This window comes from Dama dama, chromosome 5 (assembly GCF_033118175.1).
Source record: "Dama dama isolate Ldn47 chromosome 5, ASM3311817v1, whole genome shotgun sequence".
In the NCBI taxonomy this organism is placed as follows: Eukaryota; Metazoa; Chordata; class Mammalia; order Artiodactyla; family Cervidae; genus Dama; species Dama dama.
In genome coordinates, this window is record NC_083685.1 from 61,792,337 (window position 1) to 61,864,425 (window position 72,089).

The 72,089-nt window shown below is 39.9% G+C and overlaps 1 protein-coding gene across 1 annotated transcript; it reads right to left on the bottom strand.

The window, feature by feature from the left end:
• Positions 1-5,625: 5,625 nt before the first annotated feature.
• On the bottom strand, positions 5,626-57,181 carry LOC133055544 (IQ domain-containing protein M-like). Its single transcript, XM_061140715.1, has 5 exons — positions 57,148-57,181; positions 45,093-45,175; positions 42,448-42,712; positions 17,265-17,323; positions 5,626-5,718 (listed from the first exon to the last, which is right to left on the bottom strand). Exons 1-5 carry the CDS (start codon positions 57,179-57,181, stop codon positions 5,626-5,628), a joined length of 534 nt encoding a protein of 177 aa, XP_060996698.1.
• Between the last annotated feature and the right edge of the window lie 14,908 nt (positions 57,182-72,089).

The window sequence follows — 72,089 nt, forward strand, 5'->3', positions numbered from 1 at the left end:
TTCATTGGAAGGGCTTGTGGTAAAGCTTAAGCTCCAATACTTTGCCCAACTGATGCGAAGAGATGACTCATTGAAAAAAACCCTGATGATGGGAAAGACTGAAGGCAAGAGGAGAAGCGGGCAACAGAGGATGAGATGGTTGGATGGCATCACTGACTCAATGGACAAGAGTTTGAGCAAACTCAGAGACATAGTGAAGGACAGGGAAGCCTGGTGTGCTACAGTTCATGGGGTCACAAAAAGTCAGACACAACTTAGCGACTGGACAACCACAAAAATGTGTATAATGATCATAGATTGCTGTGAAGCTTGGGTGAATGATACATGCAAAGTACTTAGCACAGCTGGTACATAGTGCTCAGTAAAATTAGTTAAGGTAATGTTTACAGTGGTGAGAATTATAAGAACATGGCATTGATTACAGTCTATATAGGAGATGGAGCAGACACGTAACATGTTATAAGTACCATAAGATAAAGCACTACCAAATATTATACCAAGAATATAAACTTGCAGTAATAGCACAACATATGGAAAATAAAATGCAAAGTCACATTATACTGAATAATTACTCCTATGCCTAAGACATCTCCATCAAGCATTCATTTCTCTCTCTCTGGTAAAAAATGCAACAGTACTCATCAAGTCTTTGGCAAGTAGCATACACTATTCCCCTGCACAGAAAATAATACCAGTTATACCTTAGTGAAACAGCTGAATCTCTACTAAGTAAATATCATGGCCAAAGGCTTAACAAAACTGCCCAGAAGAAATGAGTTTCTATTGATCATCTTGGTCCACCCTATCCAACAAACAAACCAAAAAACTAAAAAACAAACAACAAAAATACAAAGATACGGTTATAATACAATGACTCTCATAAAACAGCTTGATGGAAAGACACTGGTATATAGCCCTAGTCAGTTTATCCCCTGATCTTTCCCTTACACAAAGTTAATACAAGTGTCAAGAAACAATCCTCCATTAATATTTTCACATTTTTACACTTTCAGGGCTTTCTGAGCAACCCATTCTGGCACCTGAGTTAAAGGAGGTTCTAAGAGCAAACAAGCCATGGAAGTCAATGACCAAGGAGAGATTCAGAGTCACCTCTGCTGAGATGACTTGTAAGTGAATGTAAGCCATTTACTTATGTTCCAAAGAGTAACAACAGACTTAGGGACCTTCACTTCTCCTCTTTCCAGAATGGATGTGCTTACATTTATAAAGCACTTCTAGAGAAGGGAATGGCAACCCACTCCAGTATTCTTGCCTGGAGAATTCCAAGGAAAGAGGAGTCCATGGGGTTACAAACAGTCAGACTGAGTGGCTGAGCTCACACACACACACATAAAACACTGCTCCCTCCTTTTCCCTTCTCCTTCTTTCTCTCTACAGAGGAGGAGAGGGAAAAGTGCCAAATACTGTGTGTGTGTGTGTGTGTGTACGTGTGCATGTGTGCACACTGTCGTGTCCAACTCTTTACGACCCCATGGACTGTAGCCCACCAGGCTCCTCTGTCCATGGAGTTTTCCAGGAAAGAATACTTGAGTGGTTGCCATTTCCTTCTCCAGAGGATCTTCCCAACTCGGGGATCAATCCCACAGTCTCTTGCATCTCCTGCTTTGCCAAGTGGGTTCTACAGCAGCTGATGCACCAGGGAAGTCTGCCAAATATCCTACATAAGTGCTAATTCCTAATCTCAGGATTCCTCGGAGAAGGAAATGGCAACCCACTCCAGTACTCTTGCCTGGAGAATCCCAAAGACGGGGGAGCCTGGTGGGCTGCCGTCTATGGGGTCACACAGAGTCAGACACAACTGAAGCAACTTAGCAGCAGCAGCAGCAGCGGCAGCAGCAAAATTCCTCTTCTGTGGCACTTCTTCCCGTCTACATGAGTCAATGAGGAAACAGCGGTAAGATGCTCTCTGAATATTAAAGGTCTCTCTCCAATCCAGAAACCTTATAGGGATTACAGATGTGAAGGGATAAATATATGGGAAATAGACAGACAGATAGATAAAACTTAACATAAACAGGACAGACACACTCATAGAAACTTCTCTTTCCTTCCCATTGGGTCTGATCTAGGAAATCTAGGAGATGTGATAACAACCCCAAAAACCTTTGAACACGCCTCCCCAAGGTGAGACATACAAATAAACCACAAGAAGCAAGTCAAGCATCAGATCAGTTCAGTCTCTCAGTCGTGTCCGACTCTTTGCAACCCCATGAAGAGCAGCACGCCAGGCCTCCCTGTCCATCACCAACTTCCGGACTTTACTCAAACCCATGTCCATTGAGTCGGTGATGCCATCCAACCATCTCATCCTCTCTCATCCCCTTCTCCTCCTGCCCCCAATCCCTCCCAGCATCAGGGTCTTCTCAAATGAGTCAGCTCTTCACATCAGGTGGCCAAAATATTGGATTTTCAGCTTCAGCATCCATCTTTCCAATGAACACCCAGGACTGATCTCCTTTAGGATGGACTGTTTGGATCTCCTTGCAGTCCAAGGGACTCTCAAGAGTATTCTCCAACACCACAGTTCAAAAACATCAATTCTTCAGCATTCAGCTTTCTTTATAGTCCAGGTCTCACATCCATACATGACCACTGGAAAACTATAGCCTTGACTAGACGGACCTTTATTGACAAAGTAATGACTCTGCTTCTTAATATGCAGTCTAGGTTGGTCATAACTTTCCTTCCAAGGAGTAAGCGTCTTTTAATTTCATGCCTGCAATCACCATCTGCAGTGATTTTGGAGCCCAGAAAAATAAAGTCTGCCACTGTTTCCTCTGTTTCCCCATCTATTTGTCATGAAGTGATGGGACCAGATGCCATGATCTTAGTTTTCTGAATGCTGAGCTTCAAGCCAACTTTTTCACTCTCCTCTTTCATAAGAACACACTAACAAAGGACCTGAATCAGATTTTGAGAACTCAGTGAACTCCTTCGACCCTGGCTAAAATACTGTCTGAAGAAACTTGGGAAAAGGATAACCATTAGAAGGGGTGACAGGTGTAAAGACAAGCCAACATAAAACTAATGATATTCATGTGTCAGATGGAAAAAATACAAGCACCCCCAGAGAAGCTTAAAGCTTTTATCATAACTACTTAGTAACCTTCCAATCCCAAAGAAAGACAATGCCAAAGAATGTTCAAACTACCTTACAATTGCACTCATCTCACACACTAGCAAAGTAATACTCAAAATTCTCCAAGCGAGGCTTCAAAAGTGCTTGAACCAAGAACTTAACAAATATTCAAGTTGGATTTAGAAAAGGCACAGTAATCAGAGATCAAATTCCCAACACCTGTTGGATTATAGAAAAAGAAGAGAATTCCAGAAAAACATCTACTTCTGCTTCACAGACTACACTAAAGCCTTTGACTGTGTGGATCACTACACACTGTGGAATATTCTTTTTTTTTTCCATTTATTTTTATTAGTTGGAGGCTAATTACTTTACAATATTGTAGTGGTTTTTCCCATACATTGACATGAATCAGCCATGGATTTACCTGTGTTCCCCATCCCGATCCCCCCTCCTGCCTCCCTCTCCATCCCATCCCTCTGGGTCTTCCCAGTGCACCAGCCCTGAGCACTTGTCTCACGCATCCAACCTGGGCTGGTGATCTGTTTCACACTTGATAGTATACTTGTTTCAATGCTGTTCTCTCTGAACATCCCACCCTCGCCTTCTCCCATAGAGTCTAAAAGTCTGTTCTGTACATCTGTGTCTCTTTTTTTGTTTTTCATATAGGGTTATTGTTACCATCTTTTTAAATTCCGTATATATATATATATATATATGCTTAAAGAGATGGGAATACCAGACCATTTTACCTGCCTCTTGTGAAACCTGTGTGCAGGTCAAGGAGCAACAGTTAGAACTAGACATGGAACAATGGACCGGTTCCAAATTGGGAAAGGAGTACGTGAAGGCTGTACACTGTCACCCTGCTTTTTTTTTTTTTTTTCATTTATTTTTATTAGTTGGAGGCTAATTACTTTACAATATTGTAGTGGGTTTTGTCATACATTGATATGAATCAGCCATGGAGTTACATGTATTCCCCATCCCAATCCCCCCCCCCACCTCCCTCTCCACCCGATTCCTCTGGGTCTTCCCAGTGCACCAGGCCCGAGCACTTGTCTCATGCATCCAACCTGGGCTGGTGATCTGTTTCACCATAGATAATATACATATTTTGATGCTGATCTCTGGAAACATCCCACCCTCACCTTCTCCCACAGAGTCCAAAAGTCTGTTCTGTACATCTGTGTCTCTTTTTCTGTTTTGCATATGAAATATTACTCAGCCATTAAAAAGAATTCATTTGAATCAGTTCTAATGAGATGGATGAAACTGGAGCCCATTATACAGAGTGAAGTAAGCCAGAAAGATAAAGAACATTACAGCATACTAACACATATATATGGAATTTAGAAAGATTGTAATGATAACCCTATATGCAAAACACCCTGCTTATTTAACTTGTATACAGAGTACATCATGCAAAATGCTGGGCTGGATGAAGCACAAACTGGAATCAAGATTGCCAGGAGAAATATCAATAACCTCAGATATGCAAATGACACCATCCTTATGGCAGAAAGTAAAGAGGAACTAAAGAGCCTCTTGATGAAGGTGAAAGAAGAGAGTGAAAAAGCTGCCTAAAGACTCAACATTCAAAAAACTAAGATCATGGCATCTGGTCCTATCACTTCTTGGAAAATAGATGGGGAAACAATGGAAACAGAGAGAGACTTTATTTTGGGAGGCTCCAAAATCACTGCAGATGGTGACTGTAGCCATGAAATTAAAAGATGCTTGCTTCTTGGAAGAAAAACTATGACCACATAGGCAGCATAATAAAAAGCAGAGACATTACTTTGCTGACAGAGATCCATCTAGTCAAAGCTATGGTTTAACAAGTAGTCATGCATGGATGTCAGAGATGAGCCATGAAGAAAGCTGAGCACTGGAAAATTGATGCCTTTGAACTGTCGTGTTGGAGGAAGGCTGTTGGGAGTCCCTTGGACTGCAACAAGATCAAACCAGTCAATCCTAAAAGAAATCAATCCTGAATATTCATCGGAAGGACTGATGCTGAAGCTGAAACTTCAATACTTTGGCTACCTGATACGAAGAGCTGACTCATTAGATAAGACCCTAGTGCTGGGAAACACTGAAGGCAAGAGGAGAAGGGGATGATAGAGGATAAGATGGTTGGATGGCATCACCAATTCAATGGACACGAGTTTGAGCAAGCTCCGGGAGTTGGTGACAGACAGGGAAACCTGGTGTGCTGCAGTCCATGGGGTCGCAAAGAGTCAGATACGACTTGAGTGACTGAACTGAACTGAACTGAATCTTGACATAATGAGGAGGATATTCATTTGTGATTTTATTCCTCACAGCAGATTCTTGTGGTATGAGTTGGAGTAATTACTAGGGCAGGGCTGCTCAACACAGAAGGTGGCAACTGGAACACATTAGGGACTATCTGCAAATGGAGATTTTTTACTTTATTGATTTTTGGTGGTGTTAATCACACTGCATCCTGCAGCAGTGCTGTCTCCTCTAGCGCGCACATACTGAATTACTGAGCAGCGCTACGCAATGTGTCTCACACGCTTTGGCACTTCCATTTCATACTTCACAGTTTTAGTGTCACTTTGAGGTTTGAAACGCTTCACAGTTATTTGCTATATGTGGGTGCCAGAAAAAATGTCAGCCTATATCGCTGAAATCTCTGAAAAAGATACTGCAAGAATAGAAAATGGTTAGAGTCAGACAGGAATTTTTGTGCCACTAACATTAGAACTTTATCATGAATCAATTTACTTTTTATCAAAATCTAATTTATGTTTTACAGATGTATGACTGCATACAATTTTTTTGCTCACCACATACAGTTCTTATGAAGTTAAATATAAACTTTTATTGATGTAGATAAGATTCTATAATTAAAAGGAAACTGAAAACACCATACATCTTTTCTAGCCTACAACTTGCCCATATGCTCTAACATAACAAGTCCAAAAGCCCCCATTCAGTCACCTGATCTAATCCAGTATAAATATTGAGTGAATTTCTATATATATATATCTTGAGGCATGTTTCAGTTTAATGTGTTAAAGTGAATCTATTTAAACAAAGATAGAATAAGTTATATCTGCCACAAATAAAAATGCATTAAGACTGATCATACACTGAACAATATATTGATGAATATATCCAAATATTGACAAATTTTTACCATCAATCTCTGTAAATACACACTTGATGATCTACTTCTGCCTGTATATTCTTACTAGGCATGACTTACTTCACACACACCCATGGAAGTTTGGCATTTGATCACCCAAATAATGCACGAATTTTTTTATTAAAATAATCTGTCCAGAACTCAACCAAAAAACTAAATAAATACAAAATAAATAATGATAAACATGTTAAGATGCACAAAAGAGGAAGCTTCCCCCACAAGAGAAGCATCTAGAATGAGCATTTGTCACAAATCAATCACTAAGTCAAGGTTTATCCTCTTCCTCCCCTTGTCTTTCCAACTGCACAAGATGCTTCCTCAAATTTAAATATCTGGTTTGTTTCATTACAAACAAAAACTGAAAGCCATCGGTAAGCATGAAAAGAAAGCAGAAAAAGAAATAATCAAATCCAGATGGAAATTCAAGCAGTGATATGTTCAGGCATGCTCTGAACAAGTTTTTAATATCTGAAATGATTTCCCTCTGACACTTTAAAAGAAGTTTTTCCTTGTGGGAAGAGAGAATTTATGCTTATAATGTGGCAATCTGAAAGATTACAGTTAATTGCTAGAAAGTAAGAGACTAACTTTTCTATCAAGGGCATAACAAACAAAAATGACCAATAATGCTGACGTGTTGCCAGAACTACTTAAAGTTCAAAGGAGCTGTTCTTCGAATATTCCATCAGGAATTTACAGAAATCCTAAAAGGGGGTATGTGGAGAGAGGGCCAACCTCCACAGAATGGGCAGTGGCTGCAGGAAAAGCTGATCAAGACAGAATATGAGCATGGTCTGGACTGTGTTCTCTACTTAACGTGTGCTCTCTATTCTAACTTGACAAGGCCACAGTAAAAATGCAAAACCATCCCAACTAATTATATCTCACAGTTGCAACTATCTCTTCAAATGCACACACAATTAAATGTGCAGCAACAACAACAAAAGATTTAAAACATACAACTTTTTAATGGGAAGGATAAAAGTAGGCAACTTAGAAAGCAATAATGTTACACTATTTAAAAGTTTTTTATTTAATTTGGCTACCTATAGTAGGCACTTGTACAATCTGACCCTAGCTTTCTTGCAGCCCTAAAGTCCTAAAATTATGCCAAACATGAAATTAACAAAAAGTTGTCAAAATAAATTAATTGCAATTCATGTTAAGGTTAAAAGTAACACTTCCCAGAAGCAGGTTTAAAACCAGGTGGGGGAGGAAGTAGAAGAAATGGACCACAAAATACATGCAAAACTTTATAACTATCAACTTCTCCCCAAAAGGTAGGCAAGTATTGGTGTAAACATAGGCCAGCACCTCTAACATGGTCTCCAAAGACATATATAGTGCTTGAGGTCAATTATATTTGCATATCCTTTATTTAAAATTAGGAACATGTTGCCCTTTGTGGATCAAAGTTTTTGTCAGATGCCAAGATGTGGCAAAAGCTAGACAAATTATGGTCTGAGACATCAATAAGACTAGAGAATAATACCTTATGCAGAATAAGAAGTCACTGTAATCCTGTTAAGAAAATAAAAATTCAGAATATGCTTGAGATAGCCAGAGTAAATGACTACTGTTAAAAGGAAAATTAGACTAACAGTCAACCATAAGTGCACTGAGGCTGTTTCAATAACCATGTGAGACAACTTATAAAGTGAATCAGACAATCTAGAATCCTCTCCCTATTTCACAACCCCACACTCACCACTTCCAACACTAAGAATGCCTTTCTCATATATAAGCGTGAGAGGTGTATTTCCAAACGCCAAATTGCCAACATCCTCTGGATCATTGAAAAAGCAAGGGAGTTCCAGAAAAACATCTATGTCTGCTTTATTGACTATGTCAAAGCCTTTGCCTGTGTGGATCACAATAAACTGTGGAAAATTCTGAAAGAGATGGGAATACCAGACCACCTGACCTGCCTCCTGAGAAATCTGTATGCAAGTCAGGAAGCAACAGTTAGAACTGGACATGAAACAACAGACTGGTTCCAAATAGGAAAAGGAGTACGTCAAGGCTGTATATTGTCACCCTGCTTATTTAACTTATATGCAGAGTACATCATGAGAAACGCTGGGCTGGAAGAAGCACAAGCTGGAATCAAGATTACCGGGAGAAATATCAGTAACCTCAGATATGCAGATGACACCACCCTTATGACAGAAAGTGAAGAGGAACTAAAAAGCCTCTTGATGAAAGTGAAAGAGGAGAGCGACAAAGTTGGCTTAAAGCTCAACATCCAGAAAACTAAGATCATGGCATCTGGTCCCATCACTTCATGGGAAATAGATGGGGAAACAGTGGAAACAGCGACAGACTTTATTTTCTTGGGCTCCAAAATCACTGCAGATGGTGACCGCAGCCATGGAATTAAAAGATGCTTACTCCTTGGAACGAAAGTTATGACCAACTTAGACAGCATATTAAAAAGCAGAGACATTACTTTGCCAACAAAGGTCCGTCTGGTCAAGGCTATGGTTTTTCCAGTGGTCATGTATGGATGTGAGAGTTGGACCATAAAGAAAGCTGAGCACTGAAAAATTGATGCTTTTGAACTGTGGTATTGGAGAATACTCTTGAGAGTCCCTTGGACTGCAAGGAGATCCAACCAGTCCATCCTAAAGGAGATCAGTCCTGGGTGTTCATTGAAGGACTGATGCTGAAGCTGAAACTCCAATACTTTGGCCACCTCATGTGAAGAGTTGACTCATTGGAAAAGACCCTGATGCTGGGAGGGATTGGGGGCAGGAGGAGAAGGGGATGACAGAGGATGAGATGACTGGATGGCATCACCGACTCGATGGACATGGGTTTGAGTAAACTCCGGGAGTTGGTGATGGACAGGGAGGCCTGGCGTGCTGCGATTCATGGGGTTGCAAACAGTTGGATACGACTGAGTGACTGAACTGAACTGAACTGAATCTTTGTAAAGAATGAGAATAGCTGGCATAAAAGTCTCTAATTTTCCAACCATTAATGTCAGTACAAAATTTCTGAGCAGATGTTCCAATATGTACCATTCTTTATCTATAGATTATACTGTACTTTACTAACATATGTACATTATAAAACAAACTAAAATAGAATTAGACTCTGAAGATAGAAATGTAAACAAGAGCTTTGAGCTATACAACTTGACAACCCTTGAAGTAAGCACAACTTATTAAGATTAGAGCAGGAGTTGGCAAACCATGCCGTTGTTTAGTCAGTAAGACATGCCCGACTCTTTTTGACTCCATGAACTGTAGCCTGCCAGCGTCTTCTGTCCATGAGATTTTCCAGGCAAGACTCCTGGAGTGGGCTGCCATTTCCTCCTCCAGGAGATCCAACCAAGGGACCAAACCCATGTCTCCTGCACGGCAGGCAGATTCTTCACTGCTGAGCCACTAGGGAAGCCCTGGCAAGCCACGGCCAGGGCCAAATTCAGCCTCTCACCTGCTTCTGCAAATAAAATTTTATTGGACACAATCAAGCCCATATGTTTACCTATTATCTATGACTTCTTTCATGTTACAAAAGCAGAGATGAGTACTTGTGACCATATGAGCCACTAAGTCCAGAGTATTTACTATCTGACCCTTTGCAAGAAAAGCTTGTCAACTCTCATATTAGGATTGATTTCAAAGTACCTGAGAAGGGACAGTTCTGAGGCCAAGCATCTGAGATGGAAAGAAGGAAAAAGGTGGAAGTGACCAAACTGCTAGGGCAACCAAGTTACACAAAGGCATAGGAGAGGAATCCCCTCCCAGGATAAAGCTATCAGGGAGGGACTGACCACAGCATCACAGAGTATGAAAACAGAACTTAAACACTGGTGAAAACAAAAGATCAGTCAAAAGGTGTAGAGGGACACAGTTGTCTTTCTAACTGGCATTTTTTATAACACCTCAATCAGAGGGTAGCTATCTCTCTCCATCCCAGCACAACTTTAATTGGCACACCTTTTATTATCTATGTCAGCACTTGCCATTAACTTCAAAATAGGAGTCAAGGAGACATTTAAGACATCAGTGGCTATGATTTAATGTGAAGAATGAGTAGCACAGATTACAATTCAGTCTCTCTTTCTCTCTCTCTCACACACACATACACAGAGACAATTCTAGTACTGGACTTCTCTAGCAAATACATTATATTCTTTTGGCTATGACAGAGGATTTTCTTAAATATGCTACTAAAGATAATCTTTGGAACATGGAGAATTAAGACCTTCAAGTCACCAATATCTGTTCTTTCCCAACTTTTCATATACTTAAAAGTCAACACCAAAGATTCTGGCCTTTATTATTCTCCAATGTTAGTTTTGACTTTCCCAACTAGAGAGGACCTAAATGAACAAAGATGTCTCATTTACTTTTGTATGCCTTGTGTCACTTAGCATGGGCATGTGGTAAAACACTCAATAAATAATAACTGATCAGTTTCAGAGAGATTATCCACAAGAAATGTTACTAAATATCAAAACAGATTTGCCCATTACTTTTTCTTTCAAAATTATTCTTTTTTAAAACACTGTTTCAAGATGAAGTAGAAAGAACACAGGACTGGGAGTTTGGAAATTTGATTCGAGCCACGGGTGGTATAACAGACTAGGTTTACTGAGTTGAGCAAGTCACTGCATCTTCTTTGCATCTCTTTCAGCATAATGATGGGCGAGAGCATCTGACAACTAATACCCTATTGACATCTGAAAGCCTATACAACAAAATCACATTTAAGGATATAGTAAATCTTTTTAAATCATGTTATTAAAATCAGGTTTTATAAATGGCAGCTGGATGGCCAAGTCCAGAGGCAGAAATAGACTAGGGGACACAGGATGCTTACACAATGTTGAATCAGAGAGTCTGACGAGTGTGCCTTCTCTAGGTTGTTGTCACCATACCCCCATTGATCACACTGGCTATTTCTCTATTACCTGCTGATCTGAGAAGGGCATTTAAGTTTACAGTCCATGATTTAAAGACTTAATAATTCTGTTGTTGTTTCAATACCTAGATTGATTATTCTATATTATTCTATATTCTATATTATTCTATATTTGAAAAACAGGAATATACACTATTGGTACTAAACAAAATTTTAGAACACATAATAAAGCTTCCACCAATATCCTTGAATTCTTTTTTTTTTTAGAATGCAATTGCCAACTGCAGATGGCACTTGCCATCTACCTCTACCAGGGCTTCCCATGTGGCGCTAATGGTGAAGAACGCCCCTCCCAGTGCAGGAGATGTAAAAGAGGAGGGTTCAATCTCTGGGTTGGGAAGATCCCCTGAAGGAGGACATGGCAACCCACTCCAGTATTCTTGCCTGGGAAATCCCATAGACGGAGGAGCCTGGTGGGCTACAGTCCATAGAGTCAGACACAGCCGAAGTGCCTTAGCACTTACGCACACGTCTACCTCTGTAAGGATGAAACCCTGAGCCCCTGCGGCAGCTGAAAGTTCAAGGTGGAGATCAGGAACGAAGTTCTCTGTGCTCCAGGGAAAACTGGCATAGCAGATCCTCAGGGTTTTTATCAGACCAATTTCTGCATCGCCTCGTATCCATAACAGAAAAGCACTAAAATCATTGATGGTAACATCTGCTCCTTATGACTAGCAGCGAGCCTCTGCCAAAATGTGTGCTTTACTACACATAACCCTCCTTCACTAAAATCATAACCCTGACCTTCCCCTGCATCTTTGGGCTGGTTTCTCAAAACTGAGATGCTATCTCCTGGGCTACAGTCCTCATTTTGCCCCCAAACAGAGCTTAACTCACAACTCTCACATTGCGCTTTTTCCCCCACTGGACAAAACATAGTGCAGTGACAAAAACACTGAATTTTATACACAAAAAACTTTGAGTTTAGTCTTCTCTTTAGACCTTTGACCTTGGGTAGCAATTCGCTGAGACTCTCTGGACCTCTGCTTCCTTATTCATAGAATGGAGGTAGGGTAGTTAGACTAAATTGTGTCTGATAAACATTTTCTCTCTACAACTCTGCAGTTGTATGATAACAGGCAAGTTGATGGTTTTGACCCTATTTCCTTAAACTGTGAAAGCTATGAGTTTTTAGAAATAAACTATCTAAGTTAAAGGTGGGGGGTGGGGAGTGGGTGAGGAAGATGTAGAAACACACTGGACCAACAGAATCAAAATGCAGCAACAGATCAGCAAAGGAGAGTTAATTTCCTGACATGTACATGGTAGTAAATAAAATAATGGAAAAGCCCCCACGGCCACACTGTGCCAGCACAACCCGACAATCCTCTAGCAGGAATGCAAAGCAGGCTAATGCTGACAACGTTAGACCATGAATTAAAAATGCTGCGCTGTAGTGCTGCTGTACCGTTTATCTGTGATTCTCGCTTCTTAGTTAAGCACAGCCTCAAATTCCTGTTTGCTCAAAAGAGGGAATAACAATGCTTTGAAACTACAAATTCATGTGCATGGAGTTTATGCATGTTACAACAGACACATATGGTTTGGAAGATGATTTGTCTTGAGTTCCTTCGTGTTGGAAGAGGTAGCCTACCATCAGTCCTGAGCACCCCTGACAATCATACTGGGTGCCAAGACTGATGTTCTGACTGCTCTTCGCTCTTTACCCAGCCTGTTCCCCAGGGTGGTATTCACAGCAAGCAACCCTGAGGACTGAAGTACGGAAAAGAGCACGTTCACTTTGAAAGCCATCGATTCCCCAAGCTCACATTTTCAGACATAACACAAATCCACATGCACAGTGTCCACCTGAACCCCACCCCACCCCGCCATGTGGCCCCAGAAAACTTGGGGCAGAGGAAAACTGACTAGAACCTGAAGCTCAGCCTGCATGCTATGGCATATATAGTGGAGTCCTTGATTCTGACAGGTCCTGATTCTGTGTCTGCCATCAGAGAGCATCCATGAATGAAGCTCTGGCAGGCTAAATGTTTAGCCTGTCAATAGGAGGAAACCCCACACCCTTCACAGTCCCTGTGAAGATGCTGAGTAAATGCATGCTCACTGGATGAACATACCAGCTTCAAAACATGTGCAACATTAGGGTACATGAGATAGCCTAATTTCACATTTGCCAACTTGAAGTGACAGCCCGTGAGAGTTGTGAGTTAAGCTTTCCTTGGGGCAGAATGAGAACTAGGGCCCAGGAGAGAGCAGTCTCTCTGAGCTGTCTGAGACGCTGTCTCCAGGGTCACAGTCCTCTTGCGTGTGTGTTCAGTCACTCAGTCGTGTCCCACTCTTTACGACCCCATGGACTGTAGTCACCAGTCTCCTGTGTCCATGGGATTTCCCAGGCAAGCATACTGGAGTGAGTTGCCATTTCCTACTCCAGCTATAGTCCTCATTTTGCCCCAAATAAAACTTAACTCACAACTCTCATGTGCTTTCACTTTAAGATGGCAAATATAAAATTTGAGTACCCGTATATACTTCAGGGTTTCCCAGGAGGCGCTAGTGGTAAAGAACCCACTTGCCAGATGCAAGTTGGATCCCTGGGTGGGGAAGACCCCCTGGAGGAGGGCATGGCAACCCACTCCAGCATTCTTGCCTGGAGAATACCATAAGCAGAGGAGCCTGGTGGACTACAGTCCATGGAGTTGTAAAGAGTGGGACACGACTGTAGCGAGTTAGCACACACACATGCATGAATATATATTTCACTACCTTTTCTTAGTAGAGCTCTAAGGTAAGTTCATTACCTAGTCTGAGTAGAATAAAGAGTTCTATGTTTTCATCTAGAACCATGAAGAGAATGTTTGTGGTGTTTGCAATCTTCCTGGTTTTCACAACCTGTCATCCGTCAGTGAATTCACTGCACTACCACCGGTGACCCATCCTACCCATTGCTCAGTACTACTGAAGACAAATGCCAGCACCTCAGCCCCTTTCTTCCTTCCTCACAAAAAAAAATCAGAACTTTCTCCCCCATATGCAAAGCTAAGCGCTTACAGCCTCACTTCTGAGGTTCTGATTCTGAGCTAATTCTAGAGCTGCCAAACTAATTATAAAGCTTATAATTGTGATGTTATCTAGCACCAAAACCCAAAATACATTGTCTTTGTGAAAACTTTATAAATGATACTTCTATGCCTTAATTGCACTTGAAATTGTTACAGAAAATAGGCAGAGCTGAAAAGACAGTAAAATTGCTTAGGATTAGAGATAGAAACTGGGAGATTTAAGTGCCACCTCTACTATATTTTGTCAGAATGTAAATATAACTGCAGGTGCTTAAGAAAAAAAAAAGACAAGTATACCAATAAAAATCTTACATGCTGAATGCCAGGAAAGCAGTAACACTTCTATTATAAGCCATTTTATGTGATAATTGCCTTTTGAGAAATAGGGGTAGGGATATTATCACCAACAGAAAAGCTTTAATGAAATGCAAATTCCTGATTAGGATCACTTTCAAGTGAGGTAAACAGCTATTTGTAAATGATTATTTCTTTCTTTGTTTTCTCACCAGCTCTTATTTTTCCTCACATTTCATACCATTATTTGTTTTAGGTAAAATATCTCAAACGCCTTGACATATTTTTTTGCTTTGCATCAGGAGTTGTATTTTTCTCCTGCCTAAAACTAAGTCAACATGAGAAGACAGAGGATGGTTGAGGAACCGTGATCTGCTGTTCATCCCCCAGTGGATTTGGCACTCGACCCTTGTAGCTCAGCAGGTAAAGCAATGCAGGAGACCTGGGTTCAATCCCTGGGACAAGAAGATCCTCTGGAAAAGGGAATGGCAACCCACTCCAGCATTCTTGCCTGCAGAGTCCATGGGCAGAGGAGCCTGGTGGGCTGCCGTCCATAAGGTCACAAAGAGCCAGCCACGACTGAAGGACTAACACTTCCACTTACTGTTATCTACAGAGACTTGCCAATGGTATTAACCACCTCCCAGAACAGGAATCTGACTCATGTGCAGCCAGTCATGAAGCTCTAGGCTGTAAAGCTGACCAGCAGAAACCAAGGCAAACTAGAGAACGGAACCTGGCCTCACTCCTAATTAAGATGCTTTCTACTGAAAACTCTATTTTCCAGTGTATTTGATGCCAACAACACTTGTCACAGTTGTTCCCCACCAGTTTACTAAGTAGTTAAGGTTTTATTAATGTTTGAAAGTCACATGATACACAAAACTCTAAAACCAGATGACACCCTTGGGTCACTAATGTAGCTTGGACACATTCACATAAAACTATAGCATTAGTTTTCAGGTAACCATGAGCAAACATATCATACTAAGCTTTAGACTCCCTCCCTGTGTCACAGTGGAATATGACCTTTTGACTGAAGGGAAGGAAAAGAGCGGAGGGAACACTGTCAACCCACTCATATTCCCAAATAAATTTTCTTTTGCAAATGCACTTTGTAAACTTCTTTAACTCAATGGACCAACCATCAGCTTTTCTGTATCAACATATATGTTTTCATGAGTCTTTCAAGTCATTAATAATGTGCTTGCTATTTTCTGAATTATCTTATATTTTCACACAGGAATCTCATTTGGACCTTGTAGCAATATAGTCAGCAGTTAATTTTTATTATCACCACTTAACTGAGGGTCCAATGTGTTCAATAATTTGATCAGATCATGAAGCAAGAAAACCAGACTTTGATTTTTTATTTTAGCTGCTATACTTGGATTCCTTCCCAAGCAGATACAAATAGTTTACTAAGTATGACACGCTTATTAGACTCCTATTATCTTTCAAGTACAGATCATCATTCTGGACTATGGTCATCATATGAACACACAGATTCGAGGTCTCATCACCCACCCTCTCCAGCCACAGAAGCTGCCCCTTTAAGCAATACAAGTATTCCCTCATGAATGGGGTGTTTATTTCAGGGCTGAAGACATGGGAATAAACCTAGGAAGATGTGAAACTCACTCCAGGTTCAAGAAAATAAAACTAAAAAAAAAAAGAAAGAAAAGAAAACTAGAGGCCAAAGAATACTTGAAAAACATTCCTTTTGCAAAGATGAGAGTGACCCAAATCTTTAGATCTGGATGATTAAAATTTCTGTAGGGGAAAAAGCGATTAGAAAAGCCACAAACTCCTGATTTTACGGCAGATGCCATAAAACTTCTTCTAGTATAATATGCCTGTAAGTAAATAAAGTCAGCTGCAAAAGGCAGATTTGGGGAAACTGGGGTTCCAGCTATTGTGATTCTTTTTTTCTTTCAAACAAGGCAAAAGCACTATGTACAAAGTGTTAAAAGTCTTCATTTAAAAGTGAGGCAACTAAATGGGCTGAGCAGCATAAACCCAAGGCCTGGGTAACTGTAGTTTGGGATCCTCGCATTGTAAACACACAGTGTCACCGCTAAATTCTATCTACTCACACAACAATTTTATTTTGGAAACTGTCCAGGAACACCAAGAACACGTTTATGGTCATTTCGGGCAGTTCATTGTTGGCTCAGCAATGCAGTCACGGCCTCATCTCTTTTCCAGAAACAGTCCATCCTCCATCACCTTCTTGCTGCTGCCCCTCCCACTCAAGGAAACCATCATCTCCTTCCATCAGTCTCCTGTCAATGAATGTGGTCTTGTTAGAAATGAGTCTCTGGGTAGATACGGAATGGTTACCATTTTCACAATAAAAAGAAAAGAAACCAACTGCCAAAGTTTATCCAGAAGCTAACAATCTAACATTTAAACCATCTGTGTTAATACTAGCTATCTTTTCATATTTACCATCATATATATATATACATATGTGTGTGTGTGTGTGTGTTCATTTTCTTGAGCCCTCCATATCACAGCACATTAGGCCCCTCAGATGCCACTTCTCTTCTGGGAAGATTTCTAAAATGCATCGTCTTTGTGACTTTGGTCATACAGGAAGTCAAAAGCAGAAGCCAGTAGTTGAACACTTCACTGTAGACCCATATAAGCAATCAGGGCTGAATTACCTGCCTGCCACCACTCCCTGGCATGCTTTTCTTTTTATCCACAGGATGCCTCTGTGAGGACTTACTGAAAAACGACCCTGCCACTTGAGAGCAGCTTTGGAAGAACCGGAAAAGCATTCGATTGCTACAGGATGTAAATGACAAAGGTGTCATTTTCATTATTACCTACCAGTGAGGTTGGGCACTTTCAATGTCACCTTTCTTCTGAAAGATCAAAGTTCTTCATGACAATAGAACACTCTTCCAAAGCAGCAGGATGAGATGAGTTTTATGAGGCCATTTGAGACCCAGAGAAAACTGACTTGCTCAAGGTAGACAAGAATTAAGGAAAAGATTCAGGACCATTTTCACACAACCAGAGCACTTGGGAGACCAACAGTCCTCCAAGAAACTCGGACTGTTCCTAATGTCACCGAGAAAGAAGATGTAGCCCACCACAGAAGTGGAAGGAGTTTGCAAGCCTTGGTTAGAGTCAGAAAGGTCTCAGATCCTGGTTCTGTCATTACCATCCATGCCAGGAGCTGGAAAACTCTCTGAGCTTGAGTTTTCTTTTCTGTGGAACACAGCTAACAATCTGCCTCTCTTGAGAGACGTTAGATAATGCATGCCTTAACACAGTGCCTAATAATTAGTAGATGTTCCACATATTATACTCTTTAGCCCCTCTGTGCTATTCTCCATTAATCAGCTTCCAAGGAAACAACAGTGGAAGCATTTTCTGTTTCTCAAAATCAGTTTGTAGAGCTATATAGAGATTGCCAAGCATTCATTGAGAAATTATAAAGCAAAGGTCATTAAGGGATCAATTATTAATAGAACTACAACCAAGTACCCAAATCTATTTTTGAATACTATTTACAGGTCACAACTTAGGATTTAGTGTAGCTGGAAATCAAAAACTTCAGTAGAATCTGCCATCAACTCCATCACATTGGAAGTACTTGTGAGCACCTATTAAACATATGATAACACTTTATGTGTATTCATGAATGTCTCCACAGTGACTACATGAAACACTTTTCTGATCTATCCTAAGTAGTCAGAGTACTCACTGGACTTCTGGAATAGGTAAAAAAATAAATAAAATAAAATGTCTCTAAAAAAATGTTTTGATTCATTAAGTGAGATGGGATCAAAACCAGATGGATCTGGCAGCGGGCTCAGTGCCCTGGTTCTTGGGCCGCTTCAGAGCAGTGCCAGCTCAAAGAGGGGATGATCAATGTCACATACTCCACACTTCAGGCACTAATAGATCCTTGGCTCCAGATTTCCTGGAGTTCACAGGGAATGCCAGAACACACTTGCTGTGAGAGAAGCATTCTGGAAGCATCCATGCAGGCCAAAGAAATGAAGAATTGCCCTGAGCACCAAACAGCTCAGGCAACAGCTGTTTTATCAGGACAGTGATTAGGATCCACCTCTTTCTTCTGCACAGTGACTACCACAAATCACACACACACACACACACACACACATACACGGTCATCTTAAGGTGTAATATGGGCATCAGCATCTTATAACAGAAGTATCCACTCAACATTACATGGACTTGTTTGAAGAACCAACAGGCTTGCTTAAACCTGGTTAGAAATTTACACACACTTAACACTTACTCACACCCACTTCACTGCACTATTCAACAAATGTTTATTGGATATCTTTCAGGCTCTAAATAAGCCTGTCATTCTGCTGTTTAGGCACTGGGAATACAAAGGCAAATAAGACATATAGGATTCTTGCCTTCTAAAGGCTTATTATCCACCAGGGAATCCAGATCAACGTACATGTAAACTCTCCAATAGATGTTTTTGGCGCTACAAACAGGAGGACCTAATGCTCCTCCAACATGGAACAAAAGACATGTCTGCCTCATCCTGGGAGGCTTCACATCTCATGAGGCTACTGACCAAGCTACTCTTACAATGCCAGCTAAATCAGTACCTCTGTAGTAAGAGCTATGAAGATGGCATTTTTATTTTAAAAATTATTTGACCCTATAGACCTACTATATTGCACAGAGAACTATATTAAATATTTTGAAATAATTGGTAAGTGAAAAGAATCTGAAAAAGAACATATATATATATACATATATATATATATATATATATATATATATAAACATAACTGAATCACTGTGTTATACACCTGCAACTAACACAACATTGTAAATCAACTACACTTCAATTTTAAAAAATTATTTGATCTGAAATATAAATTATCTTGGTATGTTCTGGTACAGATCAACTGATTAGGTCAAGGTGCATATAAGTGGCATCATCAGAGGAAATGAAAGACGTTTATGAAGACACTGGCCAACATTTGCTAATAGTAATGGCAGCTAGCAAAATAAGGAATGTTAACTTGTTGGTAATATGATTATCTTCTACTGAACTTCTACTAAAGGAAAGAAAATTATAGAAGCTAAAACATATGTTCTTATAAATACAAGAATATTTTTGCTTAACATAGCAGGTCCTTCTTTCTTCTGCCTGATCCCTGCACTCACAGAAAGATGATTTACATGGGGTTATTTGTCCCATACAGCCCCATTCCCCCAAACCCGTCCTGTTAATAGACTTTGCTGTGAGGTTGGCCTAAATGGCCACAATGGTACCTTATCACCATCACTCATGTCCTAACAGGCTCTGGGATCACCTAACCCAGTCTAGGGCCATCACGTCCTTCTTCTGGAAACCAGAGCATTAAGAAATGAGTTAAGTATATAGACAGAAGTCAAAAGTTCATGTCAACTTGGGATTGAGGTACCCTTGTTTGTCTGCAAGATGAGAAGAAACCCACAAGTGAGGAAAAGCAGAGGGAAGCATCCTATCCAGAGAGGTAGAGGAGAGACCTCAGTTCCTGGGGATTTCAGTTCTCATGAGGCCCTGCTCATGAGAACTTATGCTCTTATTCTTTGTATTTAGCAAGATCTGAAACTTAAAATAGGTTCCCTTTACTGGCTAAGGTCTATCCTGTGCATTGCATACATGCATAAGGAGAGCTGTAGCAAATGATTTAAAATGGACTCGCAATAACCTACCTTTATCACCTTCCCTCCATTCTGATAGTGTTTCCTCTGAATTCATTCATAAATAATATTTATTGAGTATCAGGCTGAGGTATGAGTTATTAAGAACAAACAACTGTCACTCCTTAAGGAGCCTTACGTGCTCATGTTCACACTTTAACCATCTTCATCACGAGCCACTGCTCCTTGATGAGTCCATTTGCCTACTCTCTAATCATGCATGCCCGGTCACTGAGGCACATCTGATTCTTTGCGACCACACAGATTGGAGCCTCAGAGGCTCCTCTGTCCATGGGATTTTCCAGGCAAGAATACTGGAATGGGTTGCCATTTCCTAATCCAGAGAATCTTACCAACCCAGGGGTCAGAACCTCCATCTCCTGAGTCTTCTGCCTTGCAGACAGAGTCTTTACCACTTGAGCCATTAGGAAAGCCCTGGATGGTGGAGTGGTTAAGAATATGCCTTGCAACACAGGGAACATGGGTTTGATTCTTGGTCAGGGAATGAAGATCCCACGTTCTGTGAGGAAGCTAAGCCCATGTTCTAAAACTAAGACTTGATGCAGCTAAATAAATAAATATTTGGCTTCCCCAATGGCTCAAGCAGTAAAGAATCCACCTGTAAAACAGGAGATATAGGGTACATGGTTCAATCCCTAGGTCAGGAAGTTCACCTGGATGAGGAAATGGTAACCCACTCCAGTATTCTTACCTGGAGAGTTCCACGGACAGAGGAGCCTGGCAGACAACAGTCCATGGGTTCACACAGAGTCAAATACGGCTGAGTAACTGGGCAGGCACGCACTCTCTAATCACATCCTTCTACTTATTCCCCATGACTAACGATTTTTGACCTCTACCAGACCTGCAATTCATTGATATGACAACCTCTTCACTCTCCCTTGCTACCTTCATATCTTAAGCCAGCTTAAATTCCATAGTCAATCCTTATGATCACTCTGTCATAGACTCCCCACTCCATTGTCCCTCCCCCTCATTCTGTCATCTTCATTTGACAAAAACACAAAACCCTAGTTGAATCTAAGTTTACACCTGTTCTGTGGCATTTATACCCAAAACAACTGATGTGATGGGAGAAACAAAAACACAATTGGTCTAGTTTTCCATTCATTAACAAGAACCCAAGTGGACTGGAATGTCATCCAGTATTCACAGAACACTCTTTAATCCATTCACTCTCCCCTCTCTAGTTCATATTTTCTGTTCTCTCCAAACTTTCAGGACTTTCCCCTGACCTTACCTAGAGCTGATATCCTTACTTTCAATTTCACTGGGAAAACAAAAGCAATCAAAAGATGCTGCTTTCCTGACCTCTCATTACTGCAGGTGAAAATCACCCACATTCCAACCCCTCTTCTTGCACAAACAGCTCCCACCCACTTGCTTTCTCAAGGACACTGCTCTGGTAATCCTCCCTTCTCTTTCCTTTATTAGTGATTTTTCTCCCTTCTCTTGATTGTGCTGATGAGAAATGTCATTTATCCTATCTTAAAACCAAAGACCTACTCTGTCTTGATGTCACCTACCCCAGCAGGCACTCAACTTCTGTGTCCTGCTCTTCAACTCCTTGAAATAGTTCTTATGCTTATTGTCTAATTTCTCTCCACCCGTTCTTTGTAATTGACCTCTCTTAAAACAGATGTAGAGGCCATTGCTAAGTTCAGTGTAAATTTTCAGTCCACATCTTACTTGATCTATAAGCATAATTTGACAAGGTTGATCAATGACTCTCTCCTCCTAGAAACACCCTTTCATTCACTTTCCAGAACATCTTGGTATCCTGTTTGGGGTTTGTCTTTTTTCTTCCATCACTTAATGTTCCTTCCTTAGGCAACTCTGCTAGTTGCCCATCATGTCCCTGACCTCTAAATACTCCACAGCTTAGTCCTTGGTCTCCTCTGACTCACTCCCATGGGTTTATCACATAACCTCTGGACATTAACTACTATCTATAAACTGAAGTATCACAAAGTGACATCTGAGTCTAGTCCTCCACCATGAACTCCAAACCCAAATGCCAACTTTCTATTCAATACCTCCACCCAGATGTTTAACAGACAGCTCAGACAGTAAATGACTGAAACCTCATAAGAATCAAATCTCTTCCCCCATACACTTCCTCATCTTGGTAAATGGCAACTCCATCCTCAGTAACTTGGGGGAAAAGTATTTATGTTTGGGATTTAATTTGAAGGTAGAAATTTCAATAGATTTTGCTGATAAACTGGTCATTTTTGACTCTACTTTTTCTCTCCAATAACATGCAATAACCAACTCATCAGTAAATCCTTTAGAAGATTCTATCTTCAAAACAAACCTAAAACCCAAATGTTTGCCATCACCCATGTTACCACCTCACTATTTCTATTTTACAACAACATTCTCCAACTGTTCTGCTTCTAGCTTTGCCTCTTCATCAGTGATCGAGTCATATCTTAGGGACTGAACCATAATACTTGTGGGGACATACTAAGGAAAGTATCTATAAAAAGCATAAATACAAAATGAGGTATAACAGTCAATACTAGAATTAAAGAAGTGGGATTTTTGTGGTTATCAACACAAATGACAAATTCTAAAAAACTGGCAAATAACCACATTATAAAATCCAGAAAAATAACAGTAACTTTGATAAATAACGATCATATACACTATATACTTTTTCTTACTATCTGACTTAATAGTTTTCAGTTACATCTTCATGCAACAAAAATTTCTTATCTTCCATAAAAAGAATAGAAAGATAATTCAGTCTTTCTTATATCATGGTTGATCAATTTTTCAAAAAATACTCATAGTTGGGATGCATAAAATATGTAACTTCATTTCCTTTATCCTGTAGACTCTGCGGAAACATCAAGGGACTTTAGGGGAAAGAGTGTAGGATTTGTATTTGACAAAAAAGAAAAAAAACCATTTCTGGCATTACTTTGTTTAAAGATGGTTTTTCCAGTGGTCGTGTATGGATGTGAGTTGGACTGTGAAGAAAGCTGAGCACCGAAAAATTGATGTTTTTGAGCTGTGGTGTTGGAGAAGACTCTTGAGAGTCCCTTGGACTGCAAGGAGATTCAACCAGTCCATCCTAAAAGAGATCAGTCCTGGGTGTCCGTTGGAAGGACTGATGCTGAAGCTGAAACTCCAGTACTTTGGCCACCTCATGCAAAGAGTTGACTCATTGGAAAAGACCCTGATGCTGGGAAGGATTGGTGGCAAGAGGAGACGGGGACGACAGAGGATGAGATGGCTGGATGGCATCACTGACTCGATGGACATGAGTTTGGGTAGACTCCGGGAGTTGGTGATGGACAGGGAGGCCTGGCGTGCTGCAATTCACGGGGTCGTAAAGAGTTGGACACGACTGAGTGACTGAACTGAACTGACAGACCAAAGGCAAGGGAAAAAATTAGGGGAACACATTAATAACGTAGGGTCAAAATGACAAAAGACTTTCTATTACTATAAATGGGTTATAGTCTTAAGATTTTTTAGCTGATGTGGATACCAATGAAAAAAACTCCATTTCAAAATTAGTAAAAAGAGAAGTAGTTAAGTTAGCCTCCAATGATTTCTCTCATGTAAACATGTATCCATCTCAGAAAAGAATGTCTCAGAAAAACAACTAAGATTCTAATAAGAAATTCAGCCTCAACTGTTCAAAGTTATTAACTTTACTGGATTTACTAGTTAAGATGTGATGATCAGATTTGTGACTGAAAAATGTTAAAGTAATACAAATGTTAGTGATTGGGTTTGACCAACTTCTACAAAGTAGGACAGAAATAATTATGGGTCCCTTGGCTACAATGTATAATACATTGAGAGGAAGAAAATGTTCCATGGATTACACCTTTTTTAATATCCCAGAGTGCCCAGCACTGCTAGGAGGAAATTACATGCCACTCAGTAAAATATTTTATTACCTTAATACCCAGTTCATGACCATTCCTCTTCCAAACCCTCCAAGAGGTAGGTAGACCTCAGATTCTAGGAAAATCTTACAAGTAGCAACACAGTGGCCTCTAATGATAGGAATCTGTTTCACAGAGCACAGAGAGATTTACTCATTCTCTTCATTCAGATGGAAAAGAGACATGAGCGTACAGCTAGAAGGAAGAGTTCAAAGCTTTGGCTGGTGAGAGTAGAAGGCTTGTAACACCTCAGCCCCTTCCTCACTCTGGTTAGTAGGGTCGGGCTGGACTCAGTCCTTCTGGAATTTCTCCAACCTGCCAGCATGGAGCCAGCAAGTAAACTCTCCTGTGTGCTACCAGGTTGAGTTAGAGGACACATCCTACTCTGTGTAGAGGAAAGGAGGGCAGGTGGCTGCTGACAGATCTGCCTGGGACTGGGAAGGTAAGTTTAATTCCAGGAGAGTGTTAACAAGCTACGAGGCTGCTTATCCAGAGCCAGATTCTCTCAACAGCTTTCTTTGTAAGAAAATAAACATCTGAATCTCCATTTGCCCAATTCTTGCTTTCCAGGTGGCACTAGTGGTAAAGAACCTGCCTGCCACTGCAGGAGACATGAGAGACGCAGGTTCGATCCTGGGTTGTAAAAATCCCTTAGAGGAGGTCATGGCAACCGACTCCAGTATTCTTGCCTGGAGAATCCCATGACAGAGGAACCTGGCGGGCTACAGTCCATAGGGTTGCAAAGAGTCAGACATGACTGAAGCGACTTAGCGCGCGTACACACACACACACACACACACACACACACACACACACACAGATGCATCTTTCCATTCAGTTGGTTCTAAACTCAGAAAACACAGTGTAAATTATAGCCCTGGTTTCCATTCCCACTGCCAGAAGAAAAAAAGAAAGATAACAAAAACCTACAATATCTATATTTTTTGAAAGAAATAAAGGGCAATTCACTGCTACTAACCTGAAAGTTCCATGAGAGTAGGACCCATGACACACAGCATCTAGTTCAAGCAGGAGCTTAATAGAGACTCCTCATTCATGAGTGAGGAAATGAAAGTTGAAACAATCAGCTCATTGATCACACTTAGGTACTCATAAAAAGGGGGAAAAATGTAAGCAATGTCTAAAGTTGAAACCTAGTTTTGGAAGTATACTATATTAGTTATCTATCCCCATCATAACACATTATCCAAAGCCTGGTGACTTTAAATGACAGAGACGTATTCTCTTGCAGTTTTGCCGGCCAGAGATCCAAAATCAAGGCATCAGCTGTGCTGCACACCTTCAGAGGCTCAACAGGTAAATCTCGTCCATGACTCTTCCTGCTTCTGGAGGCTGCCCACAATCCTCGGCTGCTGGATATAACATTCTTATCCTGCCTCCACGGTTACACTGTATCTCCTCTCCATTGTCTATAATTTCCATCTGGCTTTCTTTTATAAAGATACTTGCATGGCATTGAGGGCCTCTGGATAATCTAGATAATCACTTTAACTCAAGATCTTTAACCTAATCACATCTGCAAAGATCTTTTTCCCAAATAAGTTAACACTTATGGGCTTTAGGAATTAGGATCTGATATATATGGGTGGTTATTATTCAGCCTACTACATATATTTTAAGTGTAATTTTTCCTATAAGGACTAGATAAGGAAGGTGTTTCCAAGAGACTATCACTGAAAACCAACAGGTAATCAAATCAGGTTAAAGAAATAAAAGAAACAAATGAGTGAGAAAGATGAGGGTTTTTTTTCTTTATTTATTTTTTATTGAAGGATAATTGCTTTGCAGAATTTTGCTGTTTTCTGTCAAACCTCAACATGAATCAGCCATAGGTGTACATTATCCCCTCCCTTTTGAATCTCCCTCCCCATCCCACTCTCTAGGTTGATACAGAGGCCCTGTTTGAGTTTCCTGAGCCATACAGCAAATTCCTGTTGGCTATTTTACATATGGTAATGTATGTTTCATGTTACTCCTTCCTTACATCTCACCCTCTCATCCCCTCTCCCCACGTCCATAAGTCTGTTCTCCATGTCTGTTCTCCATTGTTGCCCTGTAAATAAATTCTTCAGCACCATTTTTCTAGATTCCATATATATGCATTAGAATATGATATTTATCTTTCTGACTCACTTCTCTCTGTATGATAGGTTCTAGGTGCATCCACCTCATTAGAACTGACTCAGATGTGTTCCTTTTTATGGCTGAGTAATTGTCCACTGTGTATATGTACTACAACTTTATCCAGTCATCTGTTGATGGACATCTAGGTTGCTTCCATGTTCTAGCTATTGTAAATAGAGCTGCAGTGAACAATGGGATACATGTGTCTCTTTCAATTTTGGTTTCCTCAGGGTATATGCCTAGGAGTGGGATGCCAGGTCATATGGTGGTTTTATTCCTAGTTTTTTAAGAAATCTCCATACCATCTTTCATAGTGGCTATATCAATTTACATTCCCACCAACAGTGCAAAAGTGTTCCCTTTTCTCCACACCCTCTCCAGCATTTATTCTTTGTAGACCTTTTGATGATGGCCATTCTGACTGGTGTGAGGTGATAGCTCATTGTAATTTTTATTTGCATTTCTCTAATAATGAGCAAAGTTGAGCATCTTTTCACGTGTTTGCTAGCCATCTGTATGTCTTCCTTGGAGAAATATCTGTTTTGATCTTTTTCCCACTTTTTGATTGGGGTGTTTGCTTTTCTGGCATTGAGTTGTATGAGCTGCTTGTGTATTTTGGAAATTAATCCTTTGTTTCATTTGCCATTATTTTCTCCCATTCTGAGGGTTGTCTTTTCACCTCGCTTATAGTTTCCTTTGCTGTGCAAATCTTTTAAGTTTAATCAGGTCCCACTTGTTTACTTTTGTATTTATTTCCATTACTCTAGGAAGTGGGTCATAGGGGATCTTGCTTTCATTTATTTTATCAAGTGTTCTGCCCGTGTTTTCCTCTAAGAGTTTCATAGTTTCTGGTCATACATTTACACCTTTAATCCATTTTTTTAGTTTATCTTTGTGTATGGTGTTAGGAAGTGTTTTGATTTCATTCTTTTACATGTAGTTATCCAGTTTTCCCAGCACCATTTACTGAAGAGGCTGTCTTTGCCCCATTGTATATTCTTCACTCCATTGTCAAAAATAAGGTACCCATAGGTGCATGGTTATATTTCTGGGCTTTCTGTCCTGTTCCATTGGTCTATATGTCTGTCTTTGTGCCAGTGCCATACTGTCTTGATGAGTGTAGCTTTGTGGTATAATCTGAAGTCAGCAAGATTGATTCCTCCAGCTCCATTCTTCTTTCTCAAGACTGCTTAGGCTATTCGGGGTCTTTAGTGTTTCCATATGAATTGTGAAATTTTTTGTCCTAGTTCTGTGAAAAATTCCATCAGTAGTCTCATAGAGATCACACTGAGTATGTAGATTGCATTTGGTAGTATGGTCACTGTCACAATATTGATTCTTCTATCCCAGGGAAATGGAATATCTCTCCATCTGTTTATATCATCCCTGATTTCTTTCATTAGTGTCTTACAGTTTTCTGTGTACAGCTCTTTTGTCCCCTTAGGTAAGTTTATTCCCAGACATTTAATTCTTTTTGTTGCAGTGGTGAATGGGATTGATTCCTTAATTTCTCTTTCTGATTTTTCATTGTTAGTATATAGAAATACAAGTGATTTCTGTGTATTGATTTTGTATCCTACAACTTTGACAAATTCAATGATTAGCTCTAGTAATTTTCTGATACTATCTTTAGGGTTTTCTATGTACAGTATTATGTCATCTGCAAACAGTGAGAGCTTTACTTCTTCTTTTCCAATTTGGATTTCTTTTATTTCTTTTTCTTCTCTGATTGCTGTAGCTAGGACTTCCAGAACTATGCTGAATAATAGTGGGGAAAGTGGGTGCCCTTGTCTTGTTCCTGATCTTAGGTGAATGCCTTCAGTTTTTCGCCATTGAAAATAATATTTGCTGTAGGCGTCCCATATATGGTCTTTACTATGTTGAGGGAGGTACCTTCCAGGCCCATTTTTTGAAAAGTTTTAATCATAAATGAGTGCTGAATTTTGTCAAAGGCTTTTCTGCATCTATTGAGATTATCACATGGTTTTTATCTTTCAGTTTGTTAATATGGTGTATCACATTGATTGATTTGCCTATATTGAAGAATCCTTGCATCCCTAGAATAATCCAACTTGATCATGGTGTATGAGTTTTTTGAAGTGTTGCTGAATTCTGTTTGCCAAAATTTTGTTGAGGATTTTTGCATCTATGTTCATCAGTGATATTGGCCTTTGTTTTCTTTTTTTGTGTTGTCTTTGTCTGGTTTTCATATCAGAGTGATGTGGCCTCGTAGAATGAGTTTGGAAGTGTTCTTTTCTCTGAAATTTTTTGAAAGAGTTATAGAAGGATAGTCATTAGCTCCTCTCTAAATGCTTCATAGAATTCTCCTGTGAAGCCATTTATTACAGGGCTTTTGTTTTTTGGGAGATTTTTTAATCACAGCTTCAATTTCAGTGCTTGTAATTGGGTTGTTCAGAATTTCTATTTCTTCCTGGTTCAGTCTTGGAAGGTTGAACTCTTCTAAGAATCTGTCCATTTCTTTTATTGCCATATAGTTGTTCATAATAGTCTCTTATAATCCTTTGTATTTCTGCATTGTCTGCTGTAACCTCTCCTTTTTCATTTCTAATTTTGTTTATCTGATTCTTCTCTTTTTTCTTGATGAATCTGGCTAAAGGTTTGTCAATTTTGTTTATCTTCTCAAAGAACCAGCTTTTAGTTTTGTTAATCTTTATTATTGTTTCTTTCATTTCTTTTTCATTTATTTCTGCTCGGATCTTCATGATTTCTTTCCTTCCACTAATTTTGGGGTTTTTTTGTTCTTCTTTTACCAGTTGTTTTAGATGTAAAGTTACATTGTCTATTCGATGTTTTTCGTGTTTCTTCAGGTAGGATTGTGTTGCTATAAACTTCCTTCTTAGAACTGCTTTTGCTGCATCCCATAGGTTTTGAGTTGTCATGTTTTCATTGTTATTTGTTTCTAGAAATTTTTTTTATTTCCCTTTTGATTTCTTCAGTAACCTGTTGGTTATTTAGAAACATGTCATTTAACCTCCATATGTTTGTGTTTCTTACAGTTTTATTTCTTATAATTGATATAATTGATATAAATGCCTCATAGCATTGTGGTCAGAGAAGATGCTTGATATGCTTTCAATTTTCCTAAATTTACTGAGGTTTGATTTGTGACCCAAGATGTGGTCTATCCTGGAGAATGTTCTATATGCGCTTGAGAAGGTGTATTCTTCTGCATTTGGATGGAATGTCCTGAAGATATCAACGAGAGCCATCTCATCTAATGTATCATTTAAGACTTGTGTTTCCTTATTAACTTTCTGTTTTGATGACCTGTCCACTGTTGTGAGTGGTGTGTTAAAGTTTCCTGCTATTATTGTTTTACTGTCAGTTTCTCCTTTTATATTTGTTAGTATTCATCTTATGTATTGAGGTGCTCCTGTGTTGGGTGCATAGATATTTACAATTGTTATGTCTGCCTCTTGGATTGATCCCTTGATCATTATGTAGTTGCCTGCCTTATCTCTTGTAACTTTCTTTATTTTAAGGTCTATCTTGTCTGATATGAGGACTGCTACTCCAGCTTTCTTTAGCTTCCCATTTGCATGGAATATATTTTTCCATCTTCTCACTTTCAGTATTTATGTGTCTTTAGGTCTGAAGTGGGTTTCTTGTAGACAGTATATATATGGGTCTTGTTTTTGTATCCATTCAGCCAGTCTGTGCCTTTTGGTAGGAGCATTTAATCTGTTTACATTTAAAGTAATTATTGATATATATGTTCCTATTGCCATTTTCTTAATTGTTTGGGCTTAATTTTGTAGATCTTTTTTCTTCTCTTGTATTTCTTGACTGTATAAGTCCCTTTAACACTTGTTGTAAACCTGGTTTGGTGGTACTGAATTCTCTTAATTTTTACTTGTCTGAAAAGCTTTTTATTTCTCCATCAATTTTGAAAGAGATCCTTGCCAGGTACAATAATCTTGGTTGTAGATTTTTCCCTTTCACAGTCGTTTAAATATATCCTGCCATTCCCTTCTGGCCTGCAGAGTTTCTGCTGAAAAATCAGCTGTTAAGCATATGGGGTTTCCCTTGTACGTTATGTGTTGCTTTTCCCTTGCTACTTTTAATATTCTTTCTTTGTGTTTAGTCTTTGTTTGATTAGCATGTGTCTTGGCATGTTTCTTCTTGGGTTTATCCTGTATGGGACTCTTTCAGCCTCTTGGACTTGATTGACTGACTATTTCTTTTTCCATGTTGAGGAAATTTTCAGCTATAATCTCTTCAAAAATTTCCTCATACCCTTTCTTTACCTCTTCCTTTCTGGGACCCTATAATTCAAATGTTGGTGCATTTGATATTGTCCCAGAAGTCTCTGAGACTGTCCTCAGTTCTCTTCATTCTTTTTACTTTATTCTGTTCTTCAGAAGTTATTTCCACTATTTTATCTTCCAGCTAACTGATTCGTTCTTCTGCTTCAGGTATTCTGCTATTGATTCCTTCTAGAGTAATTTTAATTTCAGTAATTGTGTTGTTTGTCTCTGTGTATTTATTCTTTAATTCTTCTAGGTCTTTGTTAATTGATTCTTGCATTTTCTCCATTTTGTTTTCAAGGTTTTTTGATTATCTTTACTATCATTATTCTGAATTCTTTTTCAGGTAGTTTGCCTATTTCCTCTTCATTTATTTGGACTTCTGTGTTTCTAGTTGGTTCCTTCATTTGTGTAGTAGTTCTCTGTCTTTCCATTACTTTTATTTAACTTACTGTATTTGAGGTCTCCTTTTCCCAGGCTATAAGGAAAGCTGGATTCTTTCCTTGAAGAAGGTTGAAGTCTTTCTTCCTTTTGGTTTCTGCCCTTCTAAAGTTGGTCCAGTGGTTTGTGTGAGCTTCGTAAAGGGTGAGATTTGTGCTGAGTTTTTGTTTGTTTGTTTTTCCTCTGATGGGCAAGGCTGAGTGAGGTGGTAATACTGTCTGCTGATGATGCGTTTGTATTTCTATTTTGTTTGCTGTTTAGATGAGGCATCCTGCACAAGGTTCTACTAGTGGTTGGGTGATGCTGGGTCTTGTATTCAAATCATTTCCTTTGTGTGAATTCTCACTATTTGATACTCCCTAGGGTTAATTCTTTGGTGGTCTAGGGTCTTGGAGTCAGTGCTCTGACTCCAAAGGTTCAGGGCTTGATTTCTGGTCAGGAGTGAAGATTCCACAAGTGGTATGTTATGGCATTGAGATTAAAACAAATATCTAAAAACAAGAAACCGAAGATGAACCCCAGACAAATGGCGGTTACAAAATCAGGCAAATAATAATTAAAATAATGGAATATACACATATACATATACATCCATGAGCAAAGTCAAAACAGTCCAACAAAAATACAGTAGATTGACCTGGTGAACAAAGGAAATAAAAAATTATATTTGCCAGTTAAGAACAAAACTAACTAAAGCACAAACTGTAAAACAAAACTAAAGCAAGGTGCCAAGCGGGGAATAAAGCAACAAAAACAAAACTAACAAATATCAACAACTACAATAGAGGGGGAAAAAGGAAATTTAAAAAAGGGAAAAAATCCAAAAGAATCTACAGAACAAATCAAAAAATAAGAATAATAGATATTTTTCTGAGTCACTGCTGTCAGCATCCTTTCCCTCGCTGGGAGTCATAGTCCACCTCACCTCCCTAGGATGCCGTCCAACACTGTGCTGATACCTGGACCTGCTGTGGGGGCAGCTCCGATTCTAATCTGGTCCTACTCCTGTGCGTTCTTGCCTCCCATGTCCACAGCTATCAGAGCTAGTGCGTTTTCTTTTGTGGGAGCTCTCAATGGCCTTCCATAGACAGAGTCTGCTTAGTTGATCATGTGGATTTAATCTGCAGTTTAACTGTACAGCTGATGGGAAGGTTTTGGTTCTTCTTCCTTAGCCACACTGCCCCTGGGTTTCAATTGTGGCTTTATTTCCACCTCTATCTGTGGATTGTCCACTGTGTTTGCTCCTGAGGCTGCCCTGGAGGACTTGGGTTTGCCCCTGTGTGGGCAAATTGTGGAGGTGGTGCAGCTGCTTGGGTTCAGGGGTTCTGGCAGCACCAGGTACTCAGGGGGTTGATGGCTAGGGCAGCAGAAGTACAGTGCTCTAGAAGGGTATGGCAACCAGTATTGGCCAATACGCTCCCATATAGTTGCCTGGAGAACTCCCCTCCCTGACAGAGAAGCCTGTCAGGCCACAGTCTACAGGGTTGCAAATAGCCAGAAACAACCGAAGCGACCCTGTGTGCATAGATGCAAGACTGCTTTTGCCTGTGGCCGCTCTGCCCCAGTGAGAGCTGAGTGTGAAGGTGGCGCAGCTGCTTGGCTTGTGGAGACCTTGGTGGTGCCAAGTTGCAGGGACACGGACTGCCTCTGCTGCAGGAGTTATGGCCCTATCAGAGTCTTTTAGCAAGCCTCTTGTAGCTGGTGTTCAGAAGGCCTCTTGGCCAGTCTTTCTCCATAGCTCTGCCTGTTCAGGGACTTAGAGACCCCCTTGCCTGGGGTCCTTCTCTGTCGTTCAGCACATCAGGCACATAGAGGGGCACCCCTCGCTGGGGTCTTACTCTGTAGATCAATGTATCAGTCACGGAAAGGGGCACCCTGGGTGTGGTCCTGCTCTGGAGTTCAGCGCCTCAGGCATTTGATGGGACAGCCTCTCTATTGTTCAGCTGCCCATGCTGGCGTATCGGGGGAGAGAGGCTATGGTGATGGCTCCACCCCGCTAGTGTGACTCAGCTGTGTCACTTTGCTTCCATGGCTGCCCGGCTTTCCTTCACTAGTATTTCCCAACACGAATTTTCCACCACGCATTTTCCTCCCTCACATGCCCTCAATCCATCTCTCCACAGTCAACCGCAGCCCTTGCCCTGGGGTTTCTCTGCAATCCCTAAACTCCAGCTCCCAGCCACTGTGCCTTCCAGGGGACCCTTGTCCCTGTCCAGGGTATGCATGGCTGCAGCAAGGACTGTCTGATTCTCATTCCATTTAGGCGGCCACAGGTCAGCTGTTTCCCTCTCAGCCTTAAATGCTTCTCCTCTGACTCAGACAATTACCCTGATGTGGGGATCAGAGCCCTCCTTCAGTTCCCCTACCTGCCAAGATCAGGTCCAGTCCTATTAACACTCCAGTTTTTCCACCTAGTTCCTTCATCCTACCGAGTTTTACGTGGTTCTATATATTCTTTTCTACTGGTCAGGTCCTCCTGTCCACTCTCAGCTGGTGTTCCGCATGCACTTCTGTGACTGAAGGTGTGTTCCTGATGTATCTGGGGGAGAGACGTACTCCACATCCACCTACTCTTCCGCCATCTTTACTTTTTGAAAGCTGAAATTTTAATCTAGGTCATTGAACTCCTACATCCCGTGAAGTCACTAAACTATGCTGCTTTGTCAAAAAGAAAATCAAAAATTTATACAAACTGAAAACTCCAGGTAACATTTGTTTTCAGCAAAGCTTGGATAAGAGGCTCAAACAGTGACATCAGGATTTTATTTCTCTGCATCATTCAGCTCATTCTTCCATATTGACTTTATTCTAGAATTCCTTGCTGTGTTCTCAGGTTCCTCAGGCTCTTAGCATCCATGCTGACTTAAGTCCAATCACTCCACCTCTCCCTGCGGCCAGGAGAATCAGTCCTTCTCATTGGCTGTGCCCAAATCACACACCAGCTCTGGAGTTAGAGGGCGGAGGGACAGCCTTCCCCACTCTGGACAAACTCGCAACGGGAGGAGCATTTCTCCAAAGTTAAATCAGGGTTCTGCTACCAGAGCTCAGTTTAAAGGATGTCAAGAGGCCCAAAACAACGAATGTCTACCGAAGGAGGATTTCATTTCAAATAGGAAACCATTTCTAGGACACCGTGAACTGCTCTCATTGTACTTCCTCAAGAAGCTGGAATAATTTACTTGTACAGAAAACTTTATGTACAATGACCTAGGGAGGACCCCAGGTGTGCTATGTTGCTTCACTCATGTCCAACTCTTTGCAACCCATGGACTATAGCCCACCAGGCTCCTCTGTCCATGAGATTCTCCAGGCAAGAATACTAGAGTGGGTTGCCATTTCCTTCTCCAGGGGATCTTCCTGACCCAGGGATTGTCTCTTACCTCTCCTGTATTGGCAGACAGGTTCTTTACCACTAGTGCCACCTGGGAAGCTTAGCCCACTGGAAAATAGGTCACTAGCCTCTGAACTCTTCTCTGCCTATGTTCCCTGTCAAATGCAAAACATGGAACAAATGTACTTAATCAGAAGATTTCTGAAAGTCACTACTCTAGCCTAAGATTTCTGTTCTCCGTAAATTGTCCTCTGGACTAGTAAGAAAATTAGTAGGCGGTAGATGTTTAGAAGAATGCATTTCTACTGTCTCTAAATCCTTTATATTGTTTTAATAATTCTCATAGTAAGATGATATTAATTTATTAAAAGTTATGAACTTTGGCTATTTCAAAGTTACTCCAGAGGCATGGAGTCTTCTGTCTTACTTTAAGTCTCCATCCTGCACCTTTCCATTTCAGAGCTCACCAGGTCAGTCCAAAGAGAAAAAGCATAAATTAGAATGGACTGTGATCAAGACATTGGTTATACAATTAAATAATTATATTCATTTGCAAATTTTGAGAATTCTGTTGAAGTTCTTTCTTCAATAGCATAGACAAGCAAAAGAAAATTCCTGACAAGGAATGGAAGAAGCATAGATATCTAAGGCAGGAAAAAACAAAGAAGCAAAGAAGTTCTTACAAAATGCTCTGTATGATTCTCTCTAAAGATATTATCTGAATTTATTCCCTCATTTAGAAATTACTGAGTCTGTTTTTATACAGGGAGGAAGACTAGTATATTTCAAGTTTCAAAGCTTCCAAAATCAAATTATTTTGTAATACCAAATTCAGTTTAATTTTCCACTTCATTAAAAAAATCTCTAGTTTCCACATTATAAATTGTTATGGAACCTGGTCTTCAGTTCCTCCAAATAATCTTGTGGGAACAAGTAAAAAAACCAGTTTTAATATATTTGTTAATATCCTATGTATACTTAAAATCATCAAAATACAAAATAAAATATTTTATAAACACTGTTGCTCAAAATACTGTTTGGTAAGTTGTCACCACTATGGGCAAACAAAATAAACATGACACTAGCCATAGCTATTTTAAAGCACTATTAAAATTTACTATGCCTTCATTTTATATTTAAAGGAATAGATTTGTGATCTGAAGACCAAAGAACAAACACACATGCAGACACACATCTATTCCTTTCCAAGTTGGCTAAGGAACAACCCAATATTCCCTAAATATACTTGCTCGACATGAATATCATGAAATCTTACTGAGATTAACTAAAATCTGTTTTCAAGTTTAAATGACTCAAATTAGACCTCAGTATTTTTTGTTCCCACGGGAATGCGTAAGCAGACGAATACAATGTAATATATGGTAACTATATTTATATTACAAGAACTGACTTTTACATGTGACTTTTAACTATCAAGACCCATAAGTTGCTGGCAGTATGACAACAGAAACTGGTTAAGCAGTACTGTAGAGTATCTATGTGCTCAGAAAGAAAATAATTTCATATTTTTTATTTTGCTCTATTAAGAAAAATACAAGTATGCAGTACATGCAAGCACAGGGAACATATTTACTAAAGATATGTGATATTATAACTGCTGCAGTGTATTTTTAAAGTTGATATCCTTGGATCAAATTCAAGGAATATGTGGCCTGTCCTCACATAAGATGTTCAGCTTATCGAAGGTAACACAACTGAATTTTTCAGTGCAGCATGAGTGAAAGGCACATAGACACCACACACAGGACTCACTTTTCTTTCTAATCTCACAAACTTTAATCAAGTTCTAGAACTAATGTGACTGCTATCTTCAATCATGCATCCATTCACACCGAAGTGAATATTGGGAATGTGTTTAAAAAATAGATCCAAGTTACAGACTTAATATACATTTTTGAGATAAGAACCTGGATAAATAGATTGCAATTTTAATTCAAATATAAACTCTGAGATCAGCACTTCACAGCTGTGTGGTAGGACACATGCAGATTTTCCTAGTAAAATGTCTCTGATTTCACCATAGCCTGTAATAGGATGTCTGGAGGACCAGTGTCCTCCTTCACTTCTTTCTCACACTCTCCATCCCCCAAAACCTTGACCTCGTGATGACATCCAGTCAATCCTAAAAGAAATCAACCCTGAATATTCATTGGAAGGACTGATGTTGAAGCTGAAGTTTCAACACTTTGGCCACCTGATATGAAGAGCTGACTCACTGGAAAAGATGCTGATGCTGGAAAAGATTGAGGGCCAGAGGAGAAGGGGACAGCAGAGGATAAGATGGTTGGATGGCATCACCGACTCAACTCCGGCAGATAGTGAAGGACAGGGAAGCCTGGTGTGCAACTGTTCATGGGGTCACAAAGAACTGGACACAACTGAACAACTGAACAATAACTGAAAAGGACAATCCCCCAAAAGAGACACACCATCATAAGGAAGGATCACCCACCTTCTCTAAGAGACCCTGAGAACTGGTCTTCCTTTGCTCCTCCTGTCTAAGCCTTCCTCCTCCCTGACTGAACCATTAGTAACATATTTCACACTCTCCTGACCTCCCTCCTAGCTGTTCATTTCTACTTTGCTGGGTACTCCTTTTCCTGCTCTCTAAATACTGGAAACTGCCAGGCCTTAGTCCTTGGATTTTTTTTCTCTACCTGCATTTACTTTTTAGATGATGTCTCTAAGTCTATGATTATAAATAAAATCTATACCTCTACTGTCCAGTGCAGGAGCCACTCATCATCTGTAGCTATTGAGTACCTAAAATGTGGTTAATCCAATTTCTGTAACACACACTGGATCTGGGAGACTTGGGATAAAAAAAAATAGTAAAATATCTCCTTAATAATTTTTATGTTAACTATTAAATGATCACATTTTGATATATTAGGTTAAATAAATCTATTATTAAAATTAGTTTTACCTGCTACTTTTTTACTTTTTAACGTGGCCACTAGGAAATTTTCAATTACAATTTTTGTAGCTCTTATTACATTTCTATTGGACATAGATCTCCACGTTAATGACTCCAATCTTTCTTATGCACCCACAATTACATAACAGACTACCTATTAGACAGTAGTCTGGAGTACAGTAGTCTAGTCTATTGGTCATTTTCATTTATATACATGTACACTAAGAACCTTAACATAATGTGCCTAAATCTCAACTCTCGGTTTCTGCCTATTCCAAAACTACATCTCTCTCTCTCCCCCATCTCAGAAAATGGCGATTCTTATCTTTCAGTTCATCAGGCCTAAAGCCTAGGAATCACCCTTCCTTTATTTTTCTTTCCCTCACACTCCACCCCTAATCTTTGGACAAGTACTGACAACTTGCCACCAAAATATTTTTAAGAGACTATTTTAAGGATGTGATTTCAGGGATCAGGGATGAAAAGCGGGGGTGAGGGGGAGGAAAAAAAGGGAGAACTAATGTAAGAATCCTTTTTTGAGTTGACAACCACAACAAGAATCTGGGTGCTTAATTATTTGGGACCTTCTGAGAAGCTTTACAGAACGCAACTGAGACCCTTCTGCCCTGGCAAAGAAAGGAGGAATGTTTATCCATCGGCCCTCACCCTCCCTTCCGAGCTCCTCCTATGTGACAGGTGAGCCCACTCTTTAGGGGTCTCAAGCCAGGAAGGCACTGGGGAAGCCTGGGGCAGGAACCTCAGCACAGCAGGGGCGGACACAGGAAGTGAGCCCAGAGGAGCTCAAACTGTATAAACAGGGTTTGCCAGAAATGCTCCAGAGGGCAAACTGTGTGCATCTCGCCCCAACTCCCGCGATCAGTGGTATCCCTTCAGCAGCTTGAAACAGGCTCGGTGAGAGTACTTTCACATGGAAATGGGCAAAAGTTGCAGGTCAAGCTTCCTCCCTCCTCCCCCACAGCAGTTGTGGAACATTTCCTAGGCCTCACTGACAAGGTTCTGCTTTTCTGACAGCTGCAGCTGACCTCTCTTCAGCTCCTCCCACACCTACTCTTTCTGCACTTTTGTGAAAGCACTTCTGTGCTTCCCTCACTTGGGCCATTGCATATAGACCCAGAACTCCAAGCAGGAATTCCTCCTTGTCTGAGAAATTCCTTCCCATTTCTCAAACCTTAGTTCAAATGACATTTCCTCTAGGATACCTTCGTTGATCCCCAGACGTGGTCCAATTCATGTGTTGTATACTCTCAATCCAAATGCAGGTGACAACTTAATTAATATCTGTTTTTCTAGACTACAAGTCCTGTGAAGGAACAAGTCATGATAATTTTTTCTCACTCACCAACCTTTGTATATTTACTCCATGTCCGAACAAAAGTTTTTTGATCAACAGATACTAAAAGCACTTTGATCACTCTCCCATGAATGAAACTGCAATTGTTTTTAGAATGTTGAAAAAGAGCCCTTATGCTTGAAAATGTAGGGTGTCATGTTGAGAGCCAAACACGAGAGAGACATTTTTTATGGATGTGCACCACTTCCAGCTATAATCCATTGAGCCAAATCTCAATCAGATAGCTCCTCCTAACTACAAGGGATGTGAGGAGTGTATTTAAGCCAAGTACTCAGGAAGAAAAGGATATAATAAGCATCTAGCCAGTCTCTGCATAGTCTGCCCCTTTGCACATCAAATATCCATTCATTTTTATACCCTGACAGGACACAAAGGAGACAACCCAAAGTTCCACCAAAGCACTGCATCCAGCTCAGAGCCCAGGGTCTCTGGCTGTTGGTAATCTTCTCCATCAGGCCCAGCTGTGGCTCCTTCTGGTCTAGTAACAATGTGTACCAAATTCATAAATTATTTCCACCTTTCCCCAGAAGCATACAACATCCAGCAGTGGAGCAATCATTAGGCCAAAGAAAGTTATAGAATCCTGCTGGGGAGGCGCTGAGAAGTCCCCTGAGCAGACAAGGATTCTGTTCTGAGAGGCACTCCCTTGTTCATTTCCTTAGTGCCCCCCGGATCCACTCTGAGAAGTTTTTCCTTGCACCTGGGCCACGTATTGCTATTATTCCCCTTGGAGACTGTATAGCTTTTGTGATCCACTTCCAGATAAAGCCAGGTTATTTTGCTCTTGAATATTCAGTTGAATCAAGGTTCACGGTTTCTTCAGCAATAAAATTCTCTAAAATATTTGGTAGATATTTTAACCTATTTTCTTCCAATTCTGCACACCAATAACCACATTCAAAGCTCTTTTTTTAGACATAGTTTTAAAATCTCCCTTGTATCTTCACTTCTCCACCTCCTGCTTTAGTCGCTCAACATAATAGTTAGTGCCTTTGGATTACCTGCAACAATGGCCTGGGTTGGTAAAAACATATCATTAATCTGATTTTTGCTACAATGGTAAGTCTTAGTAGGTATTTGCTCAAAACCAAGGACCCAAATTCTTGGTCCCTCTCTACGCTCTCTCATTTCTGCTTGCAAACCAGCCAATAGTCTTCTTAGTTCATCTCTTTTTTATAATAAAAACTTTCCAAAGGCAACCAAAACCACCAACACATTTTAGTAATGCTGTTTCCTCCCAACTTCTTCACCTAGAGCTACAGAGCTCGGTATGTACACAGTTTAGATTTCAACTTATTGTGGTGGCAGTTTCACCATTCCATAAGAATGCATCTCCAACTCTTTAATTCAGTGTTTCCATGGCGCCACTTGGTACCACTAAGCCCATGAATCCCACAGCCCTTCTCTATGTCTGATGTTCCACCTTACTGTTGACCAAACCTAGATAACTCTACTTCTCAAATATGCCTAAAATCTCTCCCCTCACTTCTATCCCCAGCGCCACTAATGTAATACAAGTCATCCTTGCTTATGGGAATTACTGTCTCCTCATTGGTCTCTGTGCCTTCAAAATTCACCCCATCTCACCTCCACTGCCATGGTATGTTCTCAAATGCAAATGTGATCACTGCAACTGTTCTGTAAAACATCTGAATTACTTTCAGGTTAAATTTCAATGTTCTGCTGTTCTCTAATTCCCCAAGCCTCATATCAGTTATTTAAAATTATTTTAGTTCCCTCAAGTACGCTATCATCACCTTCTTGGATACTCATTATGATGTAGATGCTTGACTCTCATGGTACCTTTCTTCCTTCTTGAGTTAACACTTATTCAGCCTTAAAAATTTATCAGGCTTTAAATCTCCTGGGAATCCATCCCTATTACTAAATCTGAATCAGGTATTTTTCCAATTGACTTCAAAACAGTAGCACTTGTTTTTATTACAGTCAGTCACACTATACTATAATCACCTACTTATCCTCCTCCATCCAACTGCACACAAATTACATAAATGAAATTTGAAATTCTTGAGGGCAAGTAACATCTTTTATCTCTATATCTCTCCCACAGTAAATAAATGTTGGTTGAACAATGCACAAACCCCACAATGGTTCATGTATGGCAGTGATCCCCAACATCAATCTTCAGTCTTAACCTGGTTCTTTCTAAGTAGCTCCATTTCCAACTTCCAACTGTTTATCTCCCAGTACATTTCTACTGAACAGGTCTACAACTGAATTGATCATCTTTCCCATTCCTGTCTCCACCTGCCCTAAGTCTGCTTCTCCCTCTGAATTCCCTTAATGCTACCTGTTGAGTTTTCCCGTCTAGAAACCTAAGTATCTTTCTTTGGGAATTCTTTGGTTAAACAAATTGGTGATAGGCAGGTTAAAAACATTAAACAGATTTCTTTCCTGTAGTATTTCTTAGAGCTCTCAATATATTAATCTTCAATATGAATCTCCAAGAAGTAAATGCATTTTTCAAACTTGTCTAACCAAAGAACCCTTGTGTCAAGGTGACTCGCTCATGACTAGTGTTCTGAATACTACCCTGAGAAACACCGCAATAAGTCCCTCCTGGACACTTCATGCTTCACTGCTGCCCTGCTTTAGGCCCTGCACTCTCTCACGTGGACCGTCTCTTTCTGGGCAGCCTCCTCTCTTCTCTCTCTGCCACCATTCTCCCCACAGGCTGCACTGCCACTTTTATTTTTCTTGACAGACAGAAGTAGTCACACCTCACTCTTTCCCCATCTCCCAGCTTTGATATCATCATTGGCTCTCGAATACACATGGGTTGACTCCTGGGTCTGCTATTTGTCATCGCATCAAAGCCTCGTCTCACCCATCTCCTCAACTTCATTTCTTACCAAATCTCTCCTTCCCCAAGACATATCACTTCCTTTTGTCCTTTAGCTCTTCCACTGTTCCAAATGGCCTCTCCTGTTCCCACTTACCTTTAATGAACTTCTCCTTAAAACCCATTTCTAATGAGATCTCGTCTGAGACATCTTCCCTCTGGCATCTGGCTGGTTACTTCTCAGTTTCTCCGTAATCCCTTGCACCAACTGGGTAACAGCAGTTGTCAGAATGCATAGAAGAAATTACCCAAGTATGTGTCCCACCACTAATCTCTGAGCCTTTGAAGCCGTGTGTTTCTGACTCCTGACGCCTGGCACAGGGCAGGCACTCACTGAGTGAAAAAATTCAAATGAGTGAATAACATAGTAAGCAATAACAAAAGAGGGAAACGTAGACGAAGTTATGAAAGTTTATAACTAGAAATGTATTTTGAGAGGTCATTTATTCAGGCCAGGAAAATACATTAGTCTCAGAAAACAGTATTACTCTGCTTAAATAGACCACCAGTTTCCACTTTACCGAAATCCTGATAAAGAAGAAACCTTTACCACAATAGGTCCTAAAGGAAACTCCTTTTACGGTCTTAGGGTAACATCCTCATGAATAGCTCACCTACCCTAGCTACCCCGCTCAACAACAGACCCCAGAGCCATGAGCCTCTGCCTGCTGTAGGAACTGTGTCGACTGGAAGAAGTGGCCAACCCATTCCGCTCCTCTGCATTCCTCTTTCCATGAGGATGCCTTCTTTTCACCTTCTGGTGGCTCCCAGAGGTTAGCAGCTCTTTCAATCATGCCTCCCTGCCTTTCACTGCTAGCATTTAAAATGTGGAGTTTTGTTTGAATGTAGAAATTTCATTACAAGCACACCATATGCAAATAATTCTGCCTGATGGCTTGCTGAACTTCTTTGCTCCACCAAAAAACTTACCTTTCACAACTAGATCTATAGGCTCCTTGTGTTTCATTTTTCTAAAAATGTGTGGCTCATTGAAAGCAGTCCATTGTGGCAGCTCCTCAGAAGGTCCACTTTTGGAACGGTCCTTGGGAAAACAAATCCTTTTGTATGTTGCCTGAAGTTCTTGGACCACATCAAGTGTTTCCTTTTTTTTGATCTCCAAAGGTATGAATTTGGTAGATTTTGGTTTCTGATGTTTATTTCTGAAGACATTTATAGAAGTACCTGGAACTTTACTCTATAAACAAAAATAAATTTAATTAAATTTAACTATATAAAACTAGGTAATAAATTTGGTAATAAATTAAGAAAATTATATCCACTAAATATATTTTACAAAGTACTTTACTGTATAAGACATTTACTTAAAGCACATGACAATAGTCAGAGAAAGTAGATGTTATCTCTCATAGTTCTCTAAAAGCCCTTACAAGCATAAGTGTTATATTCAACTTAAAATATATATATAAATTTTAAAATAGTGATGCTTTCCTCAAATGTGATGTTTTCTAATACAGCTTTAAGGTCAATTTTAAAATAGAAGTTTTCAAATAGACAAATAAGAATTCATTTTCAACCATTTTTGGAGAATCTTCAAATGTCAAAAAAAAAAAATGGTAACATCCTCAAAATTCTCTGTTGAATCAGAAATAATTGCTTATTCATGGAGATAGGTTCTCAAGGAAAGCATATTACTAATTGGATATGTATTTTAGATCCTTCCAATCACTTAATTGCTTACTAATTTTGACTACCTTGAGCAATAGAAAATAATATAGTCCCAGGCCTCTGATAGGCAGTTATCCAAACTAATTGTTCTAGTCTAGTAATTCTCTAGCCCGTAGATAGAGCTACAGCTCTTCTTCTCCCTACAAGAAAAGGTTTAGACAAAGTAAACAGATGCCAACTCAAAATGCCAATAAGGAGGTTTCAGTACACTGGTATTACAGTTTACCAAGCAACCAGATATTGTCCTGTTATTATCAGATAAAATTCTAAAAGTAGGTGAAGATTCTAAGGCACAGCTATCTAACTCTGAAGAGTATAAACTTTTCATCTCACATGCCTACTACTGAAATCCATACAATTTATAAGTACTTCTAATTGATTCGGGGCAAAAATTAGTAAGCAATGTTAACAATGCTGATTACAAGATTAAAACCACCTATGGTCAGTCTCAGCCTATAGGACCATTCAAAACAAGCACGTGTAAAAATTATAACCCTTCATGTACTGGCTATTTTAAATGATGCTGCAATGAACATTGGGGGTCCATGTGTCCTTTGGAATTATGGTTTTCTTGGGGTATATGCTCTGTAGTGGAGTTGCTAGGTCATATGGTAGCAACCTAAATGTCCATTGATAGATGAATGGATAAAGATGTGATACATATATACAATGCAATATTACTTAGTCATAAAAGGAACATAATTGGGTCATTTATAGAGACATGGATGGAACTAGAATCTGCCATACAGAGAAAAGTAAGTCAGAAAGAGAAAAATATATAATGCATAAAGGTATCATCTAGGGAAATGGTACAGATGAACGTATTTTCAGGACAGGAATACCCTAGAAGTACAGAACGGATAGGTGGACGCAGAGTAGATGAGGAGGAATAAGTTGGGAGATTAGGACTGATGTGTGTGCGCTGCCTTGTGTGAAACAGATAGCTGGTCAGAATGTGCTCTGTAGCACAGGGGCTCAGCCTGGAGCTCCGTGGTGACCAAAGTGGGGGTGGGATGGAGAAGCTCAAGAAGGAGGGGATATATGTATACATAGAGCTGACTCGCTCCATCATACAGCAGAAGCTCAATTTAAAATAAAATATAATCCTCCTCCCCCTCAACAGGAAACATGGAAAAAGTTAAAACCTTTATTTAAAAGTATGGGTTTTTTTTTTTTTTTTTTTTTTAATATTCAAAAGAGAGAGCAGTGTGGCACACAGGAAGCCATCCTAAGATCTCCTTCTCTCACCTGTCTCCCCAAAGTCCCCATCTCCCCTCTGCATGCTCTCCTCCAAAACTTCATCCTGTGCCCTCGTCTCCTATCTCTTTGCCACCCCTTTCCCTTTCATCCCTTCCCGCTAGTCTATGCCATTAAGCAATTACTTATCGAGCCAGGCACAAGGCTCGCTGCTGGGGATGCAACATTCAGAAAAGACAGTTACTGCCCTCAAGGAACAACCAGACTGGCACACAGCCCTAACACAAAGTGGCGTGGGAGAAGATACAGGTGAGTGTGCATGCTGGCGGCACAGGAGGGCTGCATCTCACAGTGCGTTTTCTAGTTTAGCCTCATCTAACTGTGTTTAAAGCGGGATCTTTACTTGAGATATTTAATCCAAAAACTTCCACTGTAATTCAACAACAGAAAACATTAATAATTAAGTTAAATGTACAAACTGAACATATATGTAATTAACCCGTAGAGCTGAAAAATCTTTTATTTTTAAAGGCAATCTGAAATCAATTTTTACAGCTAGTAAGGATTTCATTTTCCCTTCTGTTCAAAATCTACTAGGGGTCATGTAATCATTTGGAACAATTGTTGTAGTATACAAAAATTGTTATTAGTTTCCTGAAAAATACGATGTTAGTTAAGTTCAAAACACTAACCTCATTTATTTTCTTATAATGTTGAGCAATGAGAGTTTTTGCTTCTTGAAAAAAATCTTGCTTGGGAATCTCTAATATAGAATCTGAAATAGAAACAGAGAAATGGTTTATTTTTTTAATGTAATTAATGTACTTTCTTAACCAAAAATGGCAAAACTATGAAACTGAAATTTAGAAAGTTATGAATCTTGCAGGATATTATAAATGTGAATTATATAAGTGGATGTTATAAGAGAATGCAAAAAAAGTTAATGTAATGTTCCTTTAATGTAATACTTTAAATTAGCTTACCATGGTCAGAATGTTAGATTATCCCAAGTCTAGGGAGACCAAATAAAACACACAGAATTGAAATCTCTTTTAGCTCTGGAAGCTTTTAAATATAGAAGACACAAATGATTTGAATACGAAAATTATTAGTAAGTCTGTCCTAGTTTCTATACCTGATAACTAATTAATATGACTGTACATTTCTTCAAGAGTATTTACCTTATAACTTGATACCATTATAACTGCAAAATAAAACTCAAAAGTTTAAGTTAATTTAGTAGAAATAGCACTGAAATAAAAAATACATGTACCTACAGGTCGGTAGCATTATAATGATAACTATTTTCCTAAGATTCTTATTCATTTTACCCAGAGCTATGTACAGAATTCTATAGCATGTACATAAAATATATCATCTTAACTTAGTCTTGTCTAAGATTTCATCCTTATATATTTCCTTTACTGTTAGCTGATTTTGATGTTTATGAGTGTTTTTTGGCTTTCTTCTCTTACCCTGGACACAGCAAAATTTCAATATATTACTTATCAAATTAGCTTTTCAGTCTTTCCAGTGTGCTCCCCATTTCTTTAACTATATACCTCCTTTAAGTAACCTTAGGATCAAGATTTTCTCTCTCTCCTTTTCACCTACTCAAATTTTAAGCATTTTGAAATGCCATCTTCATGCAGATCAAAACCATAATAAGATACTATCTTAGTCTGTGTGGGCTGATACAAGAAAGTATCAAAGACTGGGTAGCTTGTAAACAACAGAAATTTATTTCTCTCCATTATGGAGGCTGGAAGTCCAAGATCAGGATGGCAGCATGGTCAGGGAAGGGCCCTGTTCCTGGTCAGACATCTACTTGTATCCTTACATGGTAGAAGGGAGTAGGAAGGTCTCCAGGGCCTCTTTTATATAAGCACTCATCATGACCTAATCACCTCCCACCAAAGATCTCAACCCCTAATACCAACATCACATTGTGCATTAGGATTTCAACATGAATTTTAGGGGAACACAAATATTGAGACCATAACAGATACCACCACATGCTCACCAGTATGGCTAAAATTAAAAAGACTGGTAACAGCCAATGTTGATGAGGCAGTGGACCTACTGGAACCTCATGTGTCATCAGTGGAAATACAAAATAGGATAAATAGTTTGGAAAAGCTATGGCAGTTTCTTATAAAACCTAATGTACACCTTCCCTGCGACTGAGCAATCCCACTCCTAAGTATTTTCCAGAGAATGAAACATATATTTACAAAAGACTTGTACAAGAATGCTCATAGCAGCTATAGTCATAATAGACTCAAATTGGAAATAGCCAGATGGGGATCAACAAGAGAACAGCAGACTAACTGGTATATCATACAATGAAATACTACTAAGCAACAAAAAAGGATCAAACTACTGATAGACATCACAACATGAATGAATCTCAAAATCATTATGTTATATAAGCAAAAACATTATGTCAAAAAAGCAAATACTATATGGTTCTATTTAAATAAAGTTCTAGTGGAAGTATAGCTAATATATAGGAGAAAAACCCAGTGATCTTCAAGACTCACTGAGAAGCGACACGAAGGAAATTTCCAGGGAGATGACAATGTTCTATATCTTGATACACAGTAGATTACACAGGTACATTATCATAACTCAATGAATATATATTAAGATCTCTGCTTTTCATTGTTGTACATTTTACATTAAAAGAAAACTATTTTAAAATATTGAATTCTGACTAAGGCTATGTATGTTGCTTGATAGATAAATATGTGATAAATCAAATAACATAAAATATGAATGGTGAGCACTGGGTTGTAGGCCTATGGGTATTGATTTAAAATTCTTTCAAGCTTGCTCTATGTTTGAAAATTTCATAATGAAACATTGGAGTAAACTCTTTATTCCTTCACAAAATTTCCCCTTGTTTTTCACCATGCAGACTCGTGGGCCACTGGCCACTGTTACTTTGGGGCAGTGATATCTTGAGGAGGGAGATCCAAGCAGTGAATGGGAGGAACAGCTAGACTCTTAACCCACCTAAACAGTGCTGGGTTAGGAGAGAAAGCATCTACTAAGATATCCCATCACTGGGACGAGGCTGTCACTCTGCAGTTATTCCAGAAAGGCATCTCCCCTTGCTCCCCATCTTCTCCCCTCCATCTTCTCTTACCCATGGAAAGTATGTAAAGTCATCGCCAAATTCGAACCTCCCTGTGCTCCCACATTTGCCACTGTACCTGCTCACATTCAGGGCTACCTACATATTTCTAAGGACAATGATTGATGGATTTTTTTTCTTCTCTGCAAAAGTAGTTGTCAAGACTTCATGCACACACTTGTGAAGAAGTGGACATCCTCTTCGAATAAATTGGAACACAAAGTCACATGTAAATCACAAAATGGTTCATATAAATGTCACCATTCAAAGTCATAGGACGCACTGTCCTCACATAGAAGAGATAGGAGTTAAGGAATTAAAATTGCCTCCTACACCAGGTTTCAACTGAAATTTATTTTGAAGGGGTTTCTAACCAGACCACTTGGTTCCATCAAAGGCAGTGATCTGTTCCAAGCTGTGACTCCACAAACTGTCCTCTTTTTTTTCTCAAGACAACCTTTCCTCCTTTAATTTCCTTCCTCTGACTAATCAAAACTCCCCTACAACTACTTATAATTACAATATTGTCATGTGTCACACGTGACAAACAATATTCATTTATTAACATGTAAAACGATTAAGTCATTAGTTTTAGGTGAAAATGTATATTCATAAAAGTCATTGCATTTTCATTCCACATAAGACCTTAGAGATGACCTCATCTTCATTTTCAGGGAAAGCTCTGAGACACAGGGAGGCCAAACACCTTCTAAAGTCAGTCATGCTGGAAGCCCACAGGCGCTGGTCCCCAGAACCGCTTGCTGCTTTTTGGTTTGGGTTTTGTTTTGTTTTTTAACACATCTGCTACTTTTCCTAATTATCCCACAGTCCTTGTGAGTTCTGGAGACTCCTTTGAGGTATGGCTGGTCACCCTAGTGGAGTACTCACATTTCATTGACATTTTCTGCTAAAACTGAGTATATACATCCACCCAAAATTGATATGTTGAAACTTAATGCCCAATGTGACCGTATTAGGAGGTGGGGCTTTTGATAAGTGATTAGGCCATGACAGTGGAGCCTCATGAGTGAGATCAGTGCCCTTATAAAAGAAGCCCAGAGAGCTAGATATCCCCCTTCCACCATGTGAGTGTTATGGTGAGAAGACATCCATTAATGTGGGGGCAGGCCTTCACCAAACCTCAAATCTGCTGATGCCATGATCGTGGGCTTCCCACCCTCCAGAACCACGAGAAATAAATTTTTATTATTTATAAACCACCCACATTATGATATTTTGCTACGGCATCCTGGACAGATTAAGACACTTTCATTTCAAGCCAGCAATCATTTTGCCCCTCTTGTAATGTGCTGAGAGAGCCATTCTGTTTTCCCTTTCATGACTAAAATTTAGCCTTTGACAGAGGAACTTAAATTCCCAAGGCAGCGTTTTGCTCCTCGCTGGGCTCTCTGTTGACCAGTGTGTTCAGTATTCACCATCAGAACAAGGCCTAGCATTTTCCTAAAGGGGCAGAGAAGGGCAGCCACCACCAGACGAGAATGACTTCACACGGATCTAGAGATGGTCCTACCGGAGATATTGGCACCTTGACTCCAAATGAGCAGTCCTGGGCCCTCACTGTCATCTAAGGTCCTGAGGCAACTGTTATAATCTTCTCACATTACTAAAAAGTAGCCTTTGAAACAAAGAGTTAAATATTGAAGGCATCACAAGACAAGTCATATCTCAAGGCCTCAGAAAAGGCAAAGATAGTGTGTTCTTTATTTTTATAATATTCAAGGATAAGTATATGTTCAACAAATGAATCTAAAATTGCAAGAAATTAAACAACTTTGATGTTAAGAATTCATCCAGTTAATAATCTTTGAGGCTTGTTTCTTTGTTCACAATGGGACAAGTATGTAAGCATGCAGCTTTTATAAGTTCAAGTGTGCATTATAACTTCAATTATTAAAAGGGAGCTGTCAAGGTCTCCTCCCTCTCTGTTAAAAAAAAAGTCTGCCATTAAAGTTCTATTTGCAAATACATATCCACAGCATATAAAATGATTTTTAAGAGCTCTCATTCCTGAGTTGTACTATTTTGCTCTGAATTTCAATTTGTTCATGAACTATATTTTATTGTCCTTAAACCTTCATTTTCTCATTTGTGAAATAGAGATAATAATAACAATACATATTGCACAGAATTGTTTTGGAGATTACATTGGACTGGGTTACAAAGCATTTTGCACAGGGCCTGACACATAATAAACTTTCAAATGTGATCAATTATTATTACTGTAGTTACAGTTGTATCATTTACTATCATTGGGCTAAATTTTACCCAACAGTGTTTAAATAATTAATTTAATTAATCAATCCTCATTACTTCAATAGCACAAAGATAAATTTCAACTTTCTAAATTAGTTTGAAAAAATCTGGTTTTATTATAGTTCTTTTTATCCAAAACTAATTCATGAATAGGTTTGCAAATAATGAAATCTCTGCATACTTTGGTTTCAAGTTACTAAATCCCCAAAATGCAATAAAAAGTCATTATAAGCAATAACAAATATTTTATGATAAAGTTCATGAAGAGGTTGAAATAGTCATATTAAACTGATCTAAAACATGAGTTAAATATTAATATCACCATAAAGAAAGAAAATGAATCTCTAATGCCAAGAGATTTCACTAGCCTAAAATATTTTCTTACACTTATTTTATATTTTTTAAACTCACTCTTCATATATCACCAGTTTAATGTTATTGTGATTAATAGCTCACAGAACTTCAGATTTCTCTCAATGCTTTATAGAATCTGAACAGTTGCTCTAGTTAATCTCTGAAGTGAAGACACCGGAAGAAGATCTAATTATGGAAACTATGACAGGGAATGAGCCACTGGCCATCTCTTGATTGTAATCATTAAGCAAATGTTTCCTGCATCCAGAAACACCTGGGGACAAACAAACATGTGTTTCTTATAATCATAACAAAATAGCTGCCCTTAATAACAGGATTCCCATTATTTTCTACAAACAGGATGCATTCTTTAGAGACTTCACAACAGATTACTAAGAAGGTTGCCTGCACAAAGACGTATGGCCATATGGCTAAGGCCCCCCGTGCTTACGTAGTCAGAGTCAGTGTCTGAACGCCTGTGCATGATTTCACAGTTGTTAAAAAAGCAAGAAGGAAGCAAAAAAAGAAGGGTGAATGCCAAAGAATTGATGCTTTCAGACTGTGGTGCTTTCAGACTGTGGTGCTAGACTCGAGAATCTTTCAAGGGACAGCAAGGAGACCAAACCAGTCAATCCAAAGGAAATCAACCTTGAATATTCATTGGAAGCACTGGTGCTGAAGCTCCAATACTTTGACCACCTGATGCAAAGAGCTGACTCATTGGAAAAGACCCTGACGCTGGGAAAGACTGAGGGCAAGAGAAGAGGGTGACAGAAGATGAGATGGTTGGATGGAATCACCGACTGAATGGACATGAGTTTGAGCAAACTACGGGAAATGATGAGGGACAGGGAAGCATGGCATGCTGCAGACTATGGGGTCGCAAAGACTCACACGACTCAGTGACTGAAGAAAAACAAAAAAGCACTAACACATTCAATGATGGAGAAGGAAATAGCAACCCACTCCAGTATTCCTGCCTGGAGGGCCCATGGAAAGAGGAGCCTGGAGGGCTACAGTCTCAGTTCAGTTCAGTACAGTCACTCAGTCGTGGCTGACTCTTTGCCACCCCATGAATCGCAGCACGCCAGGCCTCCCTGTCCATCACCAACTCCCGGACTTTACTCAAACTCACGTCCATCGAGTCGGTGATGCCATCCAGTCATCTCATCCTCTGTCATCCCCTTCTCCTCCTGCCCCCAATCCCTCCCAGCATCAGGGTCTTTTCCAATGAGTCAACTCTTCACATGAGATGGCCAAAGTATTGGAGTTTCAGCTTCAACATCAGTCCTTCCAATGAACACCCAGGACTGATCTCCTTTAGGATGGACTGGTTGGATCTCCTTGCAGTCCAAGGGACTCTCAAGAGTTTTCTCCAACACCACAGTTCAAAAGCATCAATTTTTCGGTGCTCAGCTTTCTTCATAGTCCAACTCTCACATCCACACATGACCACTGGAAAAACCATAGCCTTGACCAGACGGACCTTTGTTGGCAAAGTAATGTCTCTGCTTTTTAATATGCTGTCTAGGTTGGTCATAATTTTCCTTCCAAGGAGTAAGCATCTTTAATTTCATGGCTGCATTCACCATCTGCAGTGATTTTGGAGCCCAAAAAAATAAAGTCTGACACTGTTTCCCCATCTATTTCCCATGAAGTGATGGAACCAGATGCCATGATCTTAGTTTTCTGAATGTTGAGCTTTAAGCCAACTTTTTCACTCTCCTCTTTCACTTTCATCAAGAGGCTTTTTAGTTCCTCTTCACTTTCTGCCATAAGGGTGGTGTCATCTGCATATCTAAGGTTATGGATATTTCTCCCGGTAATCTTGATTCCAGCTTGTGCTTCTTCCAGCCCAGCGTTTCTCATGATGTACTCTGCATATAAGTTAAATAAGCAGGGTGACAATATACAGCCTTGACGTACTCCTTTTCCAATTTGGAACCAGTCTGTTGTTCCATGTTCAGTTCTAACTGTTGCCTTCTGACCTGCATATAGGTTTCTCAAGAGGTGGGTCAGGTGGTCTGGTATTCCTATCTCTTTCAGAATTTGCCACAGTTTATTGTGATCCACACAGGCAAAGGCTTTGACATAGTCAATAAAGCAGAAACAGATGTTTTTCTGAAACTCTCTTGCTTTTTTGATGATCCAGTGGATGTTGGAAATTTGATCTCTGGTTTCTCTGCCTTTTCTAAAACCAGCTTGAACATCTGGAAGTTCACCGTTCATGTATTGCTGAAGCCTGGCTTGGAGAATTTTGAGCATTACTTTACTAGTGTGTGAGATGAGTGCAACTGTGCGATAGTTTGAGCATTCTTTGGGTTTGCCTTTCTTTGGGATTCAAATGAAGCCTGACCTCCAGCCCTGTGGCCACTGCTGAGTTTTCCAAATTTGCTGGCATATTAAGTGCAGCACTTTCAGAGCATCATTTTTCAGGATTTGAAATAGCTCAACTGGAATTCATCATCTCCACTAATACACAGTTCTTCTGTGTATTCTTGCCACCTCTTCTTAATATCTTCTGCTTCTGTTAGGTCCATACCATTTCTGTCCTTTATCGAACCCATCTTTGCATGAAATTTTCCCTTAGTATCTCTTAATTTTCTTGAAGAGATCTCTAGTCTTTCCCATTCTGTTGTTTTCCTCTACTTCTTTGCATTGATCGCTGAGGAAGGCTTTCTTATCTCTCCTTATTATTCTTTGGAACTCTGAACTTTGGAACCCATTCAGATGGGTATATCTTTCCTTTTCTCCTTTGCCTTTCACTACTCTTCTTTTCACAGCTATTTGTAAAGCCTCCTCAGACAACCACTTGCAGCTGCACAGGCGCAGGAGGGCTGAGAGGAGCTACTTCAAGTTTAAGTTCAGGAGGGGCAGCCATGAGGAAATACTCCTCGTCTAAGGTAAGGAGCAGCGGCTGAGCTTTGCTGGAGCAGCCGTGAAGAGATACCCCCTGTCCAAGGTAAGAGAAATCCAAGTAAGACGGTAGGTGTTGCAAGAGGGCATCAAAGGGCAGAAACACTGAAACCATAATCACAGACAACTAGCCAATCTTGTCACACAGACCACAGTCTTGTCTAACTCAATGAAACTAAGCCATGCCCTGTGGGGCCACCCAAGATGGTCAGGTCATGGTGGAGAAGTCTGATAGAATGTGGTCCACTGGAGAAGGGAATGGCAAACCACTTCAGTGTTCTTGCCTTGAGAACCCCATGAACAGTATGAGAAGGCAAAATGATAGGATACTGAAAGAGGAACTCCCCAGGGGCCCAATATGCCACTGGAGATCAGTGGAGAAATAACTCCAAAAAGAATGAAAGGATGGAGCCAAAGCAAAAACAATACCCAGTTGTGGATGGGACTGGTGACAGAAGCAAGGTCCGATGCTGTAAAGAGCAATATTGCATAGGAACCTGGAATGCTAGGTCCTGAATCAAGGCAAATTGGAAGTGATCAAAAAGGAGATGGCAAGAGTGAATGTCAACATTCTAGGAATCAGCAAACTAAAACGGACTGGAATGGGTGAATTTAACTCAAATGACCATTATATCTACTACTGTGGGCAGGAATCCCTTAGAAGAAATGGAGTAGCCATCATGGTCAACAAAACAGTCCGAAATGCAGTACTTGGATGCAATCTCAAAAACGACAGAATGATCTCTGTTCATTTCCAAGTCAAACCATTCAATATCACAATAATCCAAGCCTATGCCCCAACCAGTAACGCTGAAGAAGCTGAAGTTGAATGGTTCTATGAAGACCTACAAGACCTTTTAGAACTAACACCCAAAAATGACATCCTTTTCATTATAGGGAACTGGAACGCAAAAATAGGAAGTCAAGAAACACCTGGAGTAACACGCAAATTTGGCCTTGGAGTACAGAATGAAGCAGGGCAAAGGCTAGTAGAGTTTTGCCAAGAGAACACACTGGTCATAGCAAACACTCTCTTCCAACAACACAAGAGAAGACTCTACACGTGGACATCACCAGATGGTCAACACCTAATCAGATTGATTATATTCTTTGCAGCCAAAGATGGAGAAGCTCTCTACAGTCAGCGAAAACAAGACCAGGAGCTGACTGTGGCTCAGATCATGAACTCCTTATTGCCAAATTCAGACTTAAATTGAAGAAAGTAGGGAAAACCACTAGACCATTCAGGTATGACCTAAATCAAATCCTTTATGACTATACAGTGGAAGTGAGATATAGATTCAAGGGACTAGATCTGATAGACAGAGAGCCTGATGAACTATGGACGGAGGTTCATGACATTGTACAGGAGACAGGGATCAAGACCATCCCCATGGGAAATAAATGCAAAAAAAAAAACAAAAAGGGCTACAGTCTATAGGGTCCCAAAGAGTTGGACATGACAGAAGCAACTTAGCACACATATTCAATGAGACTCAGTTCAGTATATATTTTCTAAGCATCTACTAAGTCCTAAGTGCTGTTTTGGTGCTAAATGCATTGAAATAAATAAGACAACTTAGTATCCCAGCCTTCCAGGGTCTTAGAGCCTAACACCAGAAAAAATTGTAAATGAATATCATGACATTTAGTATCATACTGTCACTGTGGCCAACATACATCATTAACACCTGCTATTGCCAGTTCACTCAGTATGAATTTCCCTTTAAAGATATAAGGTTTTTCACATTGTATTATTAGAGGTAAGATTTAAAACAGGAACTATCCCAAGAGAAATAACACAATGAATCAAATCCAGACTCAGGCAGCAGTTTTAAAGTTGTGCTTCATCAATTTCACTGCCTTGGGGGTTCCTCTTTACTCAGAGCAGCTTAGGTTTTATCTGTTTTACATATCTAAGCTCTTCCTAAGTTTTATTTTGTAGGAAAAAATTCCTTGGCTAAAAATAACAAACACACAGCAAACAATTACAAAACAAACAAAGGGTTGGGGGACCAGAGAAACAGGAGAGGGAGAGGGAAGCTAGAACTAGGAGCCTTTAACTAGCTCTTGCGCAGAGCTGTAGAAACTAGAAACTGAAGAAATGCCCTGAGAGACACCTCCAATAAAATAGTTTACATTCAACTCCATGACTTTTAAGTGAAGAAAACAAAATTTATTTCTAATTTCTTTTGAGAAAGAATCTTAAAACCAAGCAAAATCTAAATTTCAAGTGGCATATGGCTTTTCATCACCTAAAATCTACATTCAACAATTTTTTCCACAACCCATACTGCATGGAGACTCAACTTTTCAATTTTAACTTAAAGGCTTCTGTTGTCTCTTCTAGATACAAGGTTACTCACTTCCCCAATTATATTCTCCTTGAACAAAGTGTCTTATTCTCTTTGCAACAATAAATGATTAATAACTTTCTTATGTACCTCAGGGAGACTTTACAATTTACCCCTCCCCCCCAAAAGAAATCACTACAGTAGTATTTCTCAGACTGGGGTTAGATTGCTAAGAAGATGTAGGGGAATTCCAAGCTCATAGAAACAAGACTTCAAATCTAATTTAAGTAATTATGGGCATGACCCAAAAACAAAATGAAGTTCAAGAACATTCCTCCTCCACTTCCTGGATCATCCTCCGTTTCTGCCCTTTCCATCTTGAAAAATGTGCTGTATTATCCAAATAGGAAGAGAGTTAAAGTGATTCACACTGCACTCTATATTTGTAACCCTGGACAGATGTCAGCTGGCCTGTATCATAGACTGCCTGGGTCACAGGAGCCAAGTGAAGGTAATAACAGAAAATCTTAATCATCCCAGCTCTATGTTCAGCACCAAACGTTTCTCAATCAGCCCACATAAGCCTAAACGTAAGTTTACTTGAAATGTTGCCAAGTCCAATGGTGGTTTAGTGGCTAAGTGTCCAACTCTTGAGACCCCATGGACTGCAGCCCATCAGGCTCCTCTGTCCATTGGAATTTTAGGTAAGAATACTGGAGTTGGTTGGCATTTTCTTCTCCAGGGATATTCCCCACCCAGGTATCTAACCCAGGTCTCCTGCATTGCAGGTAGATTCTTTACCAACTGAGCTACCAGGGAAGCCAAATCTAGAGCAGCTCTAAATGAAGTATATTGTGTACCCCATTTCTAATTTAAAATTTTCTAGTAGTCACATTTTCAAAAGTGAAAAGAGATGAAATTAATTTTAATAACATGTAATAGGACATTTTCAATAAAACATACAAACACTATCATTTCAACATTAATCAATATTAAAAATTAACAAAATATTTTACATTCCTTTTCTTGTTCTGTCTTTAAAATCCTCTAAGTATGTTGCATTTACATACATCTCAATTCAGATGCCAAATTTATATCAGAAATACTTTATCTCTCAGTAAAGGCATTGGCACCCCACTCCAGGACTCTTGCCTGGAAAACCCCATGGATGGAGGAGCCTTGTAGGCTGCGGTCCATGGGGTCGCTAAGAGTCGGACACGACTGAGCAACTTCACTTTCACTTTTCATTTTTACACACTGGAGAAGGAAATGGCAACCCACTCCAGTGTTCTTGCCTGGAGAATCCCAGGGATGGTGGAGCCTGGTGGCTGCCGTCTATGGGGTCGCACAGAGTCAGACACAACTGAAGTGACTTAGCAGCAGAAACTTTATCTCTATTTATAAAATGTCCACTTAAAAAAATAGACTCACATGTCCATGTTGCTCCAAACGTGCTTAAAAGTGTTCCAATAACTGAATTATCAGGTTTTATATTGAAAGTAAAACTAATTAAAATTAAATACTCAGTTCCTTACTTTGACTAGCCACCTTTCAAGCAGTTAATAGCCATACATGACTACTGAAGACCGCATCAGACAGCATACTCAGTTAAGAGTTGCTCTACATCTCTCAAAAGTCGGTTATATTCAAATAAAGGGAATGAGATGGATTCTTACAGGTTTGCCAATAAAGTTAGCACTCTGAGAGTTCGTAACTAATAGAGTTGTTATGCGCTGGTCACTGAGTTGTTAGGTAAGTACTGATACTCACTTCCCGGTTTGTCGGGTGCAGCCTCTGCAGCCATAGTGGGCAGCTGTGGGGCCCTTCTCTTTTGACGGTGAGCCTCCAATCCCTAAACACAATGACATAAAGTAACTCAGTGATAATGAATACTTATTTTTAGCTATTTTTTGTATTCATTCATGAACAGGATGTATGAACAAAATTTTTAACACATCACTGCTCTACTCAATACCTTCCCTCCCCAAAGACAATATTAAAACATCTAGCATTGGGTAGGGCTCTGGATTTTATCAAGTGCTTGTATACATAGTTCCTCCCTGGTTTCAAACAAACCCAGAAGAACTCTTGTCCCACCTTCAGCAGAGGTGGCACCTGGAGCTCAGAGAAGTGAAATACCCTGTCAGTGAAAAGTTACTCAGTGGTAGCATAGAACTCAAAGTCAGATCTTTGGGCCCAAGTTCTTATGCAGGCCCACCTGATTTCTCACAATTTTCAAACTAATATCAAGATAATACTTAGCACATAACTTACATATTCTCGCCTTGAGCTTACACACTTGAGCTGAGGTTTATGCTAGTTTTCCACTCAAAATGTCCTGTTCTCACATCTGTGTTTATTTATAGCCTACCCATTCTTAAAGCATAGATTCGAATCCTATCTCCAGCCTCTATCTGTTTCTCCCTTAAACTCGGAAGTTACGTTGTCCATGCCTCTCATTTGAAATGTATCATAGGTTTCTGTGTAAGGAGCTAAAAAGTCAGAGTAATAGATGTAAATGAAGTCCATAAATAGATATAAATTAGACTCCTACTGCCTTGCACCAAACTACACTTTATACCAAAGTTAACTCAACCCAAGATGACAATGGCCTGGAAAGAGGGGAGTGTTGTTGTTTGGTCGCTCAGTCGTGTCTGACTCTTTGCAACCCCACAGACTGGAGCCCACCAGTCTCCTCTATCCTGGGATTTCCTAGGCAAGAACACTGAAGTGGGTTGTCATTTACTTCTCCAGGGGATCTTCGTGACCCAGGGATGGAACCCATGTCTCCTGCATTGGCAAGTGGACTCTTTACTGCTGAGCCACAGAGTGGGGCCTAGGCATCTGTATTTTTTAACATTTCCCCAAAGATTGAAATGTTCAGCTGGAGGAGTGAACCCCTGCCTTGTTCCTTGAACTTCATGGTTGCAAGCTGAGTGCATCACATTCTGGATGCTCAATGAAGGGCTGATTAATGGGGTGACTGAACTGAGCTATCTTCTTACATTTGAAATTGTCCTTTTCTTCCAAAGGATTTCCCTGGTGGCTCAGATGGTAAAGAAACCGCCCACAATGCAGGAGAGCTGGGTTCAATCCCTGGATCAGGAAGATCTGCTGGAAAAGGAAATGGTAACTCATTCCAGTATTCTTGTCTGGAAAATCCCATGGAAGAGGAGTCTGGTGGGCTACAGTCCATGGGGTCTCAAAGAGTGGGACACAACTGAGTCACTAACACTTTCACTTCACTTCCAAAGGATTATCCAAGATGCATCACTGTTGCCCCTACAGCCAGAAAGTCAGTTCCACCAATGCACACTACTTTGTGCTCACATGACTTTAGAATTAGAGTAGGAATATTAAGATAGGAAATATTACTGGAAAATAAAAACAGGAAGAGTAAATGCTTTATGGAACTCCATAAAGAGATGCTTGTTGCAAAACTCTAAGTGTAATTGCTCAGGTAGCTGACTAGACCATCAAACTGCAGTAAAATATTCGAAATTTGTTAAATAATTGGGGGATTATTTGAGTAAATCTGTCAACCAGCTTTACCATATGGTAGTCATGACTCTGTAGTCACACACTCTTAGATAAAAGGCGACCACACTTTTCCTTTGGCTTCTACCCAGAGGGGAAAAACTACTGGAGTTACAGTTTTAAAATGACAAATCTGGAACATCCAAAAATAATTAATTCTCAAATATTCAGCCTTATATCATGGGCAAGAGCAAAGAATATGTACCTCATTTGCCTAGTTCTACAAATGACTGGGTTAAATTAAAACACTGCACCTCACTTAGCAATTAGCAATCGGAACTCATCCTCCGCTCCGGCTTAAGTACCGCCTTTTCTCCATCTAAATATAAGTTGGAAACAAAGGTGTCTCGCACTCCGTCATTTTCTTGCTTTAATCTCCATAGGATGGACTCTTCTCCGAGGCAGCTGGCTCCTCCACCTAATTCACTGTGCCAGCAGTGTCAGCCCGCATTAAACTGGCTGGCAGGCAAGACGTCCCACTGTCCTCTTAGGCAGAAAACCAGCCAAGCATCCTAAGGGGTGCTGGCATGCTAATGTCCCCTCAAGAAAAGGTGATGGCGGATGGCTCTGAGTCAGGAGCTGGGGGCAGAAGGCCCTGGAGGATGGAACTGCTTAAAGATAAGCACACTGACACAGAATATCAGCAGAGAGGTCCCTCTCCACTGCAAGTCCCCAGCAGACGTTAAGAGTTGCTGAGTCTAGGCTGATGCATTGATCAATCACAAAGTGCAGATTTAGTGTCTGAGTTGTGCAAGGAGCACGTTATCTATTTTGGAAGAAAAGACAAAAGCCTAAGTCAATTTTTTAAATAAAATGCAAACAACTGTATGTAAGATGTCATAAGAAAGTCTGTGAGCTTTGTGAACTAAGTGGGGTAAACCCGTGGGCACCAGCAATTTGCATGAAGGTGAGATCACTGAAGGCTGAGGAAGGAGCCAGAAAAGGCTACAGAGAGACTTGAGCTGAGCCTGGAAGGGTGGGCGCAGAGCTAACAGTGAAATGGTGAGTAACTGGTCTAGCACAAGCATCAGCCCGTTAGAACCGGCTGATGACCAGCATCCCCCTGTGGTAACACCGGTCCTGCATGGGTCAGGCTGGCCCACTTAGAGGAACAGAGGAGCAGGCGGGTGAGAGACCGAGCAAAAGCAAATAAACCTAAGTGAGAATGTGTGTGATTTGGGAAACAGCAAGTAGTAGGTGTGTCTGATTTAAGCAAAAGGCTAAATGTTGTGCTGCTGAATTGGGAGAGTATCGCTGACATATATGCACTACCGTGTGTGAAAACAGACAGCTGGTGGGAAGCCGGTATAAAGCACAAGGAGCTCAGGTGGGCGCTCCGTGATGGCCTAGAGGGGCCGGGTGAGGAAGATGGGAAGGAGGCCTGAGGGGGTGGGGGGCGGATATATGTATACATACAGTTGATTACTTCATTGTACAGCAGAAAGTGACACAACATTGTAAAGCAATTACACTCCAATAATAAAATAAATTTAAAAAAAAATTTTAATGTTATGCTGCAGAAATGGGCAACCAAATTTGTGAAGAGGGCACTGACATAGTTGACATTCTGGAATTTAACTCCCATAAAGGCAAGGATTTGGTCTTTTTCCCTGCTCTATTCTCAGCGCCTTAATGAGAACCTGGCATGTAGAAGGATTTCAAAAAATACTTGAAATCTCCCTTACTTACAGAATGGGAAGAAATATTTGCAAACCATACATCTGGTAAGAGGTTAATATCCAAGATACATAAATAATTCATACAACTTAATAGCAACAAAAGACAACTCACTCAACTAAAAAATGGGCAAAGGGCCTAAATAGACATTTCCCCAAAGAAGATACACGAAAGGCCACCGAGTACATCATAAGATGTGCAACACCACTAGTCATTAGGGAAATGCACATTAAAATCACTGTGAGATGTCACCTTAGAATGGCCATATCAAAAATACTTTATGGATGTGGAGAAAAGGGACCTCTGCAGTTGTTCGGAGGGATTGTAGAGCCACTATGGAAAATAGTATGAAGACCCCTCAAAAAAGTAAAACTACCATATGATCCAGCAGTTCCATTTCTGGGACTACAGCTAAAGGAAATAAAAACGCTAACTCAAAAAGATATTTGCACCCCCATGTTCACAGCAGCACTGTTTGTAATAGCCTACACAGGGAAGCAACCTGTGTCCATCAATGGATGAATGGATAAAAAAGTTATAAATAGTGAAATTTTATTCAGTCATAAAAACTAAGAAACCATTTGTGACATAGATGAACCTTAAAGGCATTATGCCAAGTGAAACAAGTCAGGCAGATAAAGAGAAATACCATATTATTTTATTTACATGTATATGAAATTTTAAACAAAAATTTGCAGAAAAATAGATCAGACTTGTGGTTACCAAATGCGGTAGTAGAAGGAATGAGACAGGGGATTGAAGGAAGGTGGTAAAAGGTATAAACTTCCAATTATAAGATAAATAAGTACTGGGGATACAAGGTACAACATGATTATAGCTAATTGTTGTAGAATATGGGCTTCCCAAATGACTCAGTGGCAAAGAATCTGTCTGCCATTGCAGAAGACGCAGGAGACATGGGTTCAACCCCTGGGTTGGGAAGATCCGCTGGAGGAGGAAATGGCAACCCACTCCAGTATCACTGCCTGGAAAACCCCGGGGACAGAGGAGCCTGGCGGGCTGCAGTGCATGGGGTCGCAAACAGTCGTATACACAGTTTGTACACACACAGAGCACACACTTTGTAGAATATATAGGAAAGTTATTACAAGAGTAAACCCTGAGAGTTATCATCACAAGGAGAATTTTTCCCTATGTTTCTTTCTTTTCTTTTATTTTTTGAATCTATAAGAGAAGACAGATGTGAGTGGAACCTATTATGGTCATCATTTCACAGTATATGTGAATGAAATCATTATAGTACATGCCTTAAACTTATACAGAGATGTATGTCAATTACTTCTGAATAAAACTGGCAAATAAATAAACAAAAATTAGTGAAACAAATAACTATGACAACAACATGCTAGACAGGGATGCCCCACCTTCCCATGTTTCCTTGAGCCTATCTGTGATACAACTTAAGGCTCTCATAAATCAGATTACAGGGATGCCAAGGATTTCTAATTCCATTTTTATATAGATATAAGGCAAACAGAAGGACCAATGGTATTTCCCTACCTTAGCTCCTTAGCTTGTCCTTCCAAAGATAAAGCTTATGACTTCATTGTGATATCCTATATAGTTAAGTATTTTGTTGTTGTTTTTTAGTCACTAAGTCGTGTCTGACTCTTTTGTGACCTCATGGACTGTAGCCCACCAGGTTCCTCTGTCCATGGGATTTTCCAGACAAGAATACTGGAGTGGTTAGGCTTTTCCTTCTCCAAGGGATCTTCCAGACCCAGAGATCAAACCCACATCTCTTGCACTGCAGGAGGATTCTTCACCACTGAGCCACTGAGGAAGCCTATAATTACGTATCCTGGTGGGTGAAACACTGCCCTATGGTACTCAGAAGGACTTAGGGAAACAGGTTGAGAGATTTATGTGGATAGTTCCAGCGGTTGATATAAGAATGAATGAGAGAAAATCTCCATTTTCAACCCCCAATTTTGTCTCCACTGGCCCTCCATCCAAATCCTCGCTGTCAAGCACATGTTGACTCTCTGCCCACTTCTCCATATAGAAATTGTCCCTATATCCACCCAGTTGCTTAAGCCATAAAACTTTTGATTCCTCCTGTACTTTTACCTTACATAGCCCATCAGGTTTTCTATGTTTTAACTTCAAAATACATCTCCCCCTCTCCCCCCTCTCCCAGGCACCCTCTGTCAAATATGCTGGCAGCAAACAGCAGGAATGAGAAAAGAGGAAGGAGAGCTGGCAAAGAAAACAAGAAAAAGTCCTAACTATTAATAGGTCCAATGTAACAAGGCCAATATTAGGCACCTACAGTGGGTAAAACAGTATACCAGAGAGTAGGAGAATACAAAATTCATAATTACTTAAATAAAACTATGAACCAAATTAGTCAGAGGGCCATAAGATGAGTTGGAAAGGAAATACTCTATGAATTCATGATCATGAATATCAGACAAGCTGGGATCCCAGGGACGCATACAACAGCAGGAAGCATGTGGAGTAACACTCCTTTCCTGGCACAAACCCTCCCTCTGCTTCTCTAATTAACTTGGATTAATATATTTCTCAGAGTCAGGAAGTGGGAAGGAAGAAGACATAACTGACTCATTAGGATCCTACTGCAGTTGATGCAAACATCAGAGTCTTGGACCATTACAGAGAGAACAAACTTGGATTTCAGTCCTGACTGTTCCTTGGCAGTATGTGGCCTCCACCAAACCACTGAACCTCACCGACTCCACCGTCTTGTCCAGAAGTGAAGGATTTTAAATAGACACACCATTTTACATTTGTTCTCTACGTCTGTGTCTCCATGCTTTGTAAATAACAGTGGCTATACCATTTTTTTTCAGATTTCACATATATGTATTAATATATGATATTTGTTTTTCTCTTTCTGACTCACTTCACTCTCTATGACAGCCTCTAATGGGGAAAGGGGGGGTGGGATGAATTGGGAGATTGGGATCAACGTATACACACTATTGATCCTGAGCCATATCCAATAAGCAATGGAGTTTTCGTGTAATCTTAGGGTTTCAATCTAGAGAATTACAAAGTATAAAATAGGACTTCCCAGGTGGTGCTAGTGGTAAAGAAACCTTCTGCCAATGCAGGAGACATAACTCAGGTTCAATCCATGGGTTGGGAAGATCCCCTGGAAGAGGGCATTGCAATCCACCCCAGTACACTTGCCTGAAGAATCCCATGGACAGAGGAGCCTGGCAGGCCACAGTCCACAGGATCACAAAGAGTCAGACATGGCTGAAGCAACTGAGGACACACACATAAAACAGATAACTAATGAGAACCTACTGCAAAGCATAGCAAACTCTCTCCTCAGTGCCCTGTGGGGACCTAAATCTGAAGGAAATTCAAAGAGGAGATATATGTATATGTATAGCTGCTTCACTTTGCTATACAGCAGAAACTAACACAAGATTGTAAAGCAACTATACTCCGATTTAAAAAAAGTTTTAAATAAAGTCAAAATATAAAATAAAAATAGATACACAATTTAAAAAGAGTAGCTTCAACCTATGTTTGCAGGAACTCTTTCTGAAGCCAATGAGGACAACAGAGGAAAGCCTAGCTGTCCTCATGGAAGAGGGTCTCAGAGCCTCTCTGGGTAGAGGCACCTGTCACTACACCCACCCTGACCCCAGCACTCCAGGAGTCAAGAAGCCCAGTCAATGATTTCACAGATGTCTTCTGCCTGTAGGACTCAACTGTTTCATAAACAGACATTATGTTCTACTTCTGTGTGGGCTTACCAACACAGACACTAATTAAGAGATCCCAAATATCCTGGCTTTACATAAAATATTTCTTTACAAAAGAAAGCTATTAATTTCACTGAAGTTCTCAAGTCATTAAAAAGACGCTAAACTGAGAAGCCTCTCATATTATAATGTTTTCAAATATCTTTTTCCCTAAAATATAGTAATTGTTTCAACTTTTGCCTCCATGTGTAAAAGAAAACTGGTCCTTCTGAGCCATATCCAGTAAACTATGGTGTTTTTCTGTAATTTTAGGCTTTTAATCTAGAGAATTACAAAGTAGGATTTGGCAATACATGAAAACATACATAGAGTGTCACTGAGAGTCAACACCCGCAGGAGACAATGGGCTGGAGAGGGAGAAAGAAGACTGTGGCTCCATGGTGGTGAAGTGAAGTAACTTTGTGGGGTGGGGGGACAATGTCACATGGAGCCACTCCTGGTAAGGACAAATTGGGACACACTGGGCTACCTGGTAACTCCGATGGTAAAGAGTCTGCCTGCACTGAAGGAGACCTGGGTTCGATCCCTGGGTCAGTAAGATCCCCCTGGAGAAGGGCATGCCTACCCACTCCAGTATTCTTGCCTGGAGCATTCCATGGACAGAGGAGGTAGGCTACGGTCCATGGGATCGCAAAGTCAGACATGCCTGAGCGACTAACACGCACAAATACCCAGGAGGGACACGCTGGGAGAGCAGCATTGATATATACACACTGCCACATGTAAAATAGAGAGCTGGAGGGAAGCTGCTGTATGGAACAGGGTGCTCAGCCTGGTGCTCTGTGGCAACCTAGAGGGGCAGGATGGAACAAGGAGCTTCCAGGGGAGAGGATACACGTCTACATGTGGTTGAGTCCCACTGTGGTACAGCAGAAACTAACACACATCGTTAAGCAATTATACTCCAATAAAAATAAATTAAAAAAAAATTTAAATGAGATCAACTACTAGAGGGAACTGAAATTTTGAATTTTAGTCCCTGTGTCTTCTAAAATCATAAGCACAAGCAAAATGTATACAATATATATTTTGCAAATCAATGAAAAAGACAAATCTAACATGAAAGTAAGCAAGCAATTGTAATAGACTCTTTACAAATGGAATTTCCCAGTAGGAAATCAGCATGTTAAAAAAAAATGCTTCAAAGTCATCACTCATATCAAGGAAACACGAAGCAAAGCCACAACCACCACATACCCAAACAAATAGCTTTAACAAAATGCTAAGGTTTGACAAGAATATATAGAAATATTCATACACTACCTGTCAGAGCATAAATTGGTAATCTTTAGAAAACTATTGGGTAATATCTTCAAAATCTAAATTTGTACCTAAGTGAGACCCAGCCCTCCCACACCCAACAGAAATACTTTTTAATGTATACAGAAAAACACATATAAGAATGATCATAGCAGTACCATGCTGCCACAGCTAAAAACTGGAATCAACTCAAATGTCCACTGACAGTAAACAAATTGCAGCTTTTTCACATGATGGAGTGTTTCATAGTATTCATAAATAAATAAAATTATATTTTTAAAAAGAAGACACATGGTATGTTTTCATTAACACAAACTTCAAAAACAGGCACAATTTACTAACAGAAAAACAAGATACTGGTATCTTCCTTTGGAGGAAGACTTGTGTCTGAGGTTGGCACAGGGGTGAGGCCTCTAGGGTGCTAGAAATGTTCTATTCATCACTGGATGGCACTCATGCAGGTGTGTTCACTTCCTGACCACACCTTGAGCTGTGCATTTAGGAATAGTACCCTTCTCTGATTATTTGCTAGATATCAATTCAAATTTATTTAACAGTAAAATTTTAATTTTAATTCTTAGTTATTAGTTTCTCAAAGTAACCTCAGTTCAGTGCAGTTAAGTCGCTCAGTCATGTCCGCCTCTTTGCGACCTCATGAATCGCAGCACGCCAGGCCTCGCTGTCCAGCACCAACTCCTGGAGTTTATTCAAACTCATGTCCATCGAGTCAGTGGTGCCATCCAACAATCTCATCCTCTGTCGTCCCCTTCTCCTCTTGCCTCCAATCCCTCCCAACATCAGGGTCTTTTACAATGAGTCAACTCGTCGCATGAGGTGGTCAAAGTATTGGAGTTTCAGCTTCAGCATCAGTTCTTCCAATGAACACTCAGGACTGATCTCCTTTAGGATGGACTGGTTGGATCTCCTTGCAGTCCAAGCGACTCTCAAGAGTCTTCTCCAACACCACAGTTCAAAAGCATCAGTTCTTCAGTGCTCAGCTTTCTTCTCAGTCCAACTCTCACATCCATACATACCGCTGGAAAAACCATAGCCTTGACTAGACGGACCTTTGTTAGCAATGTAATGTCTCTGCTTTATAATATGCTATCTAGGTTGGTCATAACTTTCTTTCCAAGGAGTAAGCGTCTTTTAATTTCATGGCTGCATTCACCATCTGCAGTGACTTTGGAGCCCAAAAAAATAAAGTCTGACACTGTTTCCACTGTTTCAAAGTAACCTATTAGAACTCAAAACACTCTCCTTATCATTATGGGTAGTTTCATTTCTCCTCTTCTTACTCTTCCTCAAAAGAAATATGAAGCATAGAGTTTTGCTAAAAGCCAACAATATGCTAGATTATAAGGGCCAATAGAGGAGAAACTAGTTTTTTAAATTTCTTTTACGTCTTCCATAAGACTGAGCACATGGTTAGCCAAGCAACAAGTACCACATAAAAAGCAGCTGATTTGAATTCCTGTAGGGAAGTCCTGGAATATGACACTCTATTTAGTTTTCACAGAGTTCTGAATATTTATTTAGAAACGTCACTCCTACTAAAGTTTACGTATAACTTGTCATTATCTTCTGCAGTGTGGCTAATGGACTTTGCTCGTTTAATCTTATGTACCTAGTTATCTCGATTGGAAGACCATAAACTATCCAAATGAGAAAAAGAGTTAACTTTACTTTGGCCCAAAATGAATGCCAGTCTCTCTCTCTCTCTCTCTCTCTCTCTCTCTCTCTCTCTCTCACACACACACACACATACACACAGCTATGCCTTGAAAGATAACTGAGGCATGTTGCAACTCTTTTTCTTGTGATTTTCACAGATTAAAACAGTGCTGTTATAAAAGTACATTCTCTCAGCTATTAATCACACATGCCTTAAATAGGAGCCATTAACATTTTATAAATAACAACAAAGAGTGAAAATTTGATTCATAAAGCAATTCCTGCTGAGATGCTTGGGACATTATATAAACAGTTAAAGACAACAATGAAAACACCATAAAGTTAATTACCACAAATTAAATAAAATAAATTAAGGGCAAAAGCTGTTAAACTACTGCAATGTAATTTTGCTATGCTCAGAAATACTAATTGATGTTAAAGAGCAAGATCTAGAAATTTGAGAAAAAGCATGAAATATTGTAAATCCTTGCATACATTTCAGATTTTCTCTTTCTCAACAACCTCATAAAAAGGCAAGATAAATATTGGACTTCCTTGGTGGTCCAGTGGCTAAGACTCAGCTTCTACTACAGGGGTATGGATTCCATCCCTGGTGAGTGAACTAAGATTCTGCATGCCTTATGACACAGCAAAAAAAAAAAAAAAGAAAGAAAACAAAACAAAAAACTAGCTAATATTAACAATGAAATTATTTTGGAGAGCTTACATTTAAGGAACAGGTTTCAGTAATACAATTTTTAAATTGAAAACAATTTTAGGACTTTTCAACTTGTTGTTCAGTCACTCAATAACATCAGACTCTTTGCAGCCTCATGGACTGCAGCATGCTAGGCTTCCCTTTCCTGCACTATCTCCCAGAGTTTGCTCAAATTCATGTCCACTGAGTTGATGATACCATCCAACCATCTCATCTTCTGTCACCCCCTTCTCCTCCTGCCCTCTATCTTTTCCAGCATCAAGGTCTTTTCCAATGAGTCGACTATTCCCATCAAGTGGCCAAAGTATTTGAGCTTCAGCTTCAGCATCAGTCCTTCCAGTGAAAATTCAGGGTAGAACTGCTGTCCAAGGGACTCTCAAGAGTCCTCTCCAGCACCACAGTTCAAAAGCATCAGTTCTTCAGTGCTCAGCCTTCTTTATGGTTCAACTCTCACATCCATACATGACCACTGGAAAAACCATAGCTTTGACTAGATGGACCTGTATTGGCAAAATGGTATTTCTGCTTTTTAATATGCTACCTAGGCTTGCCATACCTTTTCTTCCAAGGAGCAAACATCTTTTAATTTCAAGGTTTCAGTCACCATCTGTAGTGATTCTGGAGCGTAAGAAAATAAAATTTGTCACTGTTTCCATTGTTTCCCCATCAATTTGCCATGAAGTGATGGGACCAGATGCCATGATCTTCATTTTTTGAATGTTGACTTTTAAGCCAGCTTTTTCACTCTCCTCTTTCACCTCCATCAAGAGGCTGTTTAGCTCCTCTTTGCTTTCTGCCATAAGGGTGGTTCATCTGCATATCCAAGGTTATTGATATTTTTCCCAGCAATTTTGATTCCAACTTGTGATTCACCCAGCCCAGCATTTCCCATGATTTTCCAGATTTAACTTCTGCATAGAAGTTAAATAAGCAGGGTGACAATATACAGCCTTGACATACTCCTTTCCTGATTTGGAACCAGTCTGTTGTTCCATGTCCAGTTCTAACTGTTGCTTCTTGACCTGCATACAGGTTTCTCAGGAGGCAGGTAAGGTGGTCTGGTATTCCCATCTCTTAAAGAATTTTTCGTAGTTTGTTGTGATCCACACAGTAGGTGTTTTTTGGAATTCCCTTGCTTTTTCTATGATCCAGAGGATGTTGGTAATTTGATCTCAGATTCCTCTGCCTTTTCTAAAACCATCTTGTACATCTGGAAGTTCTCAATTCATGTACTGCTGAAGCCTAGCTTTAAGGATTTTGAGCATTACCTTGCTAACATGTGGTGCAATCATGTGCATTCTTTGGCATTGCCCCTCTTTGGAATTGGAATGAAAACTGACCTTAGTCCTGAGGCCACTGCTGAGTTTTCCAAATATGCTGACATATTGAGTACAGTACTTTAACAGCATCATCTTTTAGGATTTGAAATAGCTCAGCTGGAATTCCATCACTTCCTCTAGCTTTGTTTGTAGTAATGCTTTCTAAGGCCCACTTGACTTCACACTAGGATGTCTAGCTCTAGATAAGTAACCACACCTCCATGGTTATCTGGGTCATTAAGACCTTTTTTGTACAGTTATTCTGTGTATTCTTGCCACCTCTTCATAATCTCTTCTGTTAGGTCCATAGGTTCTATTTCTGTCCTTTATTGTGCCCATATTTGCATGAAATATTCCCTTGCTATCTCTAATTTTCTTGAAGAGATCTCTAGTCTTTCCCATTCTATTGTTTAGTCTATTTCTTTGCACTATTCACTTCAGAAGCCTTTCTTATCTCTCCTTGCTATTATTTGGAAATCTGCATTCAAATGGGTGTATCTTTCTCTTCAACTAAACTCCAATAAAAACTTAAGAAAAACAAAAAAGAAAGAAAGAGTTTCAAGGTCATGTTGGTCAACATAATAAAATAAAAAATGAGGAATTCCAGGGAATTATAGGCCTTTTGAGTCTATATATATATGTAGATTATATTCTATAAAGGATTAAAAGAAAAGTAAGAGAAAGGAAGTGAGGGTAAAGGATAAGTAGGTATAATATTTTGTCTACTACATGGGATAACTTTAGAAACTTGAAGAATCTCCCAAAGAGCCCAAAATGTCCACCATTACCACTTCATTGATGCATGCCACATCTAGCAATTATATCCTTCCAGAAATAAACCTCTGAGAGGGATGACACATTGAAAAACAAATATCAAAACATACACCTTCTGTTCACACATACCTAACTGAAAGCTTTTCCCTATGGAATGAAATAGGCATAAACAAGGTAGAGATGTACTTGCAGTCATCTTCGAGAACCAGAGGTAGAGATAAATATAGAGTGGTAATGGGACTAGAGCTATGGTTGCTGTGCAATTCCTCAAAACAGGCAGAAGCAACCTGGAGTTCCGCTCCACTGGGACCCCCAGAACTCAGGGTAAGTCCTGTGTGAGGGAGGGGATCAGGGCCAGGCCACTCAAAACCACCAACTGAGAAGAGACAAAAAAATACAACATCCAACTCTCGCTTGGGGCAGGGGCTTATTATAAGTTCCATACTCAAAAGAAGGGCTTCCCTTGTGGTTCAACTGGTAAAAAAGCTGCCTGCAATACAGAAGACCTGGGTTCGATCGCTGGGTTGGGAAGATCCCCTGGAGAAGGGAAAGGCTACCCACTCCACTATCCTGGCCTGGAGAATTCCATGGACTTGTATAGTCCATAGGGTTACAAAGAGTCGGACACAACTGAGCGACTTTCACATATATACATATATATTCAAGAGAGGCAAAAGATACACACATGCACGTGCACACGTGCTAAGTCACTTCAGTTGTGTCCAACTCTTTGTGACGCTATGGACTATAGCCCACCAGGCTCCTTTCACCATAGGATTCTCCAGGCAAGAATACTGGAGTGGGCTCCATGCCTTCCTCCAGTGGATCCTCCTGGACCCAGGGAGCAAATCCATGTCTCTTACATCTCCTGCATTGGCAGGCTGGTTCTTTGCCACAAGTGTCACCTGGGAAGCCCAAAAGACACACACATATCTCACCATTAGGACCTAACCAAACTAGACATTGGTTTGAGAAGGGATTTGAAGTGTCAATATCACAGGAGTCCCAAAGGACCAATACGAACCTGGTTCTGGAATGGGAAATAGTAGTAACTATAAACTGTGAATCAGAAAGTAGTGAAAGTATAAGTAAATATGATATAAAAAATACAACAAAACTTCCTACTTCTCATAAGTCTGAAAACTATTTAAAATAATTTTGAAATTACAAAACACACATCCAAAACTAACACTAGGAAAGACAACCAATAATATCTACAATTGGGATAGTAATTAACTCCACAGAATACGAATGTGAAATAAAAATGTAAACAATAAAAGAATATAAAAAAGAATTTAAAATAAGTGGGTTAAAACTCCACCAAGAGACAGAGGAGAAAATAATATTCCTTAAGAAGACATAAAAATATGAAGCAAAGTAGCCAGAAATAAAATAGGGATATATAAAAAAGAAACAATCAGAGAGCTTAATATAAAAATATAGGGACTTCCCTGGTGGTGTAGTGGCAATCCCTAGATCAGGAATATCCCATGGAATAGGAAATGGCAACCAACTCCAGTCTTCTTGCCTGGAAAATCCAATAGACATGAGAGCCTGGTGGGCTACAGTCCACGGGGTCGCGAAGAGTCAGACACAACTGAACACACATGCACTTTTTAAAAGATTTTCTGTGTTTGGTTCCTACAAACCTGCACTGCCCTAGATTTTCTCTTTACCTTCCCTTACCTCCTCTTCAGTCTCTTTTACTGGACAATCCTCATCTCACTGACTTCAAAACATGGAAATGTCCCAATCAGACCTTGAATCTCTTTTCCACCACAAATATTTACTTTGTCAATTCATCCAGCTTCATGGCTTTATACACCAATCTCTACATTGATGACTCAAAAATATTCAAAGTGGTCCTGTCCCCTTGACTTTTTCACATGTCCATTTAGATGTCATTAAGCCATGTCTCATTTTATTTATCAAAACTGAGTTCCTAATCTTCCTTGGACAATTTTCCTGAACTCAGCAAATGACAACATC

Coding starts and splice junctions, on each gene's coding strand:
- LOC133055544 (XM_061140715.1), bottom strand. CDS start 57,181: ATGGCTGCAGAGGCTGCACCCGACAAACCGGGAA. Junction 45,176..57,147: donor TGCACCCGACAAACCGGGAA/GTGAGTATCAGT, acceptor TTTCTATTTCAG/ATTCTATATTAGAGATTCCC. Junction 5,719..17,264: donor AGTGGCAGGGTCGTTTTTCA/GTAAGTCCTCAC, acceptor ACCCACATATAG/CAAATAACTGTGAAGCGTTT.